This window comes from Pseudophryne corroboree, chromosome 3, assembly GCF_028390025.1.
Source record: "Pseudophryne corroboree isolate aPseCor3 chromosome 3, aPseCor3.hap2, whole genome shotgun sequence".
Lineage (NCBI taxonomy): Eukaryota > Metazoa > Chordata > Amphibia > Anura > Myobatrachidae > Pseudophryne > Pseudophryne corroboree.
The window spans coordinates 276,405,278-276,477,366 of record NC_086446.1 but is presented as its reverse complement, the minus strand read 5'-3'; the positions used below and the strand labels follow the sequence as shown (position 1 = coordinate 276,477,366).

The 72,089-nt window shown below is 45.1% G+C and overlaps 1 protein-coding gene across 2 annotated transcripts; it reads right to left on the bottom strand.

Annotated features, from left to right (window-relative positions):
* Window positions 1–15,525: 15,525 nt before the first annotated feature.
* On the bottom strand, window positions 15,526–47,846 carry FNDC11 (fibronectin type III domain containing 11). 2 transcript variants are annotated; one of them, XM_063963491.1, is made up of 3 exons: window positions 47,743–47,846; window positions 47,553–47,636; window positions 15,526–16,676 (listed from the first exon to the last, which is right to left on the bottom strand). In XM_063963491.1, exons 1-3 carry the CDS (start codon window positions 47,817–47,819, stop codon window positions 15,716–15,718), a joined length of 1,122 nt encoding a protein of 373 aa, XP_063819561.1. In that variant the 5' UTR covers window positions 47,820–47,846; the 3' UTR covers window positions 15,526–15,715. The 2 variants fall into 2 exon arrangements, with proteins under 2 accessions (XP_063819561.1, XP_063819562.1); XM_063963492.1 differs by lacking the exons at window positions 47,553–47,636; window positions 47,743–47,846 and adding an exon at window positions 45,408–45,474.
* Between the last annotated feature and the right edge of the window lie 24,243 nt (window positions 47,847–72,089).

Genomic DNA, 72,089 nt, shown 5'->3' with positions numbered 1-72,089 from the left:
TTCAATACTCACCCCTCCGGAGTCCCAAGTGGCATTTTCCCAGTGTTTTGAGCAAGTGCAGCATAGAAAATTGTCAAGCAAATGTCCGCCACACCATAATCCCAGAGACCTGTGCACCACCTAGCACTCAGAGTCACTGCTGCTGCCTCCTAGATAGGAGGGGGCCCCTAAATAATAAAGTTCTTATTTAGTGTTCTCTCTACCCATTACGGTCCAATGTAATTCATATTGTACCCTGTGTCTAATTAAGAGATGTCTGTAAATTCAATATTAATGCACATCTTTAAAGTATTTGGATCTATGCACGTGCAGATCCAGGGGTTGAAATGTCACTCGCAGTGCCCCAAATGCTGCAACATGATTGACATACTGCTGGCGTTTGAGGGCAGCGACAGGCAGCATTGCAGAAAATTGAACCGTGTTGGCCTCTTTATTCTGGGCGTGCTGAAGTTGTGTCTTTGGTTTGGTGCTACTTTGGCAACTGCAGCAGCGTTCACATGCTCATGCCCTGTGAAGTGGGCGCACACACAGAAACCGCACTGCGCATGCGCACACTGTGAGACGTGATGGACTCTTACATCTGTGAATGCCCCAGCCTGATTGATAGGCAGAGGCATTTGCGGGACAAGGAGGCTGCGTGACGTCATGCGCAGTCGCTGCAACCCAAAACATGTCGGGTAGCCATCTGCCTTCGCAGCTATGCTGCTTTGGCAGCAGAGGGTTACCCTAAAAATGCAAAATGCATTGCTGCCGTGTGATGCTTTGGCATGTGTGCAGGGGGGGGGGGGGAGAGGGGGGACTGGTATACGGGGCAGACTTGCCCTATGCTGGGCGTCCCCCAGCATGTCAATGTAATGGATTGTAGATATGAGATTTTTCGCACATATATGATCCATGCTGAATCGGGACCAAAGTCATTTGTTGTGACTCCTTCGCTTTAATATGATTCCTTACTAGCTTCTTTTTCAGGTCTAGAGCTTTGTGGTATACCAGGGTTGGCCAACCAGTCAGAGGCAAAGAGCCAGAAGAGATCCGTAGTCAAGGGCAAGAGCCAATATCATACGCGTGCCGAAGGTAGTGGCTCTCGTCACAAAGCCACTCCCCATTTTTGTGCACACACCTTTCAGTATGATGTTTGTAGGAGTATGACCTTGTGTCATAACCCCGTTCTTAGTCATGTTGTACAGTGCCACATACATAGAATGCCCCAGTACAGTGCCACATACCGTACATATAAAAATGCCAAAAAATGGGTGCCTTCACAGTGCCAGATACATATATGTCCCCACAGTGCCAGATACACATGCCCCCACAGTGTCAGATACATATATGCCCCCAGTGCCAGATACACATGCCCCCACAGTGCCAGATATGCCCCCAATGCCAGATACACATGCCCCAACAGTGCCAGATACACATGCCCCCACAGTGCCAGATATGCCCCCTAATGCCAGATAATGTCCTCACACAGTGCCAGATATGCCCCCAGTGCAGATACACATGCCCCCACAGTGCCAGATATGCCCCAGTGCAGACACACATGTCCCCATGCAGTGCCAGATATGCCCCCAGTGCAGATACACCTGCCCCCACAGTGCCAGATATGCCCCCAGTGCAGATACACCTGCCCCCACAGTGACAGATATGCACCCAGTGCAGATGCACATGTCCTTACAGTGCCAGATATGCCCCCAGTGCCAGATACACATGTCCTTACAGTGCCAGATATGCCCCCAGTGCCAGATACACATGTCCTTACAGTGCCAGAGATATGCCCCCAGTGCAGATACACATGCCCCCACAGTGCCAGATATGCCCCCAGTGCCAGATACACATGCCCCCAGTGCCAGATATGTTCCCAGTGCAGATACACATGCCCCCAGTGCCAGATATGTTCCCAGTGCAGATACACATGTCCCCATACAGTGCCAGATATGCCCCCAGTGCCAGGTATGTCCCCAGTGCAGATACACATGTCCCCATACAGTGCCAGATATGCCCCCAGTGCCAGGTATGTCCCCAGTGCAGATACACATGTCCCCATACAGTGCCAGATATGCCCCCAGTGCCAGGTATGTCCCCAGTGCAGATACACATGCCCCCAGTGCCAGATATGTTCCCAGTGCAGATACACATGTCCCCATACAGTGCCAGATATGCCCCCAGTGCCAGGTATGTCCCCAGTGCAGATACACATGTCCCCATACAGTGCCAGATATGCCCTCAGTGCAGATACACATGTCCCCAGTGCCAGATACGCCCCCAGTGCTAGATACACATGTCCCCCCCAGTGCCTCCCCCCCCTCCCAAGTGCTGCTCACCGTGCTGTTGCTGTGACAGGAGGAGAGCGCAGCGTGCGCCTCGCCTGCCCCTCAGTCTCCGGCGGCGGTGTCTATCTTCAATCCGGCGCCGGCCCGTGAGCCAATCAGAGCTCGCGGTCCGGCAGCCAATCAGGAGCCTTAGCTGCCGGTCCACGAGCTCTGATTGGCTCACGGGCCGGCGCCGAATTGAACATAGACACCGGCGCTTTAGACCTGTCTGTGCGCCGGCACTGTGTCGGACAACGGTGGCTGGGAGCAGATCGAGCTGCAAGCGGCTCGAGAGCCGCAGGTTGGCCACCGCAGTGGTATACTATTCTAGGTTGTTGCGCAAGGCAACAACTATGAAGCCTTGTCTTTTAGTAGGATGGGCCAATGTTGACACTGCAATAGTTCTTCCAGTATTGTATTTATTACACATGTACCATATGATTATATCAGTAAAATATTTGTCAAGATTTGGTTATTGCTCACCTCATTTAAAGCAGTTCCCTTATAATTTGGATGGTGTAATGGTTACATTACTGCCTCACAGCACTGAGGTCATGGTCAAGTTCTTGCATGGGTTTCCTCCCACAAGGTCCAAAATATACTGGTAGCTAAATTGACTCCCAACAAAAATTAACCCTAGAGTGAATGTGTGTGCGTACATATGAATACAGTCCCACTGGGGCAGGGACTGATGCAAATGGCCAAATATTCTCTGTAAAGTGCTGTGGAATATGTGTGCTATATAAATAATTGGTGGTAGTAGTAATAATAATAATAATAATAATAATAATAATTTGAAATTTAACGCTGTTTCCTGTTACACAATTGTGCATTTTTCACTTTCTAAGATTTTGCTGCCACCTACTGGCGATTACCTCACTCTGTAAGTTTTGTGTATTACTTCATTGAATCTAATAATGCAGCTCTGCCACAAGCATTATTGCTTCATTTTTCTTTTCTTTTTCTGCCAAGTCATTATTTAGTGTTCTCTGCGTTTATCCGTTATAGTTCAGTATATTCCATATTGTACTATGTCATGTATTATTGCATTTTACATTTTCTTGTTATTTTGCTGCCACACAGTGGCAATTTAGACATAGTCCTTTATGGCGCAGGTTCTCCTATTGAGTCTATTTTCTTTAAAAAACAACAACAACAGTATTTATTAAGGACTCATCATACACTACATCATAAATTCAATCACATCTGTGTCTTAAAAGGTGCCAATCCAATACAGCATACATAAATTCTGCATAAACCATTGTTACGTAATTCACAGGACCGCTGCCCATTTCATCAGTTTATGCCTAACAGTTTTCTGATGATGGAAATCCCAAATCTTGGGGTAAAAATAGCACACTTTATTCCTTGCACAGTGTCAGCATTTAGTCTGCTTCCTGTCAGGAGTTCAAACAGAAACTTGGAACAAATGGAGGGTATATGTTGACAATAACATTTAGCACAGGGAAACAGGGCCGTCTTTTCGTATGGGCTCAATGGGCTCTTGACCAAGGGCCCCAGGAGTCTAAGGGCCCTAGGCTGATAGCTGAGGGTCCCCTCTTTCCAGGGGTACCAGATTTTTGAAAATCGGCACAGGGGAACTGGAGATATCTGACTTCGAAGCAGTGGTCCCCATCCAAGACTGTTAATTGCTCTTCCCATCCAGATATCTCTGGTTCTGTCTGACTGAGTTTTTTTGAGGATATTCTCCAAAATATGGGACTCCCCCCTTTCAGTGGACATTGGTAGCTTGTCTCTACTATGCCCAGAACTAGAGATATAACCCTTCAAGCAACTGGTCCCTGCTCCAGCTCCACACATCTGGTTTGCAGTTTTATACTTTTGCCGGTGGATTGCTCTGGCTCCTGATCTCTGATCCCCATGTACCCAGAACTTCCTGAAAGGTGGGACTCTCTAGTTTGTTATCGCATTCAAAGCTAAGAAATCTATTTCCAGGAACTGGAGATACGTGCAGTCAAGCAAGCTGCCCTCCCACCGAAAATTATGAATATTAAGTCCACTCCACTATCCACCCCTCCCCTGCGTATTACACACCCCTTACCACCCTGGAAGTTATGTAAAAGGGCCCCTTCATTCATCTCAATGCCTCTTCTACAGTTTAGTGTTCTCCCTCCCACCCCATCTTACACCATCAGTGCAGTAAAGGAGTAATTAGCAGAAATTACTGCTCCAGGTCCTACATACTGAGTGGCAGATAGAACACCCCCAACCGCCTACGGGGCATCAATGCTGCGGATGATAGCACCCCCACCCCTACCGCTGGAGGATGGGTAGGGGGCCCAGTGCATTGCTGTGCCCAGGGGCCTACACTGCTGTTAAGACGGCCCTGCAGGGAAAATCCTGTTTTGTTCTAGGAGACCTCCATGGTGTTCATGCATGGTGAGATTATTGCTTATGCTGCCAGATTGCATTAATCTGATCAAGAACAATATGTATCTTCTAGTTATCTATGTGGCTGACCCCTGTGAACCTCTGCCATAGAAATATCATAGGACATGTCAACTGTTAGAAAGCCAGGTCAAATTGAAATTTAATATGGACTTTGGTAAAAACAAATATTATTGGTGGAGACAGTGTCGGACTGGGGAATGAAGGGCCCACTGGGGGGAATGCATTGGTAAGGGCCCATGGGTAGGAGTGTGACCAGTCTCCAGAGGGGGTGTGGCCAGCCATCATATGGGTTTGCCTAACCATTAGAGACTGCATGGGCTGTGCCCCTTGATAAATATACTGTATATAGTAAATCCTGCTACTGCATGTATGATAATCAGATTAATAACAGCAATGCAATGTAGAAAATACACCATAGTCCTGTGTAGTATAAGATAACATATGTACCTTATACTTCAAGTGCACAGTCTGGAATCTGATTCCTAGAGGAGGAGGTGGACCCCCCAGATAGTAGGGCCCACTAGGCTTTCCCCCTGTACCCCTGTGGGCCATTCCAACCCTTGGTGGGGATATAGAGCGGTTCACTTTTAGCAAACATGTCCAAGCCGGTGAGATATAAGTGTTCTTGTTCTTAGGGGTGGTAGACCTGGCTCTCTTCTGACCATCTTGACAGATATATTAAATCAATTTCAATCCTACTTTGTAACTATATAAGAGGCTCAACCTTGTGGCCCTGATCTTTTATCCACTCTGCTGGACAAGGCCAGATGTCTGAGACTTAGGGGTCTATTTACTAAGCCTTGGATGGAGATAAATCCGACGGAGATAAAGTACCAGCCAATTGGCTCCTAACTGCCATGTCAAAGTCTGGGTTTGGAAAATAACAGTAAAGGGGGGTACTCACGGAGCGATCCCAGCCTAAAATCTAAGCAATCTGACTAGATTGCTTAGCTTTTAAGAATGATCTCTCCGTGTGTATCTCCCACAGCGATAGCGATGCGCAGGTGATAGATTGTTAGATGGTGATAGATTGGCCTGCATGCCAATCTAGCACCATTGCCCCCCCCCCCGCACGCTCAGCACACATCTCTCCCCACATCTGCCCGTGAATACAGGCCTTTAGGAGCCGATTGGCTGGGACTTTATCTTCGTCGGATTTATCTCCATCCAAGGCTTAGTAAATAGAGCCCTTAACTCTTCTGCAGCGTGCGTTACTGGAGGCCGATATCACTGATGAGGAAATCTTTCAGGCTTTCTCTGCTATGCCTCTACATAAGTTTCCTGGCCCTACGGACTTTCTATAGAATATTACACAATTCCCCAGACTGAAGCAGCTCCCACCCTCCTAGAACTTTATTGTTCTATCCATAGACAGCACCCTGTACATCTGTCAATTAATGCAGTTTAATGCAGTTTGATCCACTCTCATTTTTAAGCCAGGGAAGAACCATATTTAATCATCGTCTTATCGCCCTATCACACTACTCAGTGTGGATATTAATATAATAGCTAGAATCATGGTGACTCGTTTCCAATATATTTTCTCCTCGTTATGGAATACCAATTAGGTTTTTGTCGTGGGCCACCATTCAGTGAAGGGCATACGTTCTGCTATAGCAGCAGTGATGGCATCTTCTTTGACTTCTTCCTCAGCCCATTCTAGTTTGCTCCTCAGCCTGGACACTCAAGAGGCCTTATATCCAACACCAAAGAATTACTATACCCCCTTAAGGATAAAATTAAACGTTGGTCTAGACACAGATTTTGGGGGTGACTTTGAGAAGCATCCTGTACGACAAAAGGGGCTGTATTCAACTCTCATGGGTACAAACTGTTGGTCTACGAGGGGCACAAACATTCAATACCATACTTGGGCATCTAACGTGTGAGAATATGGGTTCTCTAATCACTCAGGTAAACAGTTTAGTAAAATGGCAAAAGCCCTTTATTGTAAATATACACACACAGTATACAACAAATTAAACAATTTCAAGTCAGGAGGTTATCTCACTTAATAAGTCCCCACCGTTGTATATTATTATTATTATTATTATCCTTTATGTATATGATTACAGATGGCTGCGGACTACTACTGTTAAATGATGGCAGTAATTCTGTGTCCCCTGGCCTGGTATACCAGTTCACACAACGCCCTCACCATGAATTCTCCCCACGGACGGCACCTAACGTTAGTCAGTGCCTACACTACAGAACGCCAACTACCTGTCTGCAGACCTCCTCTGCAGATAGTCACACATGGGTATAACTATGGTATATATGGGTATATGGGTACACATGGGTATATATGGGTACACATGGGTATAACTATAGTGGGTGCAAGGGATGCCATTGGATGCCATGACACAGGTTATAAAGTTGCATTCCAATTTCCCAGATTTGCCTGCTAAACAGGTCCATTGCCTAGCCTGAGCTGTGTGACATTACATTGTCAGCGAGAGGAGTGTGTAGTGGATGTTATAATGGTAAAGGGTCACTCTAATGTGGCACAATATAAACTGGAGGGCACTGTAATGTGTCATAATCTGATCTGCTCATTGTAATGTGGAAGGCAATGTAATGTTACATCATAAGAACTAGGGCACTTAAATGTGGCACAATATGAAATGGATGCACTATAGTGTGGCACAGTATGAACAGAGGGTACAGTAATGTGGCATAACATGAACTGGAGACACTATGACATAATGTGAATTGGGGGTACTGTGCTGCATAATTTGTACTGGCAGCCTTACAACGTGACATAATGTAACCTAGGGAAGTACTATGGTTCATAAAATAAGCTACAGTAGGGCACTAGTATGGCATACCTCCAAACTTTGAAGACTCCTGAGGAGGGACATATGCCAGCACATACTCAAAATTAGGAGGTGTGGCCTTGTGGCTACAAGGCGTAACTTCTCCCCCGTTTTCATCACTTTGGGGGCATGCACAGTGCTCTGTGAGCTGCTGCCGTGCCCCCTATCTATTTCTCACATGGAATAGACGCTGTGCATATGCGCACATCAGTTATTCATCGCTGACAGGGAGCCTCCCAACTGCCCACCCACCGTGAGACACTATGGCCCTTGGGTGGGTCAGCAGGACAGTGCACAAAAACGGGACTGTCCCGCCAAAATCAGTTGGGAGGTATGGTATGGGGCGTTGCTAGGGCACTACTATGGTTTAGAAAATCAACTAGGACACTATTATGGAGCATAAAATGAATACCTGCTGCAGAGAAGTGCCTTTCAAGAAGCATTGGGAAAGGTGTTGCTATGGGAGCCACAAAGTTCTGGTAACGCCCCTGTATTCACCCTCCACTAAAGCTCACTCTTCCTTTTTCAAAGTCTCACATTTCTACAGGGGTAGACTAGCCTTCCAGGGCTGTCCAAGTTGTGGTGATCTCTGCTTATTGGAGCTGCAGAAATAGAGGTTTGGAGATTGTTTTGTTCATATGTTTGGAAATCCAGTCATAAGGCTACAGAGACAGGATCAAAGAATTTTAGCACTGGTTGCTCTGTAATGATCTGTTTCAAGTTTTGCCAACTTTCTTCTTGTTCATGTGACCACATCCACTCATTATCTTTGTCCAAAAACCATCTAAGAGAGGCTGTTCGTTCAGAGAGTTGAGAAATAAACTTTCATAAGCAAGTAATCATTCCTAGGAATCTTCTGACGTCGTCTTTGTTGTTAGGACGTTCCATGTTCACTATGGCTGATATTTTCCTTGGGTCTGGTTTTACACCTTGATCCGAGACCACGTCACCCATAAAGGTAAGTGTATTCATGCCAAATTCACATTTGTCCTTGTTTAGCTTTAGATTCACTTTCTTGACAAGTTCCATTACTTTCTTGACAAGTTCCATTACTTGTCTCAATCTAGAATCATGTTCTTCCTTTGTAGATCCCCAGACAATAATGTCATCCATCATTGTTTCAACAACTGGAATATGTTAAAAAATCATGTGTATCTTTTTGTGATATACTTCTGGAGCAGACAATATTCCATATGGTAGTCGAAGAAATTTGTATAGACCTTCTGGTGTATTAAATGTACAAAGCTTTGAGCTGGCCTCATCTAGCTTAATTTGCCAGAATCCTGAAGATGCGTCCAATTTACTGAACCATTTTGCTCCCGCAAATTGCGACATGATTTCATCTCTGGTTGGTAGTTTGAAATGTTCTCGTTTAATAGCTTTGTTTAAATCTCTGGGGTCTAGACATATTCTGAGTTGTCCATTTTTCTTTTCAACAATTACTAAGGAGCTTACCCATTCAGTAGGCTCATCAACTTTCTGTATCACACCCAAGGCTTCCATGCAATTTAACCCTTGTTTCAGTTTTTCTCTCAGTGCAAACGGCACTTTTCTACAGGGGTGTATCACTGAAGAAACTTGCGTGTCTATATTTATTTTATGCTCTCCAGGCAAACAACCTAGACCTTCAAACAAGTCTCTTTATTCTGTAAACATTGATTTGCAGTCATCTTCTACTTGTGATGTCACCATAAAAACTTTCTTTAGCAAGCTTAGTTTCTCACAGGAACTTAGTCCTAGAATCGGTTGCACATTTTTATCCACAATCAGTAGAGATGTTTTAAACTGTTGTCCTTTATATTTCAGTGTCACTAAGCATGTACCTTTCACAGGAATTTCCTCCCCAGTGTACCCTGTAACTTTCACTTTGACTGGATGAATTTTAGGTTTTACTCTAAAAGTCTTATAGTCTTGAAATTATATTAAATTCACCTGCGCGCCAGTATCAAGCTTAAAGGGAATGACAATCTTGTTCACAGTTAAAGGGACAATCCATTCTTTCTTATCTGCACTGCAAAGTTCAATGCAATCCACAAAGAATTCCTCTGTTTGTTTAATAGCATGCACTTTGGTTGTTTCACTTATCATTTTACAGCATTTGGCAAAGTGATTTAGTCTACCACATTTCATGTAGGTTTTACCATAAGCAGGGCACATTTTAGGATTGTGAGCATTTCCACATCTACTACAAATTTCCTTATTAGACTGTGGCTTAGACGGCTTCATTCTTGAGAAAGGAGGTTTGCTTGGCTCTGTTTTCTGCACTACATGTACAGCACCATCAACTTCCTTGTGTAACATTTTGGCTTGAAATCTAGTTATTTCTGCAGATCTGCACATAGTCACTGCCTTATCTAGTGTTAGGTCTTTCTCTCTCAGCAGTCTCTCTCTGAGTCCATTATCAGGTATTCCACAGATAATACGATCTCTAATCAGTGAATCCTTTAAACCACCAAACCCACAGGTTTTACTGAGTGATTGCAGCTCTGTAACATACTGATCAAATCCATCTCCAGACTTCTGATCACATGTGAAAAACTTATATCTTTCATATGTCACATTTTTCCTTGGCACAAAGTAATCTTCAAACTTTTGCATTATAGAAGATAGCACCATATTCTGCCCCTCAGCAAACTGAAAACTATTATAAATGTCCAGCACATCCTCTCCTATCACATGGAGGAAAATGGATGCCTTAGTTTTGTCAGCCTCTGTGTCAGCTCCACATGCAGCAAGATATATATTAAACCTTTGCTTAAATCTTTTCCAGTTTTCAGACAAGTTACCAGACATCAGCATGCCGGTTGGAGGAGCCAGTTTATCCATGGTTACTCACTGTTTGAAGAGAGGAGCACACGGCAGGCTTTGCAGACACTGAGTATCACAGCCTTACAGACTGCTGCAGGATTCTTTCACACTCTAAGAGCACTAGCAGTCCAAGTTATACTTCTTCTGACACCATGTTTTGTTCATATGTTTGTAAATCCAGTCATAAGGACACAGAGACATGTGAGTCCACTGCTGTGCTGTTTTATTCCATCACCAACTCCAGGCACACTGCACACTGGACCACCCACTTCCCAGCATCCCTCTGGTCCTAGGGACCATCACTGAAGATTCAGGCTTATACATATTAGTAAGGGAGTGTCTACAAATATTAAGCATTCTAATGCACTAACAAAACAGAGATGGGAGGGAGGAAGACCAGATTCAGTGCAGATTAAATGCTGATCCCCTGCCACATGCCTGCACATGTCTAAGAGAGAACAATATATGCCAATTAAGTTAGCCTTTCTCCAAATCTCAAATAGTGGGCCAGGTACAGGACGCCTCAAGATGTGGACCAACCTCTGTAAAATGCAATTTATGGAGGTTTGACTGTGTACCGCATATGCACCAAGCCCCGGAATGCGATGGATTCCAGAGCTTGGATGCGGTGGTCAATGCCATCTTCAGATAGTGTTGCCCTATAGAAACCTATGGTCTTCTATTGCACTGCCCTTTCTGAAAGGGATCCAACTGGATTTCTCCCAGCACACACCCGTAATGCATGCACGTCACTTGTATGTGCAATAAGGGTCCTCTCATTTTGACACACAACTCCCCAAAGATATTTCACTGGTCAATGCACTTAGGGCATTATTCAGTTTCAGTAGCAGATTCTGCTACTGCTATCACTCGCATGCTTGGGGCCGCCCAGCAGGGCCGTTTCTAGACAATTTGGCTCCCAGTGCGAGATTTCAAAATGCGCCCCCCACCCCATTGCTATAAAAAAAAATTGCGTGCCCCCCCCCATATAGCTATAAAAAGAAAAAGCATGCGCGCGCTCCCGACAAGGGTGTGTGGCCTGATTAAAATGGGCGTGGTCTCATTAAAGTGGGCGTGGCCTCGGCTGATATCATCACGCCCACCACAGGGGAAAAAAATACAAATAAAAAAAGTCCCCATTTTACACATTACAGCAGGCAAGTGTCCCCATTTTACACAGCGCGGCAGGCAGGTGTCCCCATTTTACACAGCGCGGCAGGCAGGTGTCCCCATTTTACACAGCGCGGCAGGCAGGTGTCCCCATTTTACAAAGCGCGGCAGGCAGGTGTCCCCATTTTACACAGTGCGGCAGGCAGGTATCCCCATTTTACACAGTGCGGCAGGCAGGTATCCCCATTTTACACAGCGCGGCAGGCAGGTATCCCCATTTTACAAAGTACGGCAGGCAGATATCCCCATTTTACACAGTACGCAGGCAGGTGCCCCCATTTTACACAGTACGCAGGCAGGTGCCCTCATTTTACACAGTGCGGCAGGCAGGTGTCCCCATTTTACACAGCGTGGCAGGCAGGTGCCCCCATTTTACACAGCGCGGCAGGCAGGTATCCCCATTTTACACAGCGCAGCAGGCAGGTATCCCCATTTTACACAGCGCAGCAGGCAGGTATCCCCATTTTACACAGTGCGGCAGGCAGGTATCCCCATTTTACACAGTATGGCAGGCAGGTGTCCCCATTTTACACAGTATGGCAGGCAGGTATCCCCATTTTACACAGTGCGGCAGGCAGGTGTCCCCATTTTACACAGTGCGGCAGGCAGGTATCCCGGTTTTACACAGTGCGGCAGGTAGGTGTCAAGTGGGGGGGGGGAGGAAGGGGGAGAGAGAGAGATAGAGATACTACTTACATCTTCCCGCTCTTCGGGCCCGGCCGCCTCACGTCCCTCGCGCCGGCCGCCTCCTCCTTCCAGGCTTATCTCCTCTCCTCCCTCTTCCCGAGCGCTCCTGTTCGGGGGGCAGGGTTTCGCGGAATGACGCGCTTGCGTTGTGACATTACGACGCAAACGCGTCATTCCGCGAAACCCCGCCCCTGAGCAGGAGCGCTCGGGAAGAGGGAGGAGAGGAGATAAGGAAACACAAAGTGCCGCGGCGGGCGCCCCGTGCGGTTGCACGGCTCGCCCGCCGCTAGAAACGGCACTGCCGCCCAGCACAGGGCAAGGCCACCCAGAATGCTAATAGCCACCAGCGATGTGATTGCAATTAAATTGTGATCGCATCTCTGTCCCAGCAAATTAAGAAATGACCCCCTGCCTGTGAAGGCAGGCTCAAGGTCAGCCATCTTATCTGTCGCAGCAGACGCGTGTGACAACACGCCTTTGCCACAAAAACTCTCCTTCCACATCTTAGGGACTGGAATCAAAATTCTTATGTTTATACGGACACTCCACTGGAACAAGGCTTTCTGGCAGATACCCATCTCCTAGTATTCTTAAATCTTCATGCTACAGAACTTACCCTTACGACCTCTCACATGTCTTTATCTCATCATTTTTGCCTTTGTTGGGGCTTTCAGAACAGTGTGGCAGCCTACTACTGTACTTGTTGGCATGTAAAGTGCATACAAACCTTTTGGACAGTTCCACTGGCAGATGGTACTCTTTCATACAAACTAGTTCTTTGCATAGAATAAGCATAACTATACTGGCTCATTTGCTCGTTGGTTGATACCGGTGAATCTGTCCAACCACTTGGTAAGATGCTGTAACTCAAGCTCCCAATGCGGAAGGCCATTTCTATGCACTATAATTTGTTGCATTCCCTACTAGATTTTTAAAGGGGATAATAACATGGAGTAATAATGTTCCTCATTTTACAATTGATGTTCTACGATCTTAAGCAGACTCCTCCCACATTATCCCTGCTATAACCGATATTTACTATGTATTTCATAAGACTTATTTATCTCCTAAGAGACATTTTGATATTGGATTGATGTATCACCACAGACGCCCTAAATGTGCAGCCCCTATGGCCGATTTGTTTCACTGCCATTGTCAATTTATAAAAAAATTCTGGATTGGGGTTTGGAAGTTTACTATTTATTATTATTATTGTTATTATTATTCTTTATTTCTATGGCACCACAAGGGTTCCGCAGCACCCAATTACAGAGTACATGCACACATAATTAAAACAGGAAAAAAGTGACACAGTTGAAGACAATATCGGACAAGTACAGGGTAACTAATTATAACTACACCAGTAGACGACACTGAGATAAGTATCAAGGTGGCCGAGAACTGCAGGATTTGGGCAGTTGAGGATTATTAAAGTAAGAAAAGGTTAATCACACGAGGGAAGAGGGCCCTAATCGTGAGAGCTTACATTCTAAAGGGGAGGGGCAGACAGATAGGGGTGACCCAGATGGGGTAGACTGAGCGTGGGACAGAGGGTTAGGAGGAGAGTTGGCTCGGTTTGGTAAAGAAGTGGGTCTTGAGAGCCCATATGAAGTTCTGTAGAGAGGTGGAGAGTCTGAGGGGGAGAGGTAGAGAATTACAGAGTAAGGGAGCAGCACGTGAAAAATCTTGGAGGTAGGAGTGGGAGGAAGTAATCAGAAGACAGGAGAGTCGGCATGCATTAGTAGAGTGAAGAGGATGGGTGGGAGAGTAAAGGGAGATAAGATCAGAGATGTAACTGGGAGAGGAGTGGGTGAGAGCTTTGTAAGTGAGTGTGAGGAGTTTGAATTGGATTCTGAAAGGGAAGGGAAGCCAGTGGAGGGCCTTTAGGAGAGGGGAGGTAGACGTAGTGCGTTTGGTGAGGAAGATGAGCCGGACTGCAGCATTGAGGATAGATTGGAGTGGAGAGAGGTAATTGTCAGGGAGGCCAGTTGGGAGGAGATTACAGTATACTATAAACCATTCCGAAAATATGTAGCAATAATCTGGAGTTGATTCTCAATTGGGAGTAAATAAAAAAAATAAAAAAAACAAGTAACTTGGAAAACCCGTGTTACACTGCAGGTGGGGCAGATGTAAAATGTGCAGGGATATTTAGAATTGGATGGGTCTGTCCAAACCCAAATCTAAAGTGCAGGGTAAAAATAAAGCTGCCCAATGTTTGTGGGCTACATACAAAAGTAGCCAGTATTCACCCAGCATGCAAACAAAAAAATTGGTGTGTTCCAGGTGCACAGTTACTTGCTTTTTTGCTTTACTCCCAAACTCAGAATCAGGCCATCTGTGTCTATAGGGGTCGAGCCAATTAGCCGGGATTTTCGCGGATGTGAATTATCCCGGCAGTGGCCACACTTTACGACAACCCATATTCACACTCCATAGGGCTCTGAGCACTCTGGTGCAAATTCAGCCCGAAATCAGCCTGTGAAGGGTGTGAGATTGGGTGCCATTGCCTGCGTTTAAACACAGCGGCAACGGCACATCGCACCCTTCGCAGGTAATAGGATCAACCCCTTTAACTGAGCTAAACCACTGTAAGGACTATTATTGCATACTGAAAGAGATAAGTGTAGTTTACACAAATATATCAGACGTATGTGACGTCCAGCTATACATTATCCTAATGGTGTGCTTACACATAAAGTACAAGAAATACAGATCTATCAAATTAACTGCTAAAGTATTTCAGAGTCTTTTTTTTTAAATTAGTTTATTACACCATATTGTCATATGAACCAGAGCGCGACAACCTTTTTGGTTTGGGGGGAAAATATAATTTCATTTTGGCGCCACTAAATCACTGAATTTTGTCCCCTCAGGGGGATCCGGACTTACCTGTGTAAAACAGGTCTCAGAGGAGGGGCCAGCCCACAGTAACTGGCCACACACAGTAGGGGGTGGAGCTGGGGGCAGAAGGACAGAGGGCCCTAGATGCATGTGGAGAAGGGCTATGGGGAGGGAGTAGGTGGAGTAGCCCGGAAAGGATATTATCTCCCTCCTGACACTGGCAGTATTAACTGTGGATGGGAGCTGCACTGTGCCCCTCGACACAGTTATTTGGCACCTCTCAAATATTTTGGGGGGGTTTGAGCTGCCCACTTGCCCCCCTTTTCCAGTGCCTATGCATAAGAACACAAATATCCTCCTTAGAAAGTCCTCTCATTAATTTACTTGCAGGATAAGACAGAACCGTTAGCGAAAGATCATTGATTGCATTACATTAATATACAGAACACTCTGAATTAATTGGAGACTACAGTCACGCAAAATTTATAGTAGTGTATTGAAAAGATATTACTTATTCTACAAGTGTAATAAAATTGTATACAGATACACGCAGGCATGGTTCAAATGAAAGAGTAACACACAAAGATTATTGTGTCTTCCTCCCCAGGGAATGCTATGTTTCTATAAGGAGGATAAAGGTACCATTAAGTATTGTACTGGGGACAAGTGTCAATTGTGTGTCTCTTGTAGCTGGCTAATGTGTGACAGTGCAGTGCTTTGCCTTGTTTGCTGTGTCTTCAGCGTGATGACATCATGCCAAGCTTCATACACCAAATTACTAGTCTCTGCCCTTCGTATGGAGAACTCATAAATCTGATCTTGCAGTAGATGGCGGATTACTAAGTGGTTGGTGCTAATGGAGACTATGGATTCTTGCACGGAATGCTGAGTTGTTTGTACTTGGCATATCTGGAAAAACAGATCATATTTTTCTGTTTGGGTCTCCTGCCCATGCGTGTACCATTTCAGGCTTATCCAGTTCTCATGAGCCTTACACTCCAATCGGTCAAACACTACTGGTGGTTTCGTTGTCAGGACCAGCTGGAGTTTAGGAATAGCAATGCCTCCAACATCTAATATCAGATGATGCTTCATATAGAGTGGCCCAGGCACTAACATGGACAGAAAGTTGTCTAGAAGGCCTGTTATGTTGGATAGACACTGGCTGATGTAGTTCCATTTTGTTAAGAAGCTGCTAATGCTGTAAGATTGTACAATCTCTTTTAGCTTCACTCTGCCTTTTTGCAATTGCTCCAAGAATTCTTCCAACAGTAGGATCTGGATCTTAGTCTGGAAGGTGCCTATCTTTTTCATACGCCGAAATTTACAGGGGTCTACGAGTGGAGACATAGTCATAGGTATCAGGTTTTGGTCTCCCAGTGGCAAATACCTAGGTAGAATCTCAAGGTAAAAGGAGCATTTGGCGAGAATCTTCACCTGGAGATGATATGTTTTGAGAAGGGGCTTATTTAGGTCTTTCTTTAGGAATTTCAAGACAGTTTCCTTCCTCTCTAGTGCAATGGTCAATCCCTCATCTTTCTGTTCCTCTGCCCCTAAGTCCACACTGGTCTTGAGATCGCACTTCTTTGTGGAAGGTTCACCCATTTTACATGATTCTGTTATCAAACCTCTGTGAATTGATAGGAACACAAAGTCAGTAAAATATAGTATAGTATCCATATAATTACTCATAATGGTTCATGTACTGAACCATTATGAGTAATTAAGAAAAACTAAAAGATCATAGAACTTATAAGTAGGGACCTATTTTTGAAAGTACAGAAAATTTAATTTATGCTTTTGGCACACTCTGTGGGGTAAATTTACTAAAATGGGAGTTCTATTTAAGATGGGATGTTCCACATAGCAACAAATCAAATTCCAGGTATTATCTTCTAGAAGGTGCTAGATAAATATAAAGTAGAATCTGATTGGTTGCTATGGGCAACATCCCATCTTAAATAGAACTCCCATCTTAGTAAATTTACCTCTAATTAGACTACCAAATATTATGTGACTATTCCTCTTTATCAACTGGCAGATATCATTCATCCCTCTACCAGCCTCTGCAGAACACTTTTTCAATGGGAATAAACTATTCATTTCTTTAGGTTAATAACTTTCAGGGAAACTATGACACTTTTAAATTTTCTTTTTCACACGTTTGAGATTTGGGGCAATTTGGCGTTTTGCAGATGATTGTGTAACAAAATGTGCATTGTATTGGTTTCACAGATCGAAGATTCCAACTACAAAGTGATCGGAACTTGTAAATCAGGTTTTTCAACATGTTAAATTTCACAGATCAATTGGGGCTATATGTAGATTGCTAGCTTATTGTAACAATCAGCAGATTTGCAGACCATTACTAATAAAATGATGAGCCTTTCAAGGTTCCGGGTAGATCTGTATTTTCTGAAAAGGATCTGCAAATCACTGAAAAATATCTGTAATGTATAGTATGGGCGCAGATTGTGTGTATTGGGGAATCTTTAAATTGGGGGGAAAAAATCACTGAATCTTGTAATTGATGATGTATGGGCAGAGGCGACCCTAGGCATAGGCAAACTAGGCAAATGCCTATGGCATTTGGTATGCCTTGGTGGCACAAGCAGCTTCTGCTGATTAAAATGATATGCAGCATGCCTACATTCTGTGTGGGACTGCGGCTGTAATGCATATGAAATGCTATGTTATAGTGTATTCCTGGAAATCACTGTAGCATTTCGTATGCAGATACAGCCACAGTCGCACACAGAATATCGGCTTGCCACATATAATTTTAATCAGCAGAAGCTGCTTGTGCATCCTAGCCACGTAGTAATGCAAATAAGATGCATTTTTGTCAAAAAAAGGCGCCCGACAATAGCAGAGCTGCCAGCTGACTCACGCCAGGCATTTCCTGCTGCATGGCGTATTGAAGCAAGATATACGAGGACACATCTGTATCCAAGCAGAGGCAGAGGTCACAGTGTTAGTGGCTATGTGAGTGCTGTATGCGAGTGGGTTGGTTGTGCAGTAGAGGTCGGCATATTTGTAAGGGGCATTATGTGTGTCATTATGTCTATAAGGGCATTAATAATGTGCGGCATATGTGTAAAGGACATTATGTGTATAAGGAAATTAATAAAGGTTGGCATAATGTGTAAGGCGCATTATGTTTATAAGGACATTAATAATGTGTCTCATATGTGTAAGGGGCATTACTGTATGGCATTGTGTATTACTGTGTGGCGTAACGTAAAGAAAGGGCACTACTGTGTGGTCTAATGTGAATAAAGAGCAATATGGTGTGGTGTAATGTGAATAAGGAGCAATTCAGTGTGATGTAATGTGAATAAGGGGCATTACTGTGAGGAGTAATGTATATAAGGTAAAGTGATACTACTGTGTGAACAAGTTATCGTTCATTACTAAAATAAGATTGTTCATATCAGCCAAACACATCAGCAAGTGTATAGGGCCCTTAAGACAATCTCTTTCATATTGTGAACTGTACTAGAAAAATGACCAGATCATATTGGTTGCAATGAGCAACACCAATTTAACTATGTTTTTCAATTGGGTTGTAACACTGCTGTTACGAATTATATTAATATACTTACTCGTCTTAAATGTTTCTATTCAATTTAGCAAGATTGTTTTTTTTTTGTTTTAGTTTTTTGTTTGATTAGTGGAGCAAATAACAAAAGGTGTTCATGCAGTGCTATTGCGGATGTTTGCAGTATGTTATCCACTTGTTTTAAAAGAAGTGTTTGTTATACAGGAAGTGCCTCTGCAGCCATTGTTCAGCAAGAGTGCAGATAGTAAAGTCACACTTCTGCAGCTTTCCAGAGTCCTGTGGTAATTTACACACAGATCACATTACAGATATAAAGGGGCTATACACGGGAGAGATGTGTGCTGAGCGAACCGCTCAGCACACATCTCTCCCGCCGCTCAGCAGTGGCGCACGCAGGGGGGGTTTCAGAGTACCTGGAAACCCCCCCTGATGAGCTGAGATTTCTATTTTGAGACGGAGACAGCTTTGTCTCTGTCTCAGCAAAAGCCGCTACCGCGATCGCGGAGCTGCAGCAGCAAGAGAGAGCTGTGGAGCTCTCTGCTTGCAGAATGTGCCGGGGGAGCTGCTGGCTGCGCATGCTCAGCAACAGCAGCTCCCTCCGCTCCGTCCTCACTCTGCCTTCCTTCTGCTCTCCCAGGCCCTGATGAATCACGTAAGTTTACAGCCAGTGTTTATGTGTGTATTTATATGTTTGTATGTACAGCAGGGGTGTCCAACCTTTTACCTTCCCTGGGCCACATTAGAAGATGAAAATTTGGTTTGGGCCGCACATAAAATAAAACAACAGTAACGATACCTGATCATCCAAAAAAACCATAGAAAACATAGTTAACATATTAAACTTACTTGTAGCTGTGCCCCTGTAGCTGCATCCCTTGTAGTTGTGCCCCTGTAGCTTCGCCCCTTGTAGCTGTGCCACTATAGCTGCGCCCCTTGTAGTTGTGCCCCTGTAGCTGCGCCCCTTGTACTGTGCCCCTTGTAGTTGTGCCCCTGTAGCTGCGCCCCTTGTACTGTGCCCCTTGTAGTTGTACCCCTTGTAGTTGTGCCCCTGTAGCTGCGCTCCTTGTACTGTGCCCCTAGTAGCTGTGCCCCTGTAGCTGCGTCCCTTGTAGTTGTGCCCCTGTAGCTGCGCCCCTTGTAGCTGTGCCACTATAGCTGCGCCCCTTGTAGTTGTGCCCCTGTAGCTGCCCCCTTGTACTGTGCCCCTTGTAGCTGCCCCCTTGTACTGTGCCCCTTGTAGTTGTGCCCCTGTAGCTGTGCCCCTTGTACTGTGCCCCTTGTAGTTGTGCCCCTGTAGCTGTGCCCCTTATAGTTGTGCCCATGTAGCTGCCCCCTTGTACTGTGCCCCTTGTAGCTGCCCCCTTGTACTGTGCCCCTTGTAGCTGCCCCCTTGTACTGCGCCCCTTGTAGTTGTGCCCCTGTAGCTGCCCCCTTGTACTGTGCCCCTTGTAGTTGTGGCCCTGTAGCTGCCCCCTTGTACTGTGCCCCTTGTACTGTGCCCCTTGTAGTTGTGGCCCTGTAGCTGCCCCCTTGTACTGTGCCCCTTGTAGCTGCCCCCTTGTACTGCGCCCCTTGTAGTTGTGCCCCTGTAGCTGCCCCCTTGTACTGTACCCCTTGTAGCTGCCCCCTTGTACTGTGCCCCTTGTAGCTGCCCCCTTGTACTGTGCCCCTTGTAGTTGTGCCCCTGTAGCTGTGCCCCTTGTACTGTGCCCCTTCTAGTTGTGCCCCTTGTAGTTGTGGCCCTGTAGCTGCCCCCTTGTACTGTGCCCCTTGTAGTTGTGCCCCTGTAGCTGTGCCCCTTGTACTGTGCCCCTTGTAGTTGTGACCCTGTAGCTGCCCCCTTGTACTGTGCCCCTTGAAGTTGTGGCCCTGTAGCTGCACCCTTGTACTGTGCCCCTTGTAGCTGCCCCCTTGTACTGTGCCCCTTGTAGTTGTGGCCCTGTAGCTGCCCCCTTGTACAGTGCCCCTTGTAGCTGCCCCCTTGTACTGTGCCCCTTGTAGTTGTGGCCCTGTAGCTGCCCCTTGTACTGTGCCCCTTGTAGCTGCCCCCTTGTACTGTGCCCCTTGTAGTTGTGGCCCTGTAGCTGCCCCCTTGTACTGTGCCCCTTGTAGCTGCGCCCTTGTACTGTGCCCCTTGTAGCTGCCCCCTTGTACTGTGCCCCTTGTAGTTGTGGCCCTGTAGCTGCCCCTTTGTACTGTGCCCCTTGTAGCTGCCCCCTTGTACTGTGCCCCTTGTAGCTGTGCCCCTGTAGCTGTGCCCATTGTACTGTGCCCCTTCTAGTTGTGCCCCTTGTAGTTGTGGCCCTGTAGCTGCCCCCTTGTACTGTGCCCCTTGTAGTTGTGCCCCTGTAGCTGTGCCCCTTGTACTGTGCCCCTTCTAGTTGTGCCCCTTGTAGTTGTGGCCCTGTAGCTGCCCCCTTGTACTGTGCCCCTTGTAGTTGTGCCCCTGTAGCTGTGCCTCTTGTAGTTGTGCCCCTTGTAGTTGTGGCCCTGTAGCTGTCCCCTTGTACTGTGCCCCTTGTAGTTGTGGCCCTGTAGCTGCCCCCTTGTACTGTGCCCCTTGTAGTTGTGGCCCTGTAGCTGCCCCCTTGTACTGTGCCCCTTGTAGCTGCCCCCTTGTACTGTGCCCCTTGTAGTTGTGGCCCTGTAGCTGCCCCCTTGTACTGTGCCCCTTGTAGCTGCGCCCTTGTACTGTGCCCCTTGTAGCTGTAAAAAAAAACACACACACGCACAGACACATACTTACCGCTCCTGCAGCGCTGCCTCCGTCTCCGTCCGCCGCTCCACGTGTTCTTGTACAACCAACTTCTCCGCTGGGCTCCTCTACTCTCGCGCTGCTCAGTCACGTGTGCCGCTATGCAGCGGAGGAGGGCTACACTATGACTGACAGCGGAGAGGGCGTGAGCTGGTGCTGGTCCCAGCAGCAGCAATCCAATCAGGATGTGCTGACAGCCTGCTGGGGCCGGCTCAGCCTCACATGTGGTGTCCGTACTCAAAAAAAAAAAAAAAACCTCTGCTGCAGCGCTGCTCCTGGGCCGCATTACTAGCCGACTTGGGCCGCATGCGGCCCGCGGGCCGCGGGTTGGACAAGCCTGATGTACAGTATGCCTGTGTGTTTGTGCACTGGTGTATGTACAGTATGTATGTAGGTATGTATGTATGTATGGATGTGTATGTATGGATGTGTATGTATGTATGGATGTGTGTGTTTATGTATGTATGTTTTAATGTGGTATGTACGTACATATATATATATACACACACACACACACACATGTATGTATGTGTATATATATATATATATATATATATATATATATATATATTGGTCGAAGTGAGGCGGAAATGCACTGAAAGTGCAGCAGGAGGCGAGGGAAGTGGCCATCCTGCTGCACATTGTGCTCCCTGTCCCTGTGCAGCGGCCGGTGCCCACCGCACGCCGCTCACCTCCAGCCGCTCACCGCACGCTGCTCGCCGCCAGCAGCCCATCGCTCACCGCTGCCAGCCACCAGCAACAAATTAGGTAATGTTCCCCTGCTGTCACCTCTCTCCCTGTCGTCACTCTCTCTCCCTGTCGTCACTCTCTCTCCCTGCTACAATGTGAATTTCGGCTCATTCAGTGTGCTACAATGTTAATTTAGGCTCATTCAGTGTGCTACAATGTGAATTTCGGCTCATTCAGTGTGCTACAATGTGAATTTCGGCTCATTCTGTGTGCTATAATGTGAATTTCGGCTCATACAGTGTGCTATAATGTGAATTTCGGCTCATTCAGTGTGCTACAGTGTGAATTTCGGCTCATTCAGTGTGCTACAATGTGAATTTCGGCTCATTCAGTGTGCTACAATGTGAGTTTCGGCTCATTCAGTGTGCTACAATGTGAATTTCGGCTCATTCAGTTTGCTACAATGTGAGTTTCGGCTCATTCAGTGTGCGACAATGTGAGTTTCGGCTCATTCAGTGTGCTACAATGTGAGTTTCGGCTCGTACCGTGTGCTATAAGGTGAAAGGGGCACAAGTACTAGATAGTATAAGGGGTTCTACTACACTGGACATGCCCCCTTTTGGGTGACCACGCCCCTTTTCTGGAGCGTGCCGAAGGCGCGCATAATTACGTCCTTGACTCTTGCATACCCCCACTTCAAAATTTCCACTTCGACCACTGTGTATATATATATACTCGCTAAATCCTGCGTTTGCCACTGCTCAGCACAGCGCGATGTGTGCTGAGCGATGCGGGGGGAGGACGGGGGCCTGCATGTAGGCTCAATCTAGCAGCGGCGATAGCGATGTGCGGGGCCGCGCATCGCTATCGCTGAGGGGGCTACACACGAATGATCTGTGCTTAAAATCTAAGCAATCTAGTCAGATTGCTTAGATTTTAAGCATGGATCTCTCCGTGAGTACCCCCCTTAACACATTAGTTGAGACTTGAAACACTGTGATATATAGCCTCTGTGACTCAGTGGTGCAAAAGTAGAAATATTTTCTTAGTGGTACTGAGTGTGCCAAAAAATGGGCGTGGTCACGTGTCATAAGGGGGCATTGGAGGTCATTCCGACCTGATTGCACGCTGCTGTTTTTCGCAGCGCAGCGATCAGGTCACTACTGCGCATGCGTATGCACCGCAATGTGCAGGCGCGTCGTAAGGGTACAAAGAGGATCGTTGCTGTGCAATGGATTTAACGAAGAATCCATTCGCATGGGCGATCGCAAGGAGATTGACAGGAAGAAGGCGTTTATGGACGGCAAATGACCGTTTTTTGGGAGTGTTTGGAAAAACACAGGCATGTCCAAGCGTTTGCAGGGTGGGTGTCTGACGTCAATTCCGAGACCAGACAGGCTGAAGTGATCGCAAGGGCTGAGTAAGTTCAGAGCTACTCAGAAACTGCACAAAATGTTTTTGCAGAGCTCAACTGCACATGAGATCGTACACTTGCACAGCTAAAATATACTCCCCAGTGGGCAGTGACTATGCATTCGCACGGCTGCAAAAAACAGCTAGCGAGCGATCAACTCAGAATGACCCCTCATAACCACAGGACACTAGGGAGAGTGGCTACATAGCACAGTCCCTTTTCTTTGCACTCTGGAGGCAAGGCTAGAAATATTTAGTACCGCCTCCAGTATAATAGTACTCTCCCCCGTCTCCCCTCCATCGTCTCCTCCGGCGCCGCTCTCCCCCTCTGCCCGCGGCTCTCCCGTCTCCTCCTCGTCTCCTCCGGCGCTGCTCTCTCCCTCTGCCCACCGCTCTCCCGTTTCCTCCAGTGCTGCTTTCTCCCTCTGCCCGCGGCTCTCCCGTCTCCTCCTCATCTCCTCCGGCGCTGCTGTCCCCCTCTGCCCGCGGCTCTCCCGTCTCCTCCTCGTCTCCTCCGGCGCTGCTCTCTCCCTCTGCCTGCGCCTCTCCGGTCTCCTCCTTGTTTCCTCCGGCGCTGCTCTCCCCCTCTGCCCGCGGCTCTCCCATCTCCTCCTCGTCTCCTCTGGCGCTGCTCTCCCCCTCTGCCCGCGGCTCTTCCCCGTCTGTGCTCCTGAATCTCACTTTAAATCTTTTTCAAGTTGAATTGAGATGGTCGAAAAGGGGTCCAAAAGCACGTGGATTGGTAGCTATTCCGACAATCCATGTGCTTTTCGACAAGTCGAATTCCTCGACTTGTCAAATAATTTGGGGTTATATTGAATAGGTTGGAACCCTTTCCGACCTAAAAAAGTTGAAAAATGCCGTATTTTCGACAGACGGCAGCTTTCGACTTCAATTGAATATACCCCATATACTAGTGTCTCACATTAAAAAAGAAATATATAGTAATGCCCCATAATAGAAATATATAGTAGTGTCCACATTACAATAGAACAGGGGTGGCCAAACAGTCAGAGTCAAAGAGCCAATTCAGGGACTAACATATAATCTCAATAATGAGAATGTCCCACTGATAGGTACTTATTTAAGCGAGGAGGTAGTCTGTGACCGATTAAAACATTTAAAGATTAATAAGTCAACGGGTCCCGATGGAATTCACCCAAGGGTTCTAATGGAGCTTCACTCTGAACTTGCAAAACCGCTATTTTTGATCTTTAAGGATTCAGTAATATCAGGTATGGTTCCCAAAGACTGGCGTATAGTGGAAGTAGTGCCTATATTCAAAAAGGGAAGTAAAGCTGAACCAGGTAATTATAGACCAGTTAGTCTTACATCTATAGTGGGGAAAGTATTGGAAGGTATTCTAAGAGATAGTATTCAGAAGTTCCTTGAAGTCAATAAGGTTATTAAAAGGAATCAACATGGATTTGTGAAGGACAGATCCTGTCAAACCAACTTACTTGGCTTTTATGAAACAGTAAGTGCAAACCTAGATCAGGGTAAAGAGGTGGATGTAATCTTTTTAGACTTTGCGAAAGCTTTCGACACTGTACCGCACATGAGACTTATCTACAAGCTACAAGAAATAGGGCTAGGAAGCACAATATGCACTTGGATCAAAAATTGGTTAGATAATAGGGAGCAGCGCGTTGTGGTTAATGGATCTTTTTCAAATTGGACTGAAGTGCAAAGTGGTGGGCCACAAAGCTCAGTATTAGGACCGCTATTGTTCAATATTTTCATTAACGACCTAACAGAAGGTCTAGAGAGCATGGTGTCAATTTTTGCAGATGATATCAAATTGTGTAAAGTTATAAATACGGAGGAGGATGCTGAGTCGCTTCAGAACGACTTAGTTAAATTAGAAGCATGGGCAGCGAAATGGAGAATGTGCTTCAATACAGACAAGTGTAAGGTAATGCACTGTGGTAACAAGAACAAAAATAACACCTACATACTAAATGGGGTAAAATTAGGGGATTCTGTACTGGAAAAGGACTTGGGTGTCCTCATAGATAGCAAACGAAGCACTAGTACCCAAAGTAGGATTGCAGCAAAGAAGGCTAATATTAGCATGCATAAAACGAGGAATTGATGCTAGGGACGAGAGTGTTATACTCCCATTGTATAAATCACTAGTGAGGCCACACCTTGAATACTGTGTACAATTCTGGGCACCATACTACAAAAAGGATATCCTGGAGCTAGAAAAGGTTCAGAGGCGGGCGACCAAACTAATTAAGGGCATGGAGACGCTGGAATACGAGGAAAGGCTTGCAAGACTAGGCATGTTTACACTGGAAAAGAGGAGACTAAGGGGACATGATCAACATCTACAAATATATAAGGGGACAATACACAGATCTTGTGCAGGACCTGTTTTGGTTAGATCAACACAAAGAACTCGTGGACACTCGCTCAGGTTAGAGGAAAGGAGATGCCGCACAATACGGCGTAAAGGCTTTTTCACGGTAAGAACGATACGTGTTTGGAATTCCCTGCCTGAGGGAATTGTAATGGTGGACTCAGTCAACACCTCTAAGAATGGATTAGATAAATTCCTAATGGATAAGGATATCCAGGGTGACAATGTTAAATTCCTTTGTCGTATAAACAACCCTTAATGAAGTCTAAGAACACTGTACGCTGTTTACTTAAGAAGTACCGTAAGGGTACACTAGTTGCGTAACGATCGCTTAGCCGTAGGCGAGACGCTCAAGCGTCACGTTCGCTCACGGCCCAGTGATCACAGGACAGCACGTTATTGGTGATGACTAGAGTAATGATTCGCTATGGCGTAGCGGACGCTCGAGACCACGAGGAGATCACCAGTGGCGCAGACGCTCACAACGCTATACCTTTATGTCTAAACCTATTATCAATGAAATACACAGAATACCTTAATGTGAATACAGGGTGTAAGTGCAACCTTGTGTAACCTGACTAACTACAAAGCTGCTTGAGCGTCACCGACGCTCAAGTGAACACTTAAAACTATAGGAAATACACAGATACTTGTTTAGGGTCCAAAGCCTATTATATGTATTATAACTAATATACTTGCAAAAAGGAATCACAGTACAAATGATACACTACAATATAACAGAGACTTCCTAACCAAAATAGCTACACTAGAAATACAATACAATACCAATCTAATACAATACAATACAATACTAGTCAAGGGGAGATATGGGAGAAAAGAGAAGGGAGAGAGAGAGAGAGAGACAGAGAGAGAGAGGGAGAGAGATGGAGAGAGACGGAGAGAGAGAGAGAGAGATAGGGAGAGAGATGAGAGAAATGGCTCACAGAAAGACAATGATTACGGAGAGAAACTTACGCACAAGGGTAACGATCGCAAGCGCTTCTGGACTGCCAGCTTCCCGATTATCAGCAATGAGAACCGTTTGATGAGAAGTGCCAGCTGGATGCCACAGGCCCGTCTTTTATGCTACTCACACAATGCAATCCAATGGTCCCTACAATCTCATTGTCCATTGGACGCAGGAATTCGGCTTCGCATTATAACAAAGGTCATAGGTTGATTCATACAGGTGGGCTGTGTTGTATCAGTGGCCTTGTTTATGCAACACAATGGGTGATGACCAACACATTCCTGTCTTCTGGAGAGCTATTGTTTGACGAATACAAAACAGAATCCTGTCTGGGTTTTGTTCTATATTCATGATGTCCACTTTCAGTTGAGACAATGACATCTCAGCCCTCATTCTCCTGGATACAAACCCTAATCCATTCGAAAACACAGGTGTTGGCCCTCCTCATTGAGTCTCAAAGCTCAGTGTAATTAAAGACTATTGTACTCCGTCTGCGGGAAAGATACTGATTTGGAGTACAATTGATCTTCAATTACTATTCCGGTGCTTACCTTATGCATGTAAAGTTATGAGGCCCTCCCAACATGCAAACTATTGTTTGGGGGATCTCTGAGGTCAAAGAGCCATTTGAGACCCACTGATACCTGTCTCCACTGTTCAGGTGCATGAATAATAAATGGACATAACTTCTTATGTCCATAACTATTCGCACGAGCGATTAATACGCTCCAAACCAACACCAGAATATTGCTATTTAAATACCCTTCCGATGGGTACCAAACACTGCTGTATGATTCCTGTTAGACCCTTCCTACAATACAAAGAGGGATTCCTCCGTTCAGGGACATTCTATATTAACCAAACTTTCAGAATCTATCAAAGGGACCATGGTCTACAAACTACATTAATTGTGAAAATATGTAACGATTGGGTCGCACGCTACGACTACATACTCCTTACCGTAAATACGCATACCGATGCGAGCGGGTGCACGCATCAGCGGGTATGCGCTATCACGGGAAAGCGCACGCATGCGCAGCGCGGACCAGCGTGAGGTGCAAATATGGCAGCGTGTATAGGGATATTTTTCTGACTTTGACAGTCCACCCTTTGGCAGTCAATAATAACTGCCACCTTCAAAACATTTCAAAAAGGAGAAAAATATAAGTCAGGGGTTAATTCATTTCCATGGTTGGGTAAGGAAGAAGAGAGGAGTAGGTGTGAAGAGGGTATGACCTAGTGAGATAGCAGAAGTATGTGTGTATGAGTCCATGTTTGGAGGGTCATGTATCATCGTGCCGTACGTGTGGTAAATCAAGCTTCGAGGTATTGCGAAGTATACATTTGAATTCCTTCTTATCCCGTGGTACAGGTCTGTGGATGGGCTGTCAAACTTTACCGAGCTCTTTTCGGCTTTTGAACAGAATGGGGAGCACATTTTAGTTGATGATACATGAATGGGGGAATATGTGATTGCTGGTATCTGTGCCTGTATTCCCTATACTATGTGTGTTATTACCTGAGGGTTGTAGAAATGAAGAAAAGACATAATTACGGTAAATGCGGTGGTATTCTATGTCAGGGAAATGTACATCTGTTGTTGAAGTTTTGTTCGGTATCTGTTGAGAGTCGTCTTCTTTGCGCTGTATTGCTCCTTGGGCATGAGCAAATAGCTTTGTCAGTGCCATCAGATTTACAAAGATGTTGGGCTAGCGTGAGTTTAAGAATACTAGGGAAACTGGGGATCCATGGCAAAGTTCATCAAATGTCCATTTCTCAAGTGGTCAAAACTTCATCTTTGGTGCTTGTCTGTTGTCTGTATAGCGTCTCGTCAACTTCCTCGTCCAAGGGGGTCTTTGTATCTTGGGGAAAAGCAGAAAAACAGGTGAAAGAAACGGACCTTATAATCGCATTTTCATCACATCATGGTTTCTATCATTGGGTCATAAATCAAATCCAGGTTAATTACAGTTTCCTCACTCCTCAAGCTCATCACTTTTGTACTTTGTTTGCACCTCATTAAAGCCTGCCCGCATCTAAATATCACTCCAATAGATATAATAACACCTAAGATACATAGGAGAAACTTTCCAACGTCCATTATGACTAATTGAGCCCAGTCTCCTAAACCGGAGAACCAATTTCGCGGGTTCAACCATGACACCCAACCAGTCAGCTCATTACCTACAGCAGCAAGGGTGAGATTGTGTTTTCGACGAAATTCCCACTTCAATTGGAGAATATCGTCCATCTTTTGGTCTATGACCTCTACCGGATCCTCGGTGCTATTTGTGATATACGTGCAACACTTTATGCCGTACTGTGTTGCCAATGTAACACAATATCCGCCTGTTACTGCTGTAAGATAATTAAGAACCATCCTATGCTGAACTAGTTCTGTTTTGTAAGCTTGAAGTTCTCTTCCAGTGTATCTAAACGTGTCATCATACATTTCAGTGATATTATCTAACAAATTGGCGAGTGCGGAAATGTATCTATAATTCATCACTCCTCGAGCGGTGCGAGTGAAATCTAACGCCACCAGAACCTGAATCCCGGTGGATTCATGGATTAGATCAGAGGCCGGATGCTCTAACCTTTCTGACAGGTGTCTTTTAACTCGGTGCTCGTAATGAGTGTGAGTATAAGGAGCTTGGGCACCACGGTGTATGTCCTTCATTTTGTCATGTGTAACAGTCATCACTTCAGGCAATACTTTTCCAATATAACACAATCCTTCAGAGTTTGGGGCAAGCCACTTGTACGCCTTTCTCCCGCATATGAAATATGCATCATCGGGGAGAACATATGGGACAGAGAAGGACATTACCATATTACACACCTTCCAGGTGAATTCTCCTGACCCTAATTCTTCCATCTGCTTAATGCACGTATCGGTTTGTACGATATGTGCACAGTATCCTGGTGATACCTCTCCAACTCTAGTAATCCTATTTCCTAAGGTATATCGATACCGGAAAGATTTTCCTCTACTGGCTATGTGGCGTACAAGCTCTGTATCTGTAGGCATTCTATCTGCTCTATGCGAAAAGGTCATGGTAAGGTTGCTCCATGACACTTCCCAATTTCCCGGCTTACGGGGATTGGAGATGTTGAAACATAAGAGGGACCTATATGGTATTGGTGGAGCTTCAAGCTAGGAGGGCTGGAGATATTAAACCTCCTGTCCACCGGTCTCCCACCATTTAACTCAAGTACCTCCCCTAACGTTAAAGGAAATGGTACTAGCCCTGATTTGCTATGCCCTTGAGGTACTTGAGAACATACCCAACAATCTGTCTCATTTAACACGCTACCCACTAAGGAGTGATAGTCACTCAATGGATGCCGGTCCATATGGTTATTAAAACTGGATTGGCATTATTGCTACCGAGCCTACAGATACAGTTTTCTTTTTGAACTAACAATCCTTCAAAGAAAATGTTTACAGATAACATGGTTGTTAGATCGTGCCCGGTACTCGCCTTTGCTTGGTGATTGAGTTGCTATTGGAAATTTACACCTCCGTCTCAGTCATCAGGACCTTTCTGGATCCTTTCTCGACCTCACTGGTACTCTCACCGAAACAGACTGCTCTGGTCAACATCATGGTTAACGGAAAAATCCATATCACAGTCTCTTGGGGCAAGTCCATCTTACAGGAGGAGAAAAGAAGAAATTTGTAAAGGGGGTATAAGAAAACAGTTTGAGGGGGAGAGAACTTGTTACGATAATAAGTTCTCTCGTCTTGTTGTTCTTCTTGTTCTGCTGTCCTCTCAAAGGTGCTGTCTCTCAGTCTTCCAAACGAACATTCTGGTGATGCAATATTCCTTCCCAACCGACGATCTTTCTGTAAGGAGCAAAAATCTGGCATTACCATTGGTCCAACTGAGGGGTGACATAGCATCTTTAAACCATGGAAACATGAGTGGGAAGAGAGAGACAACAAAAAAAACAAAAGAGATAGAGAACAATTCATGTGCATATATACATTACATAACTCGACAATAACCATCAATAAGAAAAGAGAAGCAAAGCATTTTTAAACATTGTCAACATTAAGAAAACATTGTTAGCATTAGAAAAACATTGTCAGACTTATTAGGCTGTCATATCTATGTGTCTAATGGTCTCCTTGAGCAGTCCCTCCCCACCAGCACCTGCATTACTCCACTGTCTGTATCTGGCCAGAAATACATTGTGGCGGAGGTCATGCTGGGGTTTGGTAGACTTCTGCAAGGACCAAGTGGATATGCAATGTGTGAATTCTTACCACTACTCGTCAGAGATGGGGATAGAGAGAGAGAGAGAAAAAAAAACATTTTTCACAAATACATTTACAACTTTTCACCTGGTCATTCCTGTGTCTTCAGTGAATGACCTCCCACTTTGTTAACCGTTACCTCAGGCTTACCATCCGTCGTATGATCACCTTTCTTGACTACCTATCATGGGTGTGGCTCAAAATTCCTCCTATCTGATCTCTGATTATAATGGTGTGTGTTGTAATTTTGCTCATTTCTTGGTCTAGGGGGTCTAACTTTATGTGGGTTATTACAGTTGTTGGCATAATGCCCTTCTCTTCTACAATGGTAACAAATCCTTGGCTTTCTCCATGTGCTAGGGGCCTGGGGTTCCGGTCGACTTGATGCATCCTCTAGTGCTTGGATGTTCAGTGTCATCAACCGCTCTCCCTGCGCTTCCCTGGTTCTTTGGATATTTCGGTCATGCTCGATAGCGGACTCTCTTAATGCCGCCACCGAGATACCTCTCCAATGAGGTATTGAAGTTTGTACCCTAATTTTTAGTGTGTCTTTTAAGTTGTTCGCTAATACGGACACAGCTACCTCTCTGTGGTGTACATTAGTTTCAATGTCATCTATACCTGTGTACCTAGCCATATCCTGCAGAGCCCGGTGAAAATACTCTTCTGCGGATTCACCTTCTTTTTGTCTTATTGTATAGATTTTATTCCACTTTACTACTGTAGGAAAATATTCTTTCAACTGTAGATTGATTCTTTTTACATTATCTTGGTTATACTTGTTTGTTAGTGGCACTTCCTCATCTAGCTTACAATCAGTGATAAATTTCAATGAATCAACATCGGGGGGTAAACATGCCCTCAAAACTGTCCTCCAATCTTTGTTACTTGGCTCTGCAGTATGTCCTAGCACTCTAATGTATCTTTGACAAGCAACTAAGTCTTTCCTGGGATCAGGAAATTCAGACAGAATTGCTCTTAATTCTGTTCGGGAAAAAGGGCAGTACATGGCGATGTTCCTGACAGGAGTGATTCCTGAAGAGTCAGTTTCCCCATTTGGTACTGCAATTACCCTAACAGGATTAAGTCCAGTAATGTCATTCTGAATTGATTCTAAGATATAAGGTACATTTGTTTGTGCGTGATGTATAATACCATACATACCTGTGGACACGACCTCACCTGACCCTCCATTAGGGGGTTTGATTACAGTTTTTACCGACTGGGTCGCGTCCACCTGGACGTCTTGTGTGATGGCTTCTGGAAGAGGTGCCGACATCGTTCTGGGTTCACTTTCTGGTTGGTGTTCCTGAGGAAAGTTTAACATGGGGTGCGACTTGCATGGGTTAATAGTTGTACATTCAACAGTATTACAATTATCTTTGTTACATTTATTACACTTATTCTTATCATCTATACTACAGTTGCTAAGAGCGTTTTTATTGTTCACCCTTGTGCTTTTCTCCGCAACCACAATCCCCTCCATTGCCATCTCTCTCCTCTCAAGATGAAAGTTAGGTAAGTAAGTTACATTTCTCTGCATTTCACCCTCCTGTTGCCATATCTGTAAACAATCATAATGCTTGATTCGTCTCTTTGCTGATTTAATGAGACATATCCTTCTCCTTAAATTATGCAACACCTCTGAGTCAAAGCTACCTATCCCGGGAAATGGTACCTTATCCCCCGCAGTCATTCGTGTCCATTCATCACAAAAGGTCTCAGAGTGGGGACCATATTTCCCCCACATTACTAACCGAGCAGACCCTCGGGGTCTGCAAGCCTCTGGAGTCTGAATCCTGACCTCCGACCGTCTCTGTGTTGTGCACTTGGCTGCCATTGTGGACCTTTTTAACACAGAAAAACTTCCTAAAATGCACCAAACACAGAACTTCGTTGGAAATCCTTAAAGCTCTTCCACTGAACTTCTTCTGCTCCGGGTATCTCCGGTCCGCCTTCTAGCAGACACGTGTAGCCGTTGCAGGCCCTATTTTTAGAGATTTTCCAGAGAAAATTCCCTTTTCCATTTTTCTTTACACAAATCACGCTTGCATGTGCTCCCTACAACACGTATGAGGGCAAGATTTACGCATGGATATACGACCTCATATCACGTTGCGTTATTGGTCACACATACAACCGTGCAGTCCAATCGTACCACTTATAGACACTTGTTGCCCATAAATGGTAGGATCATTGGAGTCTCCCTACTGTGCTCCAAAACAGCCAGAGCGTAATACAACGAAAACTTTATCACACTCTGTTGCACATTTTCACTCAGATCGTGCTCATCACGTTCCACATAGATCACAAAGTTCACAAAGCGGGATTATCACATAGATCACAAAGTCCACAAAGCGGGATTCAATACACTCATACCGTTTTCAAACCAATATCATTCTTATAGTTTTCTGATCAGAAAAATCATTTCCCGTAGTCTGATAGCTCTCCCCAGAGGTATTACAGTAAAGTAAGGTATTTAAACTAAGTTTTTGGAAAACTGAAATCAATTTGTGCTATTTATCGCCTTGCGCTATTTACCGCGTTGCGCTATTTACCGCGTTGCGCTATTTATCGCCTGTTAAAGTCAACTTGTGGTTTGAGTTACGTGGGCGTACACAGACGCTCCGTTGCGTAATGTACACTGCGTGCGTCGGCCTTTGGATTGCGTACGCAAGTCTCAGTTAGGGACACGTGTACGCAAAGCAAAGATCCACCGTAACACAATTTATACTTTTATCAATGTAGATGATCCCTGATCATCTACCACACACCACACTGACTTCGCCTTATCTCCCAGGCAAACCGTGTGTTGGTCTATACTTTAACTATTACCTCTATTCTTAAACTATGAAATAACAGCAAATCTCTTTTGGCACTTTTCTATCAACTATAAAACTGGCAAACAGGATAGTGATATACGAAAAATGAAATACACAGATGGAAAAGAAATGCAGATATATATATGTATGCGTGCGTATATACGCAAGACAGAAGAAAAATAAACAGTTTTAAAAAACACTAGCGTTTTGTTCTTACCTCCGGTTCCCGGATTCCTTCAGCACCCTTTATCTAAGTGAAGCAGACGCTTATCCCGTCAGCACTGCGAGACAACCTCCCACCCTTCGCTGGGGGATAATGTCTGCTGATCTACCTAGTGCAGATATGTGAAGGACTGGACGGCCCCCAATTGACAATGTTAAATTCCTTTGTCGTATAAACAACCCTTAATGAAGTCTAAGAACACTGTACGCTGTTTACTTAAGAAGTACCGTAAGGGTACACTAGTTGCGTAACGATCGCTTAGCCGTAGGCGAGACGCTCAAGCGTCACGTTCGCTCACGGCCCAGTGATCACAGGACAGCACGTTATTGGTGATGACTAGAGTAATGATTCGCTATGGCGTAGCGGACGCTCGAGACCACGAGGAGATCACCAGCGGCGCAGACGCTCACAACGCTATACCTTTATGTCTAAACCTATTATCAATGAAATACACAGAATACCTTAATGTGAATACAGGGTGTAAGTGCAACCTTGTGTAACCTGACTAACTACAAAGCTGCTTGAGCGTCACCGACGCTCAAGTGAACACTTAAAACTATAGGAAATACACAGATACTTGTTTAGGGTCCAAAGCCTATTATATGTATTATAACTAATATACTTGCAAAAAGGAATCACAGTACAAATGATACACTACAATATAACAGAGACTTCCTAACCAAAATAGCTACACTAGAAATACAATACAATACCAATCTAATACAATACAATACAATACTAGTCAAGGGGAGATATGGGAGAAAAGAGAAGGGAGAGAGAGAGAGAGAGAGAGAGAGACAGAGAGAGAGAGAGAGAGAGATGGAGAGAGACGGAGAGAGAGAGAGAGAGATAGGGAGAGAGATGAGAGAAATGGCTCACAGAAAGACAATGATTACGGAGAGAAACTTACGCACAAGGGTAACGATCGCAAGCGCTTCTGGACTGCCAGCTTCCCGATTATCAGCAATGAGAACCGTTTGATGAGAAGTGCCAGCTGGATGCCACAGGCCCGTCTTTTATGCTACTCACACAATGCAATCCAATGGTCCCTACAATCTCATTGTCCATTGGACGCAGGAATTCGGCTTCGCATTATAACAAAGGTCATAGGTTGATTCATACAGGTGGGCTGTGTTGTATCAGTGGCCTTGTTTATGCAACACAATGGGTGATGACCAACACATTCCTGTCTTCTGGAGAGCTATTGTTTGACGAATACAAAACAGAATCCTGTCTGGGTTTTGTTCTATATTCATGATGTCCACTTTCAGTTGAGACAATGACATCTCAGCCCTCATTCTCCTGGATACAAACCCTAATCCATTCGAAAACACAGGTGTTGGCCCTCCTCATTGAGTCTCAAAGCTCAGTGTAATTAAAGACTATTGTACTCCGTCTGCGGGAAAGATACTGATTTGGAGTACAATTGATCTTCAATTACTATTCCGGTGCTTACCTTATGCATGTAAAGTTATGAGGCCCTCCCAACATGCAAACTATTGTTTGGGGGATCTCTGAGGTCAAAGAGCCATTTGAGACCCACTGATACCTGTCTCCACTGTTCAGGTGCATGAATAATAAATGGACATAACTTCTTATGTCCATAACTATTCGCACGAGCGATTAATACGCTCCAAACCAACACCAGAATATTGCTATTTAAATACCCTTCCGATGGGTACCAAACACTGCTGTATGATTCCTGTTAGACCCTTCCTACAATACAAAGAGGGATTCCTCCGTTCAGGGACATTCTATATTAACCAAACTTTCAGAATCTATCAAAGGGACCATGGTCTACAAACTACATTAATTGTGAAAATATGTAACGATTGGGTCGCACGCTACGACTACATACTCCTTACCGTAAATACGCATACCGATGCGAGCGGGTGCACGCATCAGCGGGTATGCGCTATCACGGGAAAGCGCACGCATGCGCAGCGCGGACCAGCGTGAGGTGCAAATATGGCAGCGTGTATAGGGATATTTTTCTGACTTTGACAAGGGTTACGGTGCATAGTCACGCACTATGGTTATTATAAAAAAGAGGGATAAAACGTAACGGCAGACATCAGCATCAGTCAAAATTTTATACCAAATAATCCTGCATTGGAGACCACAAATAGGTTGAACTCGATGGACAATTGTCTTTTTTCAACCTTAGATACTATGTTACTATGTTACTTCAGCCAGCACCCTGCTGTGTCACTCCTACTAGCACCCTCCTATGTCACTTCATCCAGCTTTCCCATGTGTCACTCCTGCTAGAACCCTCATGTGTCACTTCAGAGCCCTCCCCCCCAACTCATGCCATTGTAGCAGCTCCTTATTACCCCTTTCATACCGCACAAATATCCCGGTATCGACCCGGGATGGTGTGCGGTGTGAATGGGCCATGGTCGAATTCCTGGGTTGCGTTACCCGATAATTCAACTCAGGTTATAAGCAGTGTTATTCCTGGGTTGATTACCAGGTCAGTGGCAGCGTAAACGGGTACTCGGGTCAATGGGACCCGTTTATTACATAGGGAGAGGCGGCGCGGAGATGAGCTCATCTCCCAACGCCGCCTCCCCCCACAGCTATGGCAACCAACCCAGCAAATTGTCAGGTCGGGGAGCCGCCTGTTAGGGTCCAATGCCGGATCCCACCCGGGAAGGACCGTTTCTAATTCCTGGGTGGGATCCTGCATTGGCGATGTGAAAGGGGCTTAAGGATCCTCTGTTTGACGGTGGGTGTTTTATCTCTAGTATCTGGCTTCCTCAGTCCACAGCCCTCGTAGTGCTTCCGCATGTCTTTCTGGAGTGCAGTGGTTACCGGATCTATTGTGGTAATGTGACTTCAAGTGTCGGGAGCCACATTTAAAGAAAGAAAGAGCCACATGCGGCTCAAGAGCCACAGGTTGGCCACCCCTGCTGTAGATCATTGAGTCAGGAGCAAGGAGCTGAAAGTGAAAGATTTTATCTTTTGGTCTTTTAATCTTTTGGTCTTTCCGTGTGTACTCAGCTTAAATTCTAATTAGCAATTGTGAGCTGTAGATTTATTGCAGTCATTGTATTATTATTATTATTACATTTTATTTATAAGGCGCCACAAGTGTTTCACAGCAACGTACAAAGGACAGTACAGGGCGACAAACTTAGCATTACAGTAAATAAATAACAAAAATAGAGTACAGGTAACAAGGAGCACCACACATTCTCAAGACATAATACAGCTAAGCTGTAAGTAGTGAGAGAGTGATCATCATACTACTAGGAGCTGGTGGCCATAGATGGAGATGAGCCTTTACCAGCAGGAGAAAAAGCGGTAAAGATGGTCGCTGAGTAGGGGAGAGTGAAATGTATTGAGAAGAGGGCTTAGATAATAAGAGGAAAGACGGCCCTGCTCTGAAGGGCTAACAATCTAGTGGGAAGGGTCGACAGACAGATGACATGAGGTGCAAGCAAGCGGGAGGTAGCCTGATGGCAGTATGCAAGCAAAGCTGAGATGTTCAAGGCATGAGGCAGGGGGATGGAGGAACGGCCTCAGGACTAGGTTATGCATCCGGAGGGTATGCTTTGATGAATAGGTGGGTTTTTAGTGCAAGGTAGGGGAGAGTCTAATGGAGCGGGGGAATGCGTTCCACTGAAGGGGTGCCACACGGGCATAGTCTTGAACTCGAGCACGGGAAGTAGTGACCAGGGCGGTGGAGAGGCGACGGTCATTGGTCGACCATAGGGGGCGGGAGGGAGTATGAATGAAGGGAGAGGAGGTTGGAGATGTAGGGAGCAGTAGAATTAGAGATGGGCTTGTATGTGAGGGTGAGGAGTTTTAAGAGGATTCTGTAGGGGAAAGGGAGCCAGTGTAGATTTTGTCAAAGGGGAGTGGCAGATGTGGAGTGGCGGGAGAGGAAGATAAGCCTAGCTGCGGAGTTCAGGACAGATTGGAGGGGAGCCAGATGGCAGCAAGCGAGGCAGTGAGGAGAACATTGCAGTAGTCCAGTCGTGAGATGACCAGTGAGTGGATGATAAATTTAGTTGCACTCTGGGAGAGAAATGACCTGATACGAGCAATGTTGCGTAGCTGCTGTAGCTTTATCAAACTGTTGGTGACCAGTACAATTTTTATTGTTCATTGCAGAGGGGTGTGCAAATTTATTGCAGCCAATGTAGCTGCTGTAGCTTTATGGAACTGGTGGTGACCAATACAATTTTTTTGGTTAATTGCGGAGCAGCGTGCCTGGCATCACTCAGCACCAGGAGCAAATCTAGGCACGGGCAAGCCGGGCGGGTGCACGGGGCGCGGCCGTAGTCACCCTCCAGGTCGCACGCTGCCCACCCGCACCCCGCATCCCGGCTGCAGCAGGCGTGTCAGAGACGCTAGAGGTCCTAATTGACCTCTAGTGTCTGTGCGGCGCTATGGGAGGGACATCATGACGTCTATCCCATAGTCTAGATCTGAGGAGCAGGCAGTCAGAGGGCAGCTGGAGCAGGGCTGCTGAGGTTTTTTTTTTGTGTTTGTAAGCGGCGCTACTAGGTGGCATAACTACAGGTGTACATCTACAGGGGGCACAACTACATGGGGCAACTCTACTGGGGGCTCAACTATATGGGGCAAATCTACTGGGGGTACAATTACAGGGGGCAAATCTACTGGGGGCATAACTACAGGGGGCAAATCTACTACTGGGGGCACAACTACAGGGGGCAAATCTATTGGGGGCAAATCTACTGGGGGCAGAGCTACAGGGGGCATAACTACAGAGGCATAACTACAGGGGGCATAACTGTGGCACGCCCCTTCCTTATGAAGCCATGTCCCTATTTTTTGCCGTGCACTAACCCTGTTTTAACTGTCGCGCAGGGGGAGGGGACGACACGCCAAAAGAAACTTTCGTCCTGGGCGTCACAAGGTCTAGAACCGGCCCTGCTCAGCTCTGCTGGGACAGGAAGACCAGTGGAGCTGCAATGGGCAGCCAGAAAACAGTGACGGGCGGCCAGCAGATATCAAAAAAGGTAAGTGTGGTGGCTGGAGAGACACTTGTGCAGGGATTTATTTATGTTGCTTTATTATATTATACATTTTATATATATATATATATATATATATATATATATACTGCTCAAAAAAATATAAAGAGAACACTTAAACAACACATCCTAGATCTGAATGAATGAAATATTCTTATTAAATACTTTGTTCTTTACATAGTTGAATGTGCTGACAACAAAATCACACAAAAAATATCAATGGGAATCAAATTTATTAACCCATGGAGGTCTGGATTTGGAGTCACACTCAAAATTAAAGTGGAAAAACACACTACAGGCTGATCCAACTTTGATGTAATGTCCTTAAAACGAGTCAAAATGAGGCTCAGTAGTGTGTGTGGCCTCCACGTGCCTGTATGACCTCCCTATAACGCCTGGGCATGCTCCTGATAAGGTGGTGGATGGTCTCCTGAGGGATCTCCTCCCAGACCTGGACTAAAGCATCCGCCAACTCCTGGACAGTCTGTGATGCAAAGTGGCGTTGGTGGATGGAGCGAGACATGATGTCCCAGATGTGCTCAATTGGATTCAGGTCTGGGGAACGGGCGGGCCAGTCCATAGCATCAATGCCTTTGTCTTGCAGGAACTGCTGACACACTCCAGTCACATGAGGTCTAGTATTGTCTTGCATTAGGAGGAACCGCACCAGCATATGGTCTCACAAGGGGTCTGAGGATCTCATCTCGGTACCTAATGGCAGTCAGGCTACCTCTGGCGAGCACATGGAGGGCTCTGCGGCCCCCCAAAGAAATGCCACCCCACACCATTACTGACCCACTGCCAAGCCGGTCATGCTGGAGGATGTTGCAGGCAGCAGAACGTTCTCCTTGGTATCTCCAGACTCTGTCACGTCTGTCACATGTGCTCAGTGAGAACCTGCTTTCATCTGTGAAGAGCACAGGGCGCCAGTGGCGAATTTGCCAATCTTGGTGTTCTCCCGCAAATGCCAAACGTCCTGCACGGTGTTGGGCTGTAAGCACAACCCCCACCTGTGGACGTCGAGCCCTCATACCACCCTCATGGAGTCTGTTTCTGATCGTTTGAGTTGACACATGCACATTTGTGGCTTGATGGAGGTCATTTTGCAGGGCTCTGGCAGTGCTCCTTTTGTTCCTCCTTGCATAAAGGCGGAGGTAGCGGTCCTGCTGCTGGGTTGTTGCCCTCTTACGGCCTCCTCCACGTCTCCTGATGTACTGGCCTGTCTCCTGGTAGCGCCTCCATGCTCTGGACACTACGCTGACAGACACAGCAAACCTTCTTGCCACAGCTCGCATTGATGTGCCATCCTGGATGAGCTGCACTACCTGAGCCACTTGTGTGGGTTGTAGACTCCATTTCATGCTACTACTAGAGTGAAAGCACCGCCAGCTTTCAAAAGTGACCAAAACATCAGCCAGAAAGCATAGGAGCTGAGAAGTGGTCTGTGGTCACCACCTGCAGAACAACTCCTTTATTGGGGGTGTCTTGCTAATTGCCTAGAATTTCCACCTGTTATCTATTCCATTTGCACAACAGCATGTGAAATTGATTGTCAATCAGTGTTGCTACCTAAGTGGACAGTTTGATTTCACAGAAGTGTGATTGACTTGGAGTTACATTGTGTTGTTTAAGTGTTCCCTTTATTTTTTTGAGCAGTGTATGTATATATATATATATATATATATATATCTATATTAACAATGTTTTGTTTTGGAGTTGGGGCTGGAGAGACACAAGGGGAAATGAGGCTGTGTGGGATGGGGAGCACAACACAATGGGAGCACAGCACCACCTAGCAACGCCCTTCTGTGAGATGACGCCCATTCTGTAAGGCCATGTCTCTTTTCCATGTGCGCTCACGCCAGAGACGTGCAAAAAAATAATTTTGTGAAGTTATTTATATCAGGTAGACAGAGGGTGTATTTTAGGGGCATTCAATGATTTGCAGAGTAGCATAATGCCAATTTCACTAAAAAAAACACCTGAATTTCACACAAACCTCACACAGCGAGCACAATGCAGGATATTACCCATGATGCACGCTTTTTAATTCAATGGCATTGCAGGTTCTGATTCTTGAATCACCCATCTTAAGAGCTCTTTAAATAAATTACCTTCTCAAAAGAGGTTTAGAACAGTAATGGCACGTAGCAGGAGGTTTGTTGAATAGTGATTAATTCTCTTAATTTGTGTGTCTTGATGTTATTTTTTAACATGTTTGTTATTATTCTGGATATTCTGGATTTCTTCCTTATTGTTAAAATATCACGAATAATATCATCATCATCATCATCATCATAATAATAACTACCGTCCCATTTCCCAGCTACCCAGTCCCTCTAAGCTACTTGAGAGGCTTGCCTACACTCGCCTTACACACTTTCTTAACTCGCACAACTTATTGGATCCACTTCAGTCAGGCTTTCGTGCCCAACACTCCACAGAGACGGCACTGACCAAAGTAGTGAATGATCTAGTCACTGCTAGATCAAAAGGCCATTACACACTACTTATTCTTCTAGATCTCTCTGCTGCTTTTGACACTGTTGACCACTCTCTTCTCATACAAACACTACAATCCCTAGGTCTTCAGGATACAGCCCTTTCTTGGTTCTCATCCTACCTATCTAATCGCTCTTTCAGTGTTCACTTCTCTGATTCTACCTCCTCTTCTCTACCTCTATCAGTTGGAGTACCGCAAGGCTCAGTCTTAGGTCCTCTGCTTTTCTCAATCTATACCTCCTCTCTTGGTAAACTAATCAGCTCCTTTGGATTTCAGTATCATTTGTATGCTGATGATACTCAAATCTACCTATCCTCCCCAGATTTGTCACCACCAGTATTGGCTCGTGTCACTGGATGCCTGTCTGCCATTTCATCTTGGATGTCATCTCGCCACCTCAAACTCAACATTTCCAAAACCGAATTAATTATTTTCCCACCAGCTAAGAGTAGTTACCAACCTGATATCTCTATAACTGTTGACAATGCAACTATCCACCCCACCCCACAAGCTCGTTGCCTAGGTGTCACCCTTGACTCTGAACTGTCCTTTGTTCCACACATTCAATCTGTCTCTAAATCATGTTACATGCACCTTAAAAACATATCCAAAATACGCCCTTATCTTACACAAGACACTGCAAAAACTCTAATCCATGCACTCATCATCTCCCGCATTGATTATTGTAATAGTCTCCTTACTGGTCTTCCCAAACATAGGCTATCACCACTCAATCCATTTTAAATGCAGCTGTGAGGCTAATCTTCCTCGCCAGACATTCTTCATCTGCTGATCCGCTCTGTCAGTCCCTCCATTGGTTACCGGTATTCTACCGTGTCAAATATAAAATACTTTTACTTACATACAAGGCTATTAACCAAACTGCACCATCATACATCTCCTCACTCATCTCAAAATATCTCCCTACCAGACCTCTCCGCTCTGCACAAGATCTGCGTCTCTCATCCACATGTATTACCTGTTCCCACTCAAAATTACAGGACTTTACCCGGGCTTCACCCACTCTGTGGAATGCACTCCCACGCACAATAAGACTCTCCTCTAGTCTCCAAACCTTTAAACGTTCTCTGAAAACTCATCTCTTCAGACAAGCCTACCAAATTTCAGACCCACACACATAACCTTCACAGCTTCCCTATCAAGTTACATCCCCTCTGTACAGTCCACATAAACTCACATTTTGTCTTCCAACATTGCTGGGTGATCATATCATATACAACCCATTAAGAACCTAGCAACCTGGGGAACCATTATGTGACAAGTAGCATCTATCCTTGTGTATCAATGCCTATTTCCCTATAGATTGTAAGCTTGCGAGCAGGGCCTTCCTACCTCTGTCTGTCTGTCTGTCTTTGCCCAGTTTTGTTCTATAATTGTTGTTCTAATTGTAAAGCGCAACGGAATATGCTGCGCTATATAAGAAACTGCTAATAAATAAATAAATAAATAAATAAATAATACTACAGGTTGAGTATCCCTTATCCAAAATGCTTGGAACCAGAAGTATTTTGGATATCGGATTTTACTGTATTTTGGAATAATTGCATACCATAATGAGATATCATGGCGATGGAACCCAAGTCTAAGCACAGAATGCACTTATGTGTCATATACACCTTACACACAGCCTGAAGGTCATTTTACCCAATATTTTTAATAACTTTGTATATTAAACAAAGTGTGTGTACATTCACACAATTCATTTATGTTTCATATACACCATATACACACAACCTGAAGGTCATGTAATACAATATTTTTAATAACTTTGTGTAAAAGTTTGTGTACATTGAGCCATCAGAAAACAAAGGTTTCACTATCTCACTCTCACTCAAAAAATTCTGTATTTCGGAATATTTGGATATGGGATACTCAACCTGTATAAATAATAATAATACAGGTTGAGTATCCCATATCCAAATATTCCGAAATACGGAATATTCTGAAATACAGACTTTTTTGAGCAGAGCCGGCCCTGACCAATATGATGCCCTAGGCAAGATTTTGGCTGGTGCCCCCTAGCACCACCGCTGGTTCTGCCTCTGACCTTGCACCTTTTTCCCAGCACCATCACCCCTCACCCATAGCAGTCCCTATTTTGGTGTTTGTACCCCCTATATTTTAAATAGGAACAGTTTGCACATTTGGCGCACAGCCCAAACAGGGGGGTGTTTTTGCTGGCAAGGGGCATGGCGACACAATAGTAACCCCAATTCCAATTACGCCACACAGTACTGCAACTTTAGTCACATTTTATCATGCGATAGTGTCCATAATTCATATTACATCCCACAGTAGTATCACTTTACCTTATAAACGTTACTCCTCACAGTAGAACCCCTTATTCACATGACATCACACTGAATTGCTCCTTATTCACATTACACCACACCCTATTGCTCTTTACTCACATTAGATGACATAGTATGCCCTTTCGATACGCAACGCCACATAGTAGAGCACCTTATACACATAATGCCACACATTAGTAATGCATTTATACACAATTCCACACAGTAATGCCCCTTACACATATGAGACACATTAATGTCCTTATACACATAATGCGCCTTACACATTATGACAACCTTTATTAATGCCCTTTTACACATAATGTCCCTTACACATATGCCACACATTATTAATGCCCTTATACACATAATGACACACATACAGTAGTACCCTGTTACACATATGCCGCACAGTATTAATGCCCTTATACACATAATGACACACATAGTGCCCCTTTACACATATGTTGCACATTAATAATGCATTTTTACATGACACACATAATGCTCCTTACACATATTCCGAACACTACTGCACAACCAACCCACTCACATGCACACAGCACTCACACTGCCACTAACACTGTGACCTCTGCCTCTGCTTGGATACAGATGTGTCCTCATAAATCTTGCCTCAATGCCAATGTCGGGCACCTTTTTTTATGAAAATCCATCTTATTTGCATGGCTATGTGGCTAGGATGCACAAGCAGCTTCTGCTGATTAAACTGATATGCAGCATGCCTATATACTGTGTGAGACTGTGGCTGTATCTGCATATGAAATGCTACATACAGTATATAGGCATGCCGCATATCATTTTAATCAGCAGAAGCTGCTGATGCCCCTAGGCATATCAAATGCCCTAGGCAATTGCCTAGTTTGCCTATGCCTATGGCCGGCTCTGTTTTTGAGTGAGAGTGAGAAAGTGAAACCTTTGTTTTCTGATGGCTCAATGTACATAAACTTTGTTTAATACACAAAGTTATTAAAAATATTGTATTAAATGACCTTCAGGCTGTGTGTATAAGGTGTATATGAAACATAAATGAATTGTGTGAATGTACACACACTTTGTTTAATGCACAAAGTTATAAAAAATATTGGCTAAAATTACCTTCAGGCTGTCTGTATAAGGTGTATATGTAACATAAACGCATTCTGTGCTTAGATTTAGGTCCCATCACCATGATATTTCATTATGGTATGCAATTATTCCAAAATACGGAAAAATCCGATATCCAAAATACCTCTGGTCCCAAGCATTTTGGATAAGGGAGACTCAACCTGTAATAATAATAATAATAATAATAATAATAATAATAATAATAATAATAATAATAATATCATAGTCATAGTGCAAATTTCACTCCTAAATAAATCCTCACCACCCCACCCCAAGTGTCTGGCTATATTTAGGACTGGAAAAAGTATCTATATAGTATTGCAGCATGACTGTCATCTCTCTGACCTGCTCAGTAGGCGTGGGAGGGGCTCTCAGTTACAGGCATCACTAATGCTGCTGGGAGGAGTCAAAGGTCACACCAACTGTCAGTCACTGCAATGTGGCTGTTACCTAGTACCTATCATTAGCACCAACCTACAGGGACAGCTGTGAAATGGGGAACATTCCAGCAGTGCGTAACTAGACATTTTAGCTCTGTGTGAAGAAATGGCATTGGCGCACCCCCCCCTTACATAAAATAGAGGTAGTGCACGGCGTAAGAGGGCAGAATAAATATAGGTGCGTGGCTTCATGGGGAAGGGGTGTGGCCACAAAATAATACCAATTCATATTACGGTGCACAGTAGTCTCCATTATTCAAATTACACCGCACAGTAGCGCCACTACACCAGGTAGAGCCCCTTTTACACATTACAGCAGCCAGTCCCCCTTTTTACACATTACGGCAGCCAGTTCCCCTTTTTACACATAACGGCAGACAGCGTCCCCTTTTTACACATTACGGCAGACAGCGTCCCCTATTTACACATTAGGTAGACAGCATCCCCTTTTTACACATTACGGCAGACAGTCCCCCTTTTTACACAATAAGGCAGACAGCGTCCCTTTTTACACATTACAGCAGTCAGCGTCCCCTGTTTACACATTAGGTAGACAGAATACCCTTTTTACATATTAAGGCAGACAGTCCCCCTTTTTACACAATATGGCAGACAGCGTCCCCTTTTTACACATTACGGAAGACAGCGTCCCCTTTTTACACATTACGGCAGACAGCGTCTCCTTACACATTACGGCAGACAGCGTCCCCTTTTTACACATGACGGCAGTCAGTCCCCCTTTTTACACATTACGGCAGACAGCGTCCCCTTATTACACATTACGGCAGACAGCGTCCCCCTTTTTACACATTACGGCAGACAGCGTCCCCTTTTTACACATTACGGCAGATAGTGTGCCTTTTTTACACATTACGGCAGACAGCATCCCTCTTTTTACACATTACGGCAGCTAGTCCCCCTTTTACACATTAGGTAGATAGATAGATAGATAGATAGATAGATAGATAGATAGATAGATAGATAGATACAGAGCCGGCCCTAACCAATATGATGTCCTAGGCAAGATTTTGGCTGGTGCCCCCTAGCACCGCTGCTAGTTCTGCCGAACATGCCTGGCATGAGTCAGCTGGCAGCTCTGCTAAGGTTGTGGCGCCTTTTGTTTATGAAAATGCGTCTTATTTGCATTACTATGCGGCTAGGATGCACAAGCAGCTTTTGCGGATTAAAATGATACGCAGCATGCCTATATTCTGTGTGCGACTGCGGCTGTATCTGCATACGAAATGCTACATTACAGTGATTTCCACAGAATATAGGCATGCCGCATATCATTTTAATCAGCAGAAGCTGCTGGTGCCCCTAGGCTCTGGATAGATAGATAGATAGATAGATAGATAGATAGATAATACTTACTACCATCTCTCCGCTGGCTCAGGCAGTCAGGCTCCTCGGTGCATGCAGTCAGGCAGATCCCGGGCAGCGGAGAAGGAGGAGGAGGGAGGGGGACACGGGAGCCGCAGCAGCGCACTGTAATTGGTAGCGGCGCCACCTGCAGCTGTCCCTCTCCTCCCGCATTGGCTGGCCGCCGTCACTGTGAAAGCTGGGATGAGGGAAGCGCATCCCAGCATTCACAGCGGCGCGGCCAGCCTAGGTGGAAGCAGAGGGACAGCTGCAGTGGCGCCGCTACCAACTACATAGCGCTGCTGCGGCTCCCTCCTCCCCCTCCCTCCTCCTCCTTCTCCGCTGCCTCCGGAGCCGCTCCTCTCCTCCTCCGGCGCACACAGGTGGCTTGTAATGAGTCAATTTGACTCATTACAAGCCGCTGACTTGGAATGTAGGCAGTTGCGCCCTCAGAGCAACTGCGCTGTGTGCCAGGCACACCTGGCACACACGTAGTTACGGCTCTGCATTCCAGGATGCATTTTTAAGACATGCTCTGTGAAACTGTATGGCCACCCAATAACCTGTATAGCAACTGACCCAAATGTAATTGCTCTAATCACCCATTATATACTTCTATATCTACATCTATCTATATCTATACACATATATATATACATATACAAACAAACACTTTCAGGCAGCGCACCTTTCCATAAGCACAATCTCCGGTGCGAGCTGTAGGTCCTCCCCGGCCAGGAGTACAATGTACACACACCATTTGCAGCTGCACCTGGATGTAGTAATGATCACAAAGACAGGTGTAAAATGCAACGTTTCGATGGTATATTCTCACATCGTCATCAGGCAAAAGTATACAAACAATGCAAAATGCTCACCTTATATCCCTACCATGTGCAAACACCGACCGCGGACAGGCGGAAGTCAGAAGAATGGCACCCACCAATGACGTCATCTCCGTTCTCCCGTTGTCACGACAACCGGCTCTAAACAAAACAAACAATGACATGGTCTAGGGCAGGATTTTTCAACCAGTGTGCCGTGGCACACAAGTGTGCCGTGACCAGTTGCAAGGTGTGCCGTGAAGCCAGAGCAGCTCCGGCCGTGACCTATGCATTGAAGACGCGCCGATGTGATATCATAGGTCACGGCCGCCGCGTCTCACCACCCAGCCAGCCCACCGGCCTGCATACACATCTTCCAGTTCCCGCCTGCATACACAGCTTTCCTTGCCCACCCACATCCACACCTGCCCGACCACCCGCTGCCCAGTATTCGCAGTACTCCACTATAAACAGCCCCCGCCACTGAGGGACAGGGAGGAGGACAGCTGATAATAATATTTGTTATTTTATTTCTCCTGTGGGGAACAATAGGATTTCAATAGGATTTATGTGGAGAGAATAAGGATTTATATGGACTTATGGTAGGAACAATGTGAATAAATGTGATTGATTTATGCAGACGCAACATGATTTATGTGGGGAGCAATGTGATTGTTTTTTTCTGTGTAGGCTAATGTATGTGTCGATTTATTTTTTTTTTTTACTGTGAGGGCCAATGTGTTCTTTTTTGTTTTTTTCTGTGGGGAACTGATGGTGTGCCTTGGGAATTTTAAAATATTGTTTGGTGTGCCGCGAGTAAAAAAAAGGTTGAACTTTCCCGACTCTCCCGACAGACATTGCTCAGGCCCTAGACGATCCTTTTACTGGGGAAGAACTGCTGGCTGCCCTAAAGTCATCTCCTAACGGTAAAAGCCCAGGGCCGGATGGCTTTCCAGTCACGTATTACAAGGCCTTTCAGGAGAAACTCAGCCCCCTTCTTCTTCAGGCCTGCAATGCCATTTCATCAACGACTCCTCTATCAGGCCAGTCCTTAAGCGCCCATATTACTGTCATCCCAAAAGACTCTAAAGACCCGACACTCCCTTCCAACTATAGACCGATATCGTTATTAAATGTAGATATTAAATTGTTCGCAAAACTTATGGCTAATCGCCTTAAACCATTACTGCCAGATATACTACACCCTGATCAGGTCGGCTTTGTTATGGGCAGAGAGGCAAGGGACAATACTATTAGAGTCATTGATCTGATAGCGCATGCGCAGATAACTGATACTCCCCTCATGCTTCTTTCCACAGACGCAGAAAAGGCCTTTGATCGGGTGGATTGGGATTTTATGGAGGCAGTGCTCCGACGCTTGGGTCTAGGAGATGTTTTTTTGCAGAGAATCCTTTCATTATATAAAGCCCCGTCGGCCCGGGTTAGGGTGAATGGCGTTCTTTCTGAACCCATATCAATCTCCAATGGCACACGTCAGGGTTGCCCGCTGTCACCCTTAATTTTTGTTCTATGCATGGAGGCCCTGGCTCGGGCAATTAGATCCAACCCTAGTATCACGGGCCTGCGAGTGAGCAAAATTGAGCATCGTCTGGCCCTCTTTGCAGACGACCTATTGGCGGTCATAACAAATCCTTTGATTTCCCTACCCAACCTTATGAAAGAATTCATACGATTCGGAGACATGTCGAATTTTAAAATTAATTATTCAAAATCCATGGCAATGAATGTCACGCTCTCACCTGCTGCGGTATCCTCCTTATCGCAATCATTCCAATTCACATGGCAAAAATCCCATATTACATATTTAGGAATTCAAATCCCATCGACACTCACTACTATAGCTAGTATTAACCACACTCCTTTATTGCGCAAATTGCGACAGGAGATGAAGCACTGGCTCACGCAGAGATTCTCATGGCTAGGCCGTATAAATATAGTAAAGATGAACATTCTCCCCAGGTTGCTATACCTTTTCCAAACCATCCCTCTGAAACTTCCCCCACAATTCTTAGCCGAAGCACACAAGGCAATAAGCCATTTCATTTGGGACGGCCGGAAGCCTAGGTTCAAGCATAGCCATTTATCTAGGCTGAAATCACAAGGCGGGCAACAATTACCTATGATTTCCACATATTACCATGCCGCACTACTACATAGAATTATAGACTGGTCTCGCCCTGCTTCCCAGAGGAAACAGTGGGTCGACCTGGAATCTTCTTCCACTAATCTTAACCTACAGGCAGTGCCCTGGTCCCCTAGGTTTGGTCGCTCACCACATCTTACTGTGGGGCCCACATTGGCTCTATGGCGGACACTTCGTTATAAAATGGGACTCACGTCTAAACAAACGTCCGTTATGCCTATATTCGACAATCCATTATTCCCCCCGGGCAGGTCCAATGAGATTGCTTCTAGATGGGGGGAGGCGGGTGTGACTAGGGTGATTCACTTGATTGCACATGGCAAACTCAAAACGTTCGCTGAAATACAGAAAACGGGCGATATACCCGCTAAAGACTATTGGTTCTACCTTCAGGTACACCATTTTGTTACATCACAGCGAGAGACGACAGACCTTTATAAGGCTCTCACTCCCTTTGAATCCATGTGCAGTCAGGAGATAGCCCCCTCACATGTGGTGTCAGGCATCTATAAGATTCTTCGACAGAGTTCTTTTCTCACGGTCCCCTCTTTCTGTGATGCCTGGGATAAAGATCTGAAACATCGGGGAATCAAGATTCAATGGGACACACATTGCAGGGTTATGACACAGTGCTCCACTAGTTTGGACATTGTGGAAACACAATACAAATTACTGACTAGATGGTATAGATGCCCGTCTCTCTTACATAAAATTTACCCCTCAGTCTCTCCCCTATGTTGGAGATGCAGTAAGGATACTGGCACATTGATTCACATATGGTGGGACTGTCCGTTAATTATCCCATTTTGGAACACAATTATGGACCTATCAACAAAGATTTTGGGAAGCCAGGTCCCACTGGGTCCGGACTTCTGGCTACTATCACATTCAGATATACCCCCTTCTCGCTACAAGAAATCCCTTCTTAAGCATTTAAATAATGCGGCAAGAGCTATACTCCCGGTGCATTGGAAATCCACTAACCCACCGACAATATGGGAGTGGTTCCAGCGCATTGACTTCTATATGTACATGGAAGATGTTTATTCTGCTGCCTTAGACAAATATTCGGACTATGTGGCAACCTGGTTTCTCTGGATTGACTTGAAGACCACTAAGACCTATGCTGACTATGCACCCTGAATACACACTGAAAATGGAAGCCCATGGGGCCCTCATACTGCCCTCTAAATGTCTTTACGTCCGTGGCTTGTTGTCCCCCCCCCCCCCATTTTTCTTCTCCTTCCTCCCTTCTTTCCCTTGTCTCCCCCCTCTTTTTGTCTGTTTTTGATGGTTTTTTGCGACCTCACACTTTGTCTAAATACTGTGTTATTATGCAATATTGCTCCGAGGTTGCTCTTTATTCCAGATTCTGTAACTTTTTATGAACGTTGCACGGTTTAGGATAACGTATATGAATCTGTTAATTTCTCTTTTCGCAACCATTTATTGATGTTTTGTATATTTACAGCTGACAAGATATGAGACTGTTGTATACGCTCTATTTTTGATATGTGTGTTGACATATTTGGAAAAATGTTCTATATTACAAAATGAAAAATAAAGAATTTAAAAAAAAAAAAAAAAAAAAAAAAAGGTTGAAAATCACTGGTCTAGGGTAAACATACTATAGCGAAAAACACACATCATGATTAAACAGGTATATTGTATAAATACCAATACACCACATTAGATGTAAACTAGAAGATAAAATCATCATAACACCGCCAGGGACAATAATATCATCTGCCTAAATAAAAACATGAAGACCTAAGGTATCATTAAGGTCCCTCGGTGTGAGAGTACTCAACCTGTGGATCCAAGCAGATTCAGTTTTAAGCAATTTCAGAGAATGATTCCCACCATGTAATGTTGCCGGCACATGATCAATAATCATGTACCTCAGATTTGCCATACTATGGCCAGTCTCCACAAAGTGGCGTGCCACAGGATGTTCACTTTGTTTACTTTCCAAAGCCGCCCGTATAGTGCAGCGATGTGCTGCCATCCGCTCTCGTAGTGTTCTATCAGTCTTACCGACATAATATAGCCCACATGGGCATTTGATTAAATAAACAATGTATTTCGTTGTACACGTAACTTTATGTCGGATAAACTGTTTCCCACTAAACAGATGGCAAAAACTCTCCCCCACTCTCAGGTAGCGACATGTCGTACAATTAATGCATTTCTAGCACCCATTGCGTATACTTAGAAAATGTTGGGTCGACACAGAGTTCGCAAGGCTCGTAACATCAGTCTTCATGACCCAGTCCCGGATATTGCGACCTCGGGTATAACATGACATCAATTTCTTATCCCTCAATTTCAAATCTTGATCAGAACCCACAATAGGCCATAACAGTTTAGACACTTTACTGATCTCACCACTAGACGAGTTGAAATGGTTCACCCAGGGCATCCTATTATCCAATTGCCTTTTCTTATTCTTATTACCCTGCAACAAGGCCTCTCTCGGCCTATCCAATGCCCTACGCTTAGCAACCAATAAATCCGGTAAACGATACCCACGTACCAGAAACTTCTCGATCATTACATCAAAGTGCCTAATAGCATCAGCCTCATTACTGCAAATATGCCTAGCTCTCAAAATCTGAGAGAACGGCAGACCATACTTACCGACTTTTCAAATCTTTTCTCCGGGAGATGCCCGGAGAGGAGAAGCAGGTGGGCGGCACTGAGGGTGGGGCTGACATAATTACATCATTAAGCCCCGCCTACTCACCAGGAAAAGTGCATAGTTGGGTAATATTTGCATAGGGGGCGGATCTAAAATGACGTGATTAGCATATCATTGCATCATTAGGCTCCGCCCCTCCACGATTTCGCTATGTCTTTCTTCACATTCTGCCCACTTCACTAGGAAGTGGGCAGAATGCGGGAGGTGTGCCCACTCTTCCGGGGCTGCGGGGGACTACTCGAAAAACCGGGTGTCTCCCGCAGAATCCGGGAGAGTAGGTAAGTGTGCGGCAGACCATATTTTAAAGATTTTGGATGAAAACTGCTGGAGTGTAACAGCGTATTCCTATCCGTAACCTTCACGGACAAGTCAGTAGTCCGCACATGCTCATCCAACTTTACCACCACATCCAAAAAATTAATGGCACCATTGCTGATCTGATAAATAAACTTAATAGGACAAGAGGACTCATTATGTGTCTCAACAAAAGCTATGAATCTATCCTGGGTCCCCGACCACAACAAAAATAAATCATCTATGTATCTGGCGTAAAATAAAATACTGCCAGACACATTGGCATCAGAATAAAAGATCTGACGTTCAGCCTGAAAGTACAGCTGGCAGTACACTTGGCTGTGCAACACCATGGGCGTTCCTCGGTGATGACTGGCAGGTGGACTGAAGTGAATGCATAAAAAGGCTGTCTAATGGGAGTGACATGGGAGTATCACGGATGTGTCAGTGAATGTGGCTGTGTTCTCAAACACAGATCTGCAGACACAGAGGCCATGTTTAGTAGAATTTCAGAAGGGCACTGCACCCACCATAGGCTGGCGCAAGAGTCAATGGTGTGCCTATGGTGGAGTTGCACTGTCCATGGGGATCTCGGCTTGCACAGTCTGTGCACGCTACTAAACAAGGCGTAGGCTGAAACTAGTATCTGCATATTAGCACAACTGCGACTGCAAAAAATTGTAGCTGCACGTGTGTGGACTGATAACATACAATATTAGACGGTATCCCTAATCACCACTAGATGGTGCTGTAATATAAGAAGAAATATACAGGCAAAGACACATCATTGAGATACAAGGATATATTGGTCTATTGCATAATCAAGGCACCTAGGCAACAAAAATCCTTCTAACTCATAACAGAGCACTACAATGATCAAAATTCTCTCCTATATTATATAAGACATTAATAATGGGATGCACATCAAATTTATTTTAACCACTAGTTTCTAACACAACACTTTCACTATATTTTACATTTTTAATTTTCTAATTTATCAAATAAAAATGAATCAAAAAAAATTTTCTTTGTGACTTTACAGTATTTGTACTATATATATTTTTAATATAGAATGAAGTTTGAAAATGTTAACAAGCTCCCATGTACAGTGTGTCTGGAAAGTATTTACAGCGCTTCACTTTTTCCACATTTTGTTATGTTACAGCCTTATTCCAAAATGGAATAAATAAATTTTTCCCTCAAAATTCTACACACAATGGGGGTCATTCCGAGTTGTTCGTTCGTTATATTTTTCTCGCAACGGAGCGATTAGTCGCTAATGCGCATGCGCAATGTCCGCAGTGCGACTGCGCCAAGTAAATTTGCTATGCAGTTAGGTATTTTACTCACGGCATTACGAGGTTTTTTCATCGTTCTGGTGATCGGAGTGTGATTGACAGGAAGTGGGTGTTTCTGGGCGGAAACTGGCCGTTTTATGGGTGTGTGCGAAAAAACGCTACCGTTTCTGGGAAAAACGCGGGAGTGGCTGGAGAAACGGAGGAGTGTCTGGCCGAACGCTGGGAGTGTTTGTGACGTCAAACCAGGAACGAAACTGACTGAACTGATCGCAGTTGCCGAGTAAGTGTGGAGCTACTCAGAAACTGCTAAGAAGTGTCTATTCGCAATTTTGCTAATCTTTCGTTCGCAATTTTGATAAGCTAAGATTCACTCCCAGTAGGCGGCGGCTTAGCGTGTGCAAAGCTGCTAAAAGCAGCTTGCGAGCGAACAACTCGGAATGAGGGCCAATAACCCATAACGGCACGGTGAAAAAAGTTGTTTTTTTTAGATTTCTGCAAATTTATTAAAAATAAAAAAACAAAGAAATCACATGTACATAAGTATTCACAGCCTTTGCTCAATACTTTGTTGATGCACCTTTGGCAGCAATTATAGCCTCAAGTCTTTTTGAATATGATGCCACAAGCTTGGCACACCTATCTTTGGGCAGTTTTGCCCATTCCTCTACGAAGCACCTCTCAAGCTCCATCAGGTTGTACGGGAAGCGTCGGTGCACAGCCATTTTCAGATCTCTCCAGAGATGTTCAATCGGATTCAAGTATGCGCTCTGGATAGGCCACTCAAGGACATTCACAGAGTTGTCCTGAAGCCACTCCTTTGATATCATAGCTGTGTACTTAGGGTTGTTGTCCTGCTGAAAGATAAACCGTCGCTCCAGTCTGAGGTCAAGTGTGCTCTGGAACAGGTTTTCATCCAGGATGTCTCTGTACATTGCTGCATTCATCTTTCCCTCTATCCTCACTAGTCTTCCAGTTCCTGCTGCTCTAAAACATCCCCACAGCATGATGTTGCCACCACCATGCTTCACCGTAGGGACGGAATTGGCCTGATGATGAGCGATGCCTCGTTTCCTCCAAACATGACGCCTGGCATTCATGCCAAAGAGTTCAATCTTTGTCTCATCAGACCAGATAATTTTGTTTCTCATGGTCTGAGAGTCCTCTAGGTGCATTTTGGCAAACTCCAGGTGGGCTGCCATGTTCTTTTTATTAAGGAGAGGCTTCCATCTGGCCACTCTACCATACAGGCCTGATTGGTGGATTCCTCCATGGAGGAATGATGTAGCTCTGACAGAGTGACCATAGGGTTCTTGGTCACCTCCCCGACTAGAGCCCTTCTCCCTCGATAGCTGAGTTTAGACGGCCGGCCAGCTCTAGGAAGAGTCCTGGTGGTTCCAAACTTCTTCCATTTACGGATGATGGAGGCCACTGTGCCCATTGAGACCTTCAAAGCAGCAGATATTTTTCTGTACCCTTCCCCAGATTTGTGCCTTAAGATAATCCTGTCTCGGAAGTCTACAGACAATTCCTTTGACTTCATGCTTGGTTTGTGCTCAGACATGCGCTGCCAAGTGTGGGACCTTATATAGGCAGGTGTGTGCTTTTCCAAATCATGTCCAATCAACTGAATTTACCACAGTTGGACAATTAAGCTGTAGGAACATCTCAAGGATGATCAGTGAAAACAGGATTCACCTGAGCTCAACTTTGAATACTTATGTACATGTGATTTCTTAGGTTTTTTTTTCTTCAAATATGTTTATTGAATAAGAAAGAAATACATACACATTTCCACAACAATTGCAAGATATTGACAATAGAAAAATATAGGGATAGCAATAATCATAATGACATGTAGGAATGTACATCATAACAGTAATTCATCACAGATCATATAAGAAAGCAAAGGGATAAATAGAGTAGCTCAAAGTGTAAAAAAAAAAAAAGGGGAGTGATTATCTTCTGGTGACATTAAGAAGTCTAACAATGTGGTCAAGAGATTATGAGAGCTGAGGCTAAAAGGGCGGTGATCCCCTTGTGAGAACCTCAGTATTGTACCATGTAGTATATTTAACTACTTTACGTATGTTATCACGGGCTGGCTGTGATAGGGTTACAATGTAGGGCAGCCATATTGCGAAGAATTTGGAAGAGTTGGATTCTGCTCTGAGAGAGCATTCTATCCAGTCCATTTGATAAAGATATGTCAATCTAGGGAGCAGAAGAGATATGGGTATAGGGGTTCTATGTATCTATTGTAACATTATGGTCTTTTTGGTAGCTGCCGCAATCCGCGCTAATAACAGTTTGTTACCCGGAGACAGTGAAAGACAGTCAGGATCATACTGGTTCCAGAAAGCCCAAATTAAAGTAGCTGTGAAAGAAATATTCAGAGTCGTTGTAATGTAATTACAAACATCTTTCCAGAACAATTGTATTACAGGGCACGACCAGAGGCAATAGATAATATCGGCATCAGGTGAAGAACATTTAAAACATTGAGAGTTATCAGAGATGCCCGTAAGAAATCTAAGGCGAGGAGTGTAGTATACTCTATGCAAAATTTTTAAATGCGTTTCTGCATAGGAAGAAGAAACCAAACATTTATTAAGTAATAAGTGCTAGCGTACTATAGTATGAAGATCAGTTCCCGGCAAGGTATCTGTCCATTTAGCTAGGTCCGTAGTTTGACAAGTTAGATCTATCTTACGTCTGGTGTATGCATAAATAAAGGATGTGGGGTAAGGAGAATGAGGCGTTAGTCGCAATTGGACGTCTAGGGGAAAATTGTAGTCCGCTGGTCGTAAGCGTGATATCAATCGCGTTGCAAAACTGCGGACTTGAAAATAAGCAAAAAGCGGTATATGGAGGTTCGGAAATTTGAGTTTCAATTGAGACAGAGTGAGTACTTCAGTACAGGTGACATTAAGCAGTTGATATACCAAACGCAGGCCGTGAGAGAACCAATTTTTGATAATCACATCGGTCTCCCCGTCTTGAAAGTCTGGATTATGCAATAGTGGTTGGAATAAGGAGCAAGTCATTGTAAGTCCCATGCGTTTTCGTATATGAGTCCATGCTTTGCACGGAGAGACCAATAATGAGTTCGTACGGAAGGATGTCAATGTAAAGGGGTCAGAAAAATGTAATATGGAAGGCAGGTCACTATGAGGTAGCATAGATTGCTCTAGTGACATATTAACATAGTTAGCAGAGCCTCCAACCCAGTCAATAGCATATCTGTAATTAGCGGCCAGAGAATAATCTTCTGGGCATGGTAAATTCACACCTCCCAGCATAGTTGGTTGTTTCAATTTAAAAAGGGCTATGCGTGGGCGTTTATTCTCCCAAATAAAAGTAGTGAGAGATTTATTAATTGTTTGGATATCACGTTTAGTTAGAAGAAACAGAAGCATTTGGATCGGATACAGTAGGCGGGGGAAGGAAATCATTTTGTATAAGTGGCATCTACCTAGATATGAAATTGGTAAACTCTGCCAACGTGTGAAATCATCCATCATTTTATTAATAGAGCATGAAAAGTATAGTGCGTATAGATCGGATAGTTTGGATGAAAAACGTAAGCCTAAGTAGGTTATTAAGCCAGCAGCCCATTTAAAAGGAAATCGGGAGCCCCAATTTTGTGTAGCTTTGGGGCCCAGAGCCAATGCTTCCGTTTTATCAAAGTTGATTAGAAAGCCCGAGATCAAATGGAAATCATTGAGTATTGCCAATAGAGAGGGGAACGCCTTTATGGGTTCGTCAAAATAAAGTAACAGATCATCAGCAAAAGCCGATACTTTCACTGATTGTGAACCAATTTTTATCCCTTCCCAGGTAACATCTTGCAAGCAGGTGCGTATTAATGGGTCAAGAGCCAAATTAAAAAGTAGGGGAGAGAGGGGGCAACCCTGGCGCGTACCCCTATGTAAAGAGAAGGTGAATGTGTTCACTCCATTAATAGTGAGTCGTGCCTGTGGATTAGAATAAAGCATATTAAATACTTTAATAAACTCCACTCCAAATTGTTGAGTGTGGAAGATTCTAAGCAAGTGTGCCCATGATACCCGGTCGAATGCTTTATCAGTGTCGCAACTGACCACTAGCGCTTTAGACGTTGTGGAGCCGTCGACACTATGTATTGCTGCAATCAGGGTACGTACATTATGTACACAAGTTCTAGTCTTTACAAACCCAGTTTGGGCAGGATGTAAGATACGTTGTAATATTAATTGGAGACGAGAATAGTTTTAGATCCTGGTTTAGAATGGATATAGGACGATAAGACTGGACATATGCAGGGTCTTTACCTGGTTTTGGAAATACTACTATTCTAGCTTCTGTGAATCCCGAAAGGGGAGAGGAACCTTGCAATAATGAATTAAACAGTGTTAGCAAATAAGGCAGCAGATGAGGAGCTAGTATTTTGTAATATTCTGCCCCAAACCCAACCGGGCCTGGCGTTTTTCCATTATGGAGAGATTTAATCAAATATAACAATTCCGATTGCGTTACTGGGTCTGTCAACGACGCCCGTTCCTCCTACGTTAATGTGGGTAAGCCTGCTTTTTCTAGAAACACCATACCGTCAGTGGGGTTATCTATAGGAGCTGCATACAAATTTTTATAATAGTGTGAAAAGGTTTCAGATATGGTGTGCGTGTCCATTGTTGAAGAAGGTGAGTCTGTGTGTAAGTGAGTTATGCGAGAAGGGGCTGTAGATGATCTTACTAAGTTAGCCAACAGTTTGCCCTACTTGTTACCACCACGGAAAAAATTGTTTTGTTGAACATCATAGGAAAAGTTAGCTCGTTCAGTGTATAATGCGTCATAAAGGTGTTTTGCGTCAGCGTAAGCCCGCCTATTATCTGGAGAGTCGTGTAATACCATGGCGTCATATGTTGTCGTCAAAGTTTTGCTCAGATCATGCAACTGGGTGCTTAATGGCCTGCGCTTTCTGGAAACATATTCTGGGATTTGTCCACGGACAACTGGTTTTGAAGCAGACCATAACAAATTGATATTGTCAATATGAATTTTATTATCATGTACATAGTTAAGGAAGGCCCGGGTAAGAAATTGACTGAAGTCTGAGGAATGTTCCAGATAAGCAGGGAAGCGCCAATTATAGGATCTAGGCAAAGGGGTATCTAAAGTGATCGAGATCCAAATTGGGGCATGGTCCGAGAGTGAAATGGGTTCTATCTTAGCATCTACAACATGATGCAGAAGAGAATCAGCAATTAACCAAAAATCTAATCTAGAGGAGGAGTGGTGAGGGTGGGAGTAGAAGGTGTATTCGCGAGCGTCTGGGTTACGAATTCTCCATGGGTCAGACAGTCGTAAGGAAGAGGTGAGGAGTGTGAGTGAGGTTGGAGTGGCAACAGTAGGCGTACTGGGTGTGGACGTCTTGTCTAGACCAGTCGATTGTATACAATTAAAGTCACCTCCCAGAACAATTTCTCCCTCCGCCCAACCCTGCAATTTCGAGTATATATCAGAGAAAAAGGATGCGTTAGGGCCATTGGGGGCATAAATATTGGCCACCGTGTAGATCGTATTCAGTATTTTTATTTTCAAGAAAAAGTCTCTGCATTTGGATGTGAAAGAAGCTGTTCTATATTCTCCCACCCACGTATCACGTAGCACATTAGGGTCCGAGATCTTCCAATGAGTTTCCTGCAATAACACTATATCGGGTTTCAGCCGTTTCAAATAGGTAAGGACCTTTTTTTGTTTAATAGGGGTACTGAGTCCCTCAACATTCCATGACACTAACTTGAATCGTGATTGTATTATCGTGGAAGAGTCCCTGGTTAACGGCATTAATCCGATACCGACCCTAGGCCAATATCCGATTACCATATGCCATAATAGTTGATCACAGCCATTCCCAGCCAGCGGGCCGTAATGGATCAATGATACAAAATAACAAAGACAAAGAATTACGTACATTCCTATCAAAATTCGGGAAGATTGTGTGTGTATAGTAATAAAGCTATAAACCAAGGTACAACACAGTTTCAACATTTTAAGAACCCATGTGAGTGCCCTATAAAGTTCCGTCAGCAACCAAAAGAAAAACAGTAACACATATGAGAAGGATATCCTCAAACACAGAATCCAAGGGCACCATAATCTGAAGTAACACATCAAAAGATGAGATAAGGGGGAGAGGGGGAGGTAAGACAGCCAGAAAGAGAATAGAAGAGGCGGTAGCAGGAGAGAAAAGAAGTATGGAAGAAAGAACAGAAGAGCATAACAAGTACAAAACCGTTGTACAACAGCTGGTATCAAACTCCAGCTGCAGCAATAAACTAACGTCACAGTGCAGAAATATAACCAAATCAATATAACAAACAGAAAAGCATTATTCAACTGTATTGTGAATGGACAAGCCAAAGGTGATAATTAACCAACTGGAAAAGGATATAAAGGGTCAGTCCGCATCACCCATGCCAGAAAGTAGAGTCGTATCCAAAGAGTTCACAAAGTTTCTGGCCTCTTGTGCAGTTTCGAAGAGGTAGGATTTACCAACATGGGTGATTCTCAGCTTGGCCGGATATAACAATGCAAATCGGTGACCAAGTTCAAACAGGTATTTACAAACAGGTGAAAACTCGCATCGTTTTGCAGCAACTAGATAAGAAAAGTCCTGAAATAGTAAGATCTTGGAGTCTTGGTACCGAAGATCAGTACATTTCCGATAGGCTTCCATCAAACGGATTTTATGGGCGTAGTTAAGAATTCTCATAATGACCGGCCTGGGTCTATCTCTACTGGTCTGACGGTCAGGACCAATCCGATGGACACGTTCAACCAGAATGGAGCCCAAGTCCGAGATGCAACCCAGTTCCCTTGGCAACCATTGGGAGACCATTTTCATAAGATCGGATGGCTTCACAGATTCTGGCAAACCCACCACACGTATATTATTTCTTCTATTCCGATTTTCCAAATCTTCTAACTTGTCTTGTAGGGACACCATCAGCTTATCGTGGTCCACCTGGGCCGACTTAGCCGCAGATAAGTCGTCCTCTAGATCAGAAATTCTCTGTTCAATATTTTCATTAACGACCTAACAGAAGGTCTAGAGAGCATGGTGTCAATTTTTGCAGATGATACCAAATTGTGTAAAGTTATAAATGCAGAGGGGGATGCTGAGTCGCTTCAGAACGACTAAGTTAAATTAGAAGCTTGGGCAGCGAAATGGAGAATGTGCTTCAATACAGACAAGTGTAAGGTAATGCACTGTGGTAACAAGAACAAAAATAACACCTACCTACTAAATGGGGTAAAATTAGGGGATTCTGTACTGGAAAAGGACTTAGGTGTCCTCATAGATAGCAAACTAAGCAGTAGTACCCAAAGTAGGACTGCAGCAAAGAAGGCTAATAAGATATTAGCATGCATAAAATGAGGAATTGATGCCAGGGACGAGAGTATTATACTCCCGTTATATAAATCACTTGTGAGGTCACACCGTGAATACTGTGTACAATTCTGGGCACCTTACTACAAAAAGGATATCCTGGAGCTAGAAAAGGTTCAAAGGCGGGCGACCAAACTAATTAAGGGTATGGAGACGCTGGAATACGAGGAAAGGCTTGCAAGACTAGGCATGTTTACACTGGAAAAGAGGAGATTAAGAGGGGACATGATCAACATTTACAAATATATAAGGGGACAATATACAGATCTTGCGCAGGACCTGTTTTTGGTTAGATCAACACAGAGAACTCGTGGACACTCGCTCAGGTTAGAGGAGAGATTACGCACAATACGGCGTAAAGGCTTTTTTACGGTAAGGACAATACGTGTTTGGAATTCCCTGCCTGAGGGAGTTGTAATGGCGGACTCAGTCAACACCTTTAAGAATGGGTTAGATAAATTCCTAATGGATAAGGATATCCAGGGTTACGGGGCATAGTCACCCACTATGGTTATTATAAAAAAGAGGGGTAAAACGTAACGGCAGTCATCAACTTCAGTCAAAATTTTATACAAAATAATTGTGCATGGGAGACCACAAATAGGTTGAACTCGATGGACAATTGTCTTTTTTCAACCTTAGATACTATGTTACTATGTTCAGCTTCGGATATACGTTGATCATGAGCTATGAGTTGCTTGAGTGCCAAATCCAAAGAATCCTTTAGGGGCGCCAGTTTTTGATCCAGCAGAGATGAGAGTATATTTGTGATTTCACTCGTAGAGAAGGACTTGGATGATTCCATAGTTGGTGCAGGTTGTGATTGTCCCCTAGGACTTGAACCCTGACTATATGTTGGGGAAACAGGAGCACTGTTAGCGGAGCTTTCACGATTTTTGCCTTTACCAGTCTGGGCACCCCGTGGATTACGTAGTGTTTTAGACATGAATTTGTCCATAATAGTAGACACAGGGAGAACGGGAAGGAAGTCTATAGAACTGCAACGTAAGTCACCCTAGGGAGAGGTCTCCGGTCTGGACCAGCCACAACCAGAGCACTGATGGGCAAGATATGTATAGGTAAAGAGGTATAGACTACTTGCAGAAGGGGTCTTTGAGGAGCTTGAGCGTATAATAGCAGGTGATTAGGTGAGCAGAGTCTCCAGACACAGGTATGGATGCGCAGTACACTCCGGTGCTCACCGCACCGCAGGGAAGGATGACACCACGCGGGTCACGGCCCAAGCTTCCAATCTAGATCCCGGCTCCGGTGGTGATCGTGGGCCACAGTCCGCGAGCATGCCAGTCTCGCCCCCCCGGGTCAGGAATCAGCACTCCCGGCAGCGGGCAGGACACAACTCGCCGTTGCTATTTATTATTATTATTTTATTATTAAATATCAATATATATATATTTTTTTACAACAGCTGAAGCAGCCCCAGACAGATATAGGCACCAGAGGGCTACCCCCAAGTAGCGGCAGAAGCAGGGCTGAGCCGCCACCCAGCACACACAACGAGGGGTCCACGTGTGGGTGCACCGCCAGTAAGCAAGATGGCGCCGCCAGACCCTGGTGGAAACCCTCAGCCGCCCAGGCCCCTGGAGGCCACTAACAGATCAGCCGGGAACGGGTGTAGCGGCGGGCGTAGTGCACAGGCCGGGATCCCCCAGTCCGGGCGCCGATCAGCAGGTGAGGCAGCTGCAGCAGGAGAGAGCTACTCTCCACAGCATGACTGCAGTGATCGGCGGGCGTCTGTCCGTCCGAGGTAAGGGGGCAGCGGGCAGCACTCACCTCCTCTCGGAGCAACAGGGTAGAAGGCGTCGGGAAGGGTATGCAAGCACTGAGGGGGGGGGGGGCACCCTCCACGCCGGACTCCAGTCACAAGAGACCTCCTCCTTTGGGGCAGCACCAAAATAGAGGTCACGACTTCTCCTGGGTCAGAAGGCCGCAACCTGCACCATCTGACAATAAAGATTATTAGAAGACCCCACAACAACGATGAATTGTGTGTACACACTAAACAATGTTTGTGCAAGAGTGGTCGCAGGTACCATGCACTGTATACCCAGATTAAGGAATATACCCTATACCTGCATCAGGCTTGTCTACCCTCCCGCATTCGGCGGGAGGCTCACAATTTTTGCATGAGCCTCCCGCTGCCCCGCATACCTTGTTAGCCCTCCCGATTTTCAAAGTCTCCATCCCCGTAAATTCAGACTGCGCATGCGCAAGTCCGGAAATGTGGGGGGCGGGACCAGCAAGGGAGAGGCAGACTGTCCTGTGAGAGCTCTGTGCACTGCAGACTGTTAGAGTCTGCAGCAGGATATGAAGAATGACCACAGCAGCCACCTGTAGTGTACAGGGGAGCACATGACCCGGCAGCCAGGCTCTGCATAGCGGTGGCTGGCCCCGCCCACCACACTAACAGTAGAGTAGACAGCGTGACTCAGCCCAGCCTTCCTGCTCCTGCTTGTGTCTGCCCTGTGCTACCTCCCCCACCACACACTCCCTGCTCTTCTCAGGAGGGAGCAACAAACCAGGTGTGTACTGTGTGTGCTGGGGGTTATTGGGGGGGGGGCGTAGTAATGTAATGTGCTGCTGTGTGTAATATGGGGGGGGGGTAGTGTAATGTGCTACTGTGTGTAATATGGGGGGGTTTAATGTAATGTGCCACTGAGTGTAATATGGGAGGGGGGCTAGTGTAATGTGCTACTGTGTGTAATATGGGTGGGTATAGTGTAATGTGCTACTGTGTGTAATATGGTGGGGGGTGTAGTGTAATGTGCCACTGTGTGTAATATGGAGGGGTGTAATGTAATGTAATGTGCTACTGCGTGTAATATGGGGGGGTGTAATGTAATGTGCTACTGTGTGTAATATGGGAGGGGTGTAATGTAATGTGCTACTGTGTGTAATATGGGGGGCTGTAATGTAATGTGCTACTGTGTGTAATATGGGGGGGTGTATTGTAATGTGCTACTGCGTGTAATATGGGGGGGTGTAATGTAATGTGCTACTGCGTGTAATATGGGGGGTGTAGTGTAATGTGCCACTAAGTGTAATATGGGTGTGTGTGTAATGTAATGTGTGTTTAATATGGGGGGCCTGTGTAAAATGTAATGTGTTACTATGGTAATATGGAGGGACTTGGAGCAGCGGGTCCCAGAGCTGCTCGCAGAGGCGGGTGAGACATGGAGCTGTGGGTCTTGCTGAAGCGCTGCTGTCTATCATGGTGTGACACACACACACACACACACACACACACACACACACAGTCTCTCTCTCTCTTAGGTATAGGGTCTCCACCTGGCGTAGTGTGTATAAGGGATTCTACCTGGGGTAATGTGTGTAAGAGGCTACCTGGCGTGATGTGCGTAAGAGGCTACCTGGCGTATGGTATACATAAGGGGCTGTCACGCGTAATGTGTATAAGGGGTACTGCTGTGTGAGTAATGTGACAAATGTACACTACTGTACAGGGTATGTAATGTGAATTATGTGGTCATACCACTTTCCCATGAAACCATGCCCCTATATTTTTTTGGCGCGCAGGCCCTATTTTACGTTTGGGTGGGGGGCACCATTTCTATTTCTGGCACAGGGCACCAAAATGTCTACTTACGGCTCTGGCTGTGTATATAATGTAATGCATTATGGTGCTATATATATTAGTGATGTGCACCGGAAATTTTTCGGGTTTTGTGTTTTGGTTTTGGGTTCGGTTCCGCGGCCGTGTTTTGGGTTCGAACGCGTTTTGGCAAAACCTCACCGAATTTTTTTTGTCGGATTCGGGTGTGTTTTGGATTCGGGTGTTTTTTTTCAAAAAACCCGAAAAAACAGCTTAAATCATTGAATTTGGGGGTCATTTTGATCCCATAGTATTATTAACCTCAATAACCATAATTTACACTCATTTCCAGTCTATTCTGAACACCTCACACCTGACAATATTATTTTTAGTCCTAAAATTTGCACCAAGGTCGCTGGATGGCTAAGCTAAGCGACACAAGTGGCCGACACAAACACCTAGCCCATCTAGGAGTGGCACTGCAGTGTCAGGCAGGATGGCCCTTCCAAAAAATACTCCCCAAACAGCACATGACGCAAAGAAAAAAAGAGGCGCAATGAGGTAGCTGTGTGAGTAAGCTAAGCGACCCTAGTGGCCGACACAAACACCTGGCCCATCTAGGAGTGGCACTGCAGTGTCACGCAGGATGGCCCTTCCAAAAAATACTCCAAATACAGCACATGACGCAAAGAAAAAAAGAGGCGCAATGAGGTAGCTGTGTGACGACTAAGCTAAGCGACCCTAGTGGCCGACACAAACACCTGGCCCATCTAGGAGTGGCACTGCAGTGTCAGGCAGGATGGCCCTTCCAAAAAATACTCCCCAAACAGCACATGACGCAAAGAAAAAAAGAGGCGCAATGAGGTAGCTGTGTGAGTAAGCTAAGCGACCCTAGTGGCCGACACAAACACCTGGCCCATCTAGGAGTGGCACTGCAGTGTCACGCAGGATGGCCCTTCCAAAAAATACTTCCCAAACAGCACATGACGCAAAGAAAAAAAGAGGCGCAATGAGGTAGCTGTGTGAGTAAGCTAAGCGACCCTAGTGGCCGACACAAACACCTGGCCCATCTAGGAGTGGCACTGCAGTGTCAGGCAGGATGGCCCTTCCAAAAAATACTCCCCAAACAGCACATGACGCAAAGAAAAAAAGAGGCGCAATGAGGTAGCTGTGTGAGTAAGCTAAGCGACCCTAGTGGCCGACACAAACACCTGGCCCATCTAGGAGTGGCACTGCAGTGTCAGGCAGGATGGCCCTTCCAAAAAATACTCCCCAAACAGCACATGACGCAAAGAAAAATGAAAGAAAAAAGAGGTGCAAGATGGAATTGTCCTTGGGCCCTCCCACCCACCCTTATGTTGTATAAACAGGACATGCACACTTTAACCAACCCATCATTTCAGCGACAGGGTCTGCCACACGACTGTGACTGAAATGACTGGTTGGTTTGGGCCCCCACCAAAAAAGAAGCAATCTCTCCTTGCACAAACTGGCTCTACAGAGGTAAGATGTCCACCTCATCATCATCGTCCGATTCATCACCCCTATCACTGTGTACATCCCCCTCCTAACAGATTATTAATTCGTCCCCACTGGAATCCACCATCTCAGGTCCCTGTGTACTTTCTGGAGGCAATTGCTGCTGGTGAATGTCTCCATGGAGGAATTGATTATAATTCATTTTAATGAACATCATCTTCTCCACATTTTCTGGAAGTAACCTCGTACGCCGATTGCTGACAAGGTGAGTGGCGGCACTAAACACTCTTTCGGAGTACACACTGGAGGGAGGGCAACTTAGGTAGAATAAAGCCAGTTTGTGCAAGGGCCTCCAAATTGCCTCTTTTTCCTGCTAGTATACGTACGGACTGTCTGACGTGCCTACTTGGATGCGGTCACTCATATAATCCTCCACCATTCTTTCAATGGTGAGAGAATCATATGCAGTGACAGTAGACGACATGTCAGTAATCGTTGGCAGGTCCTTCAGTCCGGACCAGATGTCAGCATCAGCAGTCGCTCCAGACTGCCCTGCATCACCGCCAGCGGGTGGGCTCGGAATTCTGAGCCTTTTCCTTGCACCCCCAGTTGCGGGAGAATGTGAAGGAGGAGATGTTGACGGGTCGCGTTCCGCTTGACTTGACAATTTTCTCACCAGCAGTTCTTTGAACCTCTGCAGACTTGTGTCTGCCGGAAAGAGAGATCCAACGTAGGTTTTAAATCTAGGATCGAGCACGGTGGCCAAAATGTAGTGCTCTGATTTCAACAGATTGACCACCCGTGAATCCTGGTTAAGCGAATGAAGGGCTCCATCCACAAGTCCCACATGCCTAGCGGAATCGCTCTGTTTTAGCTCCTCCTTCAATGCCTCCAGCTTCTTCTGCAAAAGCCTGATGAGGGGAATGACCTGACTCAGGCTGGCAGTGTCTGAACTGACTTCACGTGTGGCAAGTTCAAAAGGTTGCAGAACCTTGCACAACGTTGAAATCATTCTCCACTGCGCTTGAGACAGGTGCATTCCACCTCCTTTGCCTATATCGTGGCCAGATGTATAGGCTTGAATGGCCTTTTGCTGCTCCTCCATCCTCTTAAGCATATAGAGGGTTGAATTCCACCTCGTTACCACCTCTTGCTTCAGATGATGGCAGGGCAGGTTCAGGTGTTTTTGGTGGTGCTCCAGTCTTCTGTACGCGGTGCCTGTACGCCGAAAGTGGCCCGCAATTCTTCTGGCCACCAACAGCATCTCTTGCACGCCCCTGTCGTTTTTTAAATAATTCTGCACCACCAAATTCAAGGTATGTGCAAAACATGGGACGTGCTGGAATTTGCCCAGATGTAATGCACGCACAATATTGCTGGCGTTGTCCGATGCCACAAATCCCCAGGAGAGTCCAATTGGGGTAAGCCATTCTGCGATGATCTTCCTCAGTTGCCGTAAGAGGTTTTCAGCTGTGTGCGTATTCTGGAAAGCGGTGATACAAAGCGTAGCCTGCCTAGGAACGAGTTGGCGTTTGCGAGATGCTGCTACTGGTGCCGCCGCTGCTGTTCTTGCAGCAGGAGGCAATACATCTACCCAGTGGGCTGTCACAGTCATGTAGTCCTGAGTCTGCCCTGCTCCACTTGTCCACTTGTCCACATGTCCGTGGTTAAGTGGACATTGGGTACAACTGCATTTTTTAGGACACTGGTGAGTCTTTTTCTGACGTCCGTGTACATTCTCGGTATCGCCTGTCTAGAGAAGTGGAACCTAGATGGTATTTGGTAACGGGGGCACACTACCTCAAGCAATTGTCTAGTTCCCTGTGAACTAACGGCGGATACTGGACGCACGTCTAATACCAACATAGTTGTCAAGGCCTCAGTTATCCGCTTTGCAACAGGATGACTGCTGTGATATTTCATCTTCCTCGCAAAGGACTGTTGGACAGTCAATTGCTTACTGGAAGTAGTACAAGTGGTCTTCCGACTTCCCCTCTGGGATGACGATCGACTCCCAGCAGCAACAACAGCAGCGCCAGCAGCAGTAGGCGTTACACTCAAGGATGCATCGGAGGAATCCCAGGCAGGAGAGGACTCGTCAGACTTGCCAGTGACATGGCCTGCAGGACTATTGGCTTTCCTGGGTAAGGAGGAAATTGACACTGAGGGAGTTGATGGTGTGGTTTGCGCGAGCTTGGTTACAAGAGGAAGGGATTTACTGGTCAGTGGACTGCTTCCGCTGTCGCCCAAAGTTTTTGAACTTGTCACTGACTTATTATGAATGCGCTGCAGGTGACGTATAAGGGAGGATGTTCCGAGGTGGTTAACGTCCTTACCCCTACTTATTACAGCTTGACAAAGGCAACACACGGCTTGACACCTGTTGTCCGCATTTCTGTTGAAATACTTCCACACTGAAGAGCTGATTTTTTTGGTATTTTCACCAGGCATGTCAATGGCCATATTCCTCCCACGGACAACAGGTGTCTCCCCGGGTGCCTGACTTAAACAAACCACCTCACCATCAGAATCCTCCTTGTCAATTTCCTCCCCAGTGCCAGCAACACCCATATCCTCATCCTGGTATACTTCAACTCTGACATCTTCAATTTCACTATCAGGAACTGGACTGCGGGTGCTCCTTTCAACACTTGCAGGGGGCGTGCAAATGGTGGAAGGCGCAAGCTCTTCCCATCCAGTGTTGGGAAGGTCAGGCATCACAACCGACACAATTGGACTCTCCTTTGGGATTTGTGATTTCGAAGAACGCACAGTTCTTTGCTGTGCTTTTGCCGCAAGTCTTTTCTTTTTTCTAGCGAGAGGATGAGTGCTTCCATCCTCATGTGAAGCTGAACCACTAGCCTTGAACATAGGCCAGGGCCTCAGCCGTTCCTTGCCACTCCGTGTCGTAAATGGCATATTGGCAAGTTTACGCTTCTCCTCAGACGCTTTTAATTTTGATTTTTGGGTCATTTTTTTACTGATCTTTTGTGTTTTGGATTTTACGTGCTCTGTACTATGACATTGGGCATCGGCCTTGGCAGACGACGTTGATGGCATTTCATCGTCTCGGCCATGACTAGTGGCAGCAGCTTCAGCACGAGGTGGAAGTGGATCTTGATCTTTCCCTATTTTTTTAACCTCCACATTTCTGTTCTCCATATTTTGCGCACAACTAAAAGCCACCACAGGTATACAATGTAGATGGGTGGATAGTATAGTATTATATTACTTATGGACGGCGAGTGACGACACAGAGGTAGGTACAGCCGTGGCCTACCGTACTGCTGCTTATATATATAATATACTGTATAACGGACCTGGTGGACACTGTCAGCAGACTGCTAAACTAGTATGAAGAAAAAAAAAACACCACAGGTATACAATGTAGATGGATGGATAGTATAGTATTATATTACTTATGGACGACGTGTGACGACACAGAGGTAGGTACAGCCGTGGCCTACCGTACTGCTGCTTATATATATAATATACTGTATAACGGACCTGGTGGACACTGTCAGCAGACTGCTAAACTAGGATGAAGGAAAAAAAAACACCACAGGTATACAATGTAGATGGATGGATAGTATAGTATTATATTACTTATGGACGACGAGTGACGACACAGAGGTAGGTACAGCCGTGGCCTACCGTACTGCTGCTTATATAAATAATATACTGTATAACGGACCTGGTGGACACTGTCAGCAGACTGCTAAACTAGTATGAAGAAAAAAACAACAACACAGGTATACAATGTAGATGGATGGATAGTATAGTATTATATTACTTATGGACGACGAGTGCACTGACGACACAGAGGTAGGTACAGCCGTGGCCTACCGTACTGCTGCTTATATATATAATATACTGTATAACGGACCTGGTGGACACTGTCAGCAGACTGCTAAACTAGTATGAAGAAAAAAAAACACCACAGGTATACAATGTAGATGGATGTATAGTATTATATTACTTATGGACGACGAGTGACGACACAGAGGTAGGTACAGCCGTGGCCTACCGTACTGCTGCTTATATATATAATATACTGTATAACGGACCTGGTGGACACTGTCAGCAGACTGCTAAACTAGGATGAAGAAAAAAAAACACCACAGGTATACAATGTAGATGGATGGATAGTATAGTATTATATTACTTATGGACGACGAGTGACGACACATAGGTAGGTACAGCCGTGGCCTACCGTACTGCTGCTTATATATATAATATACTGTATAACGGACCTGGTGGACACTGTCAGCAGACTGCTAAACTAGGATGAAGAAAAAAAACAACAACCCAGGTATACAATGTAGATGGATGGATAGTATAGTATTATATTACTTATGGACGACGAGTGCACTGATGACACAGAGGTAGGTACAGCCGTGGCCTACCGTACTGCTGCTTATATATATAATATACTGTATAACGGACCTGGTGGACACTGTCAGCAGACTGCTAAACTAGTATGAAGAAAAAAAAACACCACAGGTATACAATGTAGATGGATGGATAGTATAGTATTATATTACTTATGGACGACGAGTGCACTGACGACACAGAGGTAGGTACAGCCGTGGCCTACCGTACTGCTGCTTATATATATAATATACTGTATAACGGACCTGGTGGACACTGTCAGCAGACTGCTAAACTAGTATGAAGAAAAAAACAACAACACAGGTATACAATGTAGATGGATGGATAGTATAGTATTATATTACTTATGGACGACGAGTGCACTGACGACACAGAGGTAGGTACAGCCGTGGCCTACCGTACTGCTGCTTATATATATATAATATACTGTATAACGGACCTAGTGGACACTGTCAGCAGACTGCTAAACTAGTATGAAGAAAAAAAAAACACCACAGGTATACAATGTAGATGGATGGATAGTATAGTATTATATTACTTATGGACGACGAGTGCACTGATGACACAGAGGTAGGTAGGTACAGCCGTGGCCTACCGTACTGCTGCTTATATATATAATATACTGTATAACGGACCTGGTGGACACTGTCAGCAGACTGCTAAACTAGTATGAAGAAAACAAAACAAAACACAGGAGTGTTTTTCAGGCAGACAAACGTATACTGGACTGGTGGTCACTGTCAGCAAAACTGTGCACTGTACTCCTGCTATAACTGCTCCCCAGTCCCCACAATTAGGCAGTGTGAGCAGAGCAGTGCACTCAGCACAGATATATCATGCAGCAGTGCAGCACACTGAGTGAGCACAGATATGGTGGTCGGAGCGTTTTTTTCAGGCAGAGAAACAAAGGATTAAACTCACTGGTGGTATAATCAAAACCCTGCACTGTACTCCCTAACAGCTGCTCCCCGTCCCCAATCCTCCCCACAATTATAACTAACTACTGTAAGTCACTCTGTGTTCTACTATAACGGAGAGGACGCCAGCCACGTCCTCTCCCTATCAATCTCAAT

Coding starts and splice junctions, on each gene's coding strand:
- FNDC11 (XM_063963491.1), bottom strand. CDS start 47,819: ATGACGTCATTGGTGGGTGCCATTCTTCTGACTTCCGCCTGTCCGCGG. Junction 47,637..47,742: donor GCACATGGTAGGGATATAAG/GTGAGCATTTTG, acceptor TACTACATCCAG/GTGCAGCTGCAAATGGTGTG. Junction 16,677..47,552: donor GAGATTGTGCTTATGGAAAG/GTGCGCTGCCTG, acceptor ATCAATTCACAG/AGGTTTGATAACAGAATCAT.